The sequence below is a fragment of the Enhydra lutris genome, unplaced genomic scaffold (assembly GCF_002288905.1).
Source record: "Enhydra lutris kenyoni isolate GAN:26980312 unplaced genomic scaffold, ASM228890v2 scaffoldscaffold62, whole genome shotgun sequence".
Classification (NCBI taxonomy): Eukaryota; Metazoa; Chordata; class Mammalia; order Carnivora; family Mustelidae; genus Enhydra; species Enhydra lutris.
The window spans coordinates 3,058,317-3,129,733 of NW_019154146.1; the positions used below are offsets into that span (position 1 = coordinate 3,058,317).

The following is a 71,417-nucleotide window of genomic DNA, read 5'->3' on the forward strand; positions in this document are numbered from 1 at the left end:
AAGGGAGCCATCCCCACGTCCCCCACCCAGGCCACTCGGCCATCCAGCAGCCCAAGCCCGGGCAGCCAGCTTCCGTCCGTGTAGTGAGGGGCCTTGTGTGACCGGTTCACACGTTTCAGAATCTCCACATGGCTGTATAGTCAATGAAGACATATTATCGAGAGTAAATCACCTCTTTAATTTAAAAAGATGACAGGAGATCGGGGCAAATGCACCTGTTGATGTCATGACAGCTTTGGCGGGAAGGAGCAGAGGATGATTCCGGGGCAAAGACAGACACGGGGCATCTTGTGCAAAAGTAATTCGTGGCATTGTTTCTGGACAAACACCGGCAAGATCCGTGGAATCTGGCCGTGGGCAAAGTGACGAAGAACGTCTTTAATAAAAATAAAGCATGAAGTCTGTCGGGCTTGCTGTCATGGCATGTGTCATGACGTGGGCACTGTCTACTAAGAGGGGTGCTTGGAACGTTCCAACATCAGATGAATCACGCGCCCTTATTCTAGGCAGACGTTTCCTGTGGTGACAAATGGCTGGTGGGCTGCCACCTTGCCTAATCCAGATCCTTCAAGGTGAAGAGAAAACGATCACGTTGTTACTACACTGAAGCCCACAGCTGACATGAGGGTTCACTCTTGGTGTTCATTCTCGGGTTTTGACCAATGTGTGATGTCCTGTACCTTCCATTTTAATATCGTCATTTTCACGGCCCTCAAAATCCTCTACGCTCTGTTCTTCGTCCCTCCCGCCCTCAGCACCTGGCATGCAGCCATCATCCTGCTGTCTCCATAGTTTGTCTTTTCCAGAATGTCATATCGCTGGACTCATCAGCGTTTTCAGGCTGGCTCCTCCCACTTAGTAATATTATTTAAGGTTCCTTCGTGCCTCTTCGTGGCTTGATAGTTCATGTATCCATTTACTTCCTGAAGAACATCTTGGTTGCTTCCAAGCTCTGGCGATGGTAAATACAGCAGACATGAACATCTGTGTGCAGGTTTTCGCATGGACGTGAGTTTCAGCTCCTTTGGGTAAATACCAAGGAGCACAATGGCTAAATCATACGGTAAGAGCCTGTGTAATTGTGTGAGAAACTGCCAAACGGTCTTCCAAGTGGCTGCACTATTTTGTCTTCCCACCAGCAATGAGTGAAGATTCCTGCTGTCCCGTGTCCGGCCAGCTGGCGTCAGTGTCCAGGTTTTGGCCATTCTATTGGGTGTGAAATAGTAATTAATTTTGGCATTTTCCTGATGACATGATGTGCAGCATTTTTTCATATAATCATATGAGATAATTCAAATTATTTCAAATAATCCTTTGCCAATGTTGTTCTTCTTTGGTGAGCTACCTGTTAAGATCTTTGGTCCAATTTTTAATTGTATTGTTTTCTCGTTAAGTGTTCAGAGTTCTTTGTGTATTTCCTTTTTTTTTTTTTTAAAGATATTTATTTATTTATTTGAGAGACGGAGAGACAGACAGTGCCCATGAGCAAGGCGAGGGGCAGAGGAGAAAGGAGAGAGGGAGAGTCCCAAGCAGACTCCATGCTGAGCTCGGAGCCCTACATGGGGCTCGATCCCATGACCCTGAGATCATGACCTGAGCTGAAACCAAGAGTTGGACACCTAGCCAACTGTGCCTGCCAGGCGCCCCACTTTATGTGTTTTCAATGCAAGTCTTCAGGTATATTTTTGTAATTTTTTCCTGCCTGTCTGTGTTTGTCTCTTTAGTCTCTTTGTCTTTCACAGAACAGGTGTTTTAATTTTAATGAAATCCAACTTAGGGGCGCCTGGGTGGCTCAGTGGGTTAAAGCCTCTGCCTTCGGCTCAGGTCATGATCCCAGGGTCCTGGGATCGAGCCCCACATTGGGCTCTCTGTTCAGCAGGGAGCCTGCTTCCTCCTCTCTCTCTGCCTGCTTCTCTGCCTACTTGTGATCTCTGCCTGTCCAATAAATAAATAAAATCTTTAAAAAAAAAAAAAAAGAAATCCAACTTACCAACTTCTCCTTTCATGGACTGTGCTGCGTTTAGTGTAGTACCTTAAAAACACATCCCAGCCAAGGTCAATTTGGCTTCTCCGTGGGATCTCCTACAGGCATCGGGGCTTGCATCCTCTGTGTGGTCTATGATCCATTCTGAACTTGGGTTCGTGCTCTCTAAATTCTTTTTGCTTTCACATGGGTGTTCAGTTGTTCCATTTCTTGAAAAGACTTTATCAAAGATCAGTTGCTGTAGTTGTGAAGGTCTGTGTCTTAGCTGTTTATTCTGTCCCACTGATGCATTTGACGGTCGGTTCACCAATTACACACTGTCTTAATTTTTGTAGTCTGAGAGTAAATCTTGAAGTTAGATAGTGTTGGTCCTCTGACTTTGTTCTTCACTATTGTGGTGGCTTCTCTGAGTCTTTTTTTTTTTTTTTAAAGGTTTTATTTATTTGTCAGAAAGAGAGAGAGAAAGCACACAAGCAGGCAGAGAGGCAGGCAGAGGTGGAGAGAGAGGCGGAGAGAGAGGCAGGCTCCCCGCCGAGCAAGGAGCCCGATGCGGGACTCGATCCCAGGACCCCGGGATCATGACCTGAACCGAAGGCAGCGGCTTAACCCACTGAGCCACCCAGGCGTCCTTCTCTGAGTCTTTTGACTTTTCATGTAAACTTCAGAGTCATTTCTGACATTTGCAGAAGAACTTGGTGGGGTTCTCGAGGGGACTGTACTGAATCTATTTGTTGAGCTGGGAAGAACTCTTGTCTTAGCAGTACTGAATCTTCCCATCCCTGAACGTGAAGAATCTCTCCTTTTATTTAGATCTTTAATTTCTTTGATCAGAGTTTTGTAGTTTTCCTATCTATCTCATACATATTTTGTTATATTTATTCCTGAGTACTTTTTTAGGTGACCATATAATGGTCTTGTGTTTTAAACTCCAAATTCCAATTGTTCATTGCAGTATGTAGGAAATTGATTGCTTTTTGTACATTAAATTTGTATCCTCTAACCTTCATATAATCACCTAGTTCCAGACAAAAAATTTTGGGGGGCTAGTGCTGGGATTTTCTACATAGACAATCATGAACAAAATGCCTGTGAACAAAGACAGATTTCTTTCTTCCTTCCCAATCTATATACCTTTTCTTCCCTTATGCATTAGCTAGAATTTCCAGTACTATGTTGGCTATGAGTGGTGAGAAAGGACATACTTGCCTTGTTTCCGTTCTTAGGGGAGAGCATCTAGCTTCTCGTCATTAAGTGTCAAGATAATTGTAGATGTTCTTTATCAATAAGGAAATTTCTTAAAAAACAAACAAGCGTACACCACACATGGGGCTTGAACCCACAATCCCGAGATCAAGAGTCACAATGTTCTACGGACTGAGCTAGCCAGGCACCCTGAGGAAGTTCCTTTCTGTTTCGAGGTTGCTGAGGGTTTTTGTCATGAATTGGTGTTGGATTTTGTCGAATGATTTTTTGCATCTATTTTATTTATTGACCTGATGGATTACATTAATTGACCTGTGAATGTTGAATCAGCCTTGCACACCTGGGATACACTTCACCTGGTCATGAGCCCATTTTCTTGAGAAGGATTTTCTCCCCATACAGTTAATTCGCGTTAGCACCATTTGTGGAATAGTCTATCCCCTCCCCTGAACTGTGTTTGCACCTTTATCACAACTCTGCTGGGCACAACTGCCCAGTCTTGAGGACGTTCCTCTCTATTCCTAGTTTGCTGCTGAGAGATTTATATGAATGGGTGTACGATTCAGTCAAACGTTTCTTCTGCATCAGTTGGTTTCTTAGCCTATTGGTAAGGTGGTCTATAGTGACTAATTTTTGAATATTGAAGCATTTCTGCATATCTGAAAATTCTACTTGGCTTTTCTGCAGATTACATTGGCATTTTTGGAATTCCATTTTTGTGTACTTACCATGTTTTTTGATCATTTCACTTTGTATTGTTTTCTGCGTGGTTGTTCTAGATATTACAATATGGAAGAAACTTACCTCAGACTCCTCGTATCAAAGTCTTACTGCCTTGAGTGAAGCTTTGAATGTCTACGTCTATTTAGGTCCCTTTACCCTTTCCACTTTTTAAAGAAATCGTGTTTCCTCTGCAAACCCTGCGCACCACATCAGGTGGGGTTCTAGTGTTTGGTGTTACAATGAAATCTGATTTAAGAAACTCACGAGATGTGTGCTCCATTACCTCACCCCGCACTACAGACAGGGGGATTAAACCACAGGGATGCATTTCTCACAGTCCAGGAGGCTCCGAGTCCAACATCAAGGTGCTTGCCCAGTGGGTTCCCGGCGGGGCTCTCCTCCTGGCCTATAGATGGCCGCCTTCTCCCATGTCCTCACATGGCCTACCCTCAGTGCGAGTGCACACCTGGTGTCCCTTCCTCTCCTTATAAGGACACCTGTCCTATTGGGTTGGGCCCCATCCTTGTGACCTCATTTAACCTTGATTATTTTTTAAAAGACTCTATCTCTCTGTATTTCACATTGAAGGTTGAGACTTCCATATGTGAATTTGGGGAGAATCGCAATTTGGTTCGTAACACTCGCAACCGTTTCTTCCCCTTCTGGAAACAGTACCAAACGCCTCGAGAATTCACGTGCCTCCTTGCAGAGAATCTCAGTGTTGTGTTGCTTTTGCCATGTACAGCTGAGTGATCAACCCAGGAGCTGTTCAGATACTTAAGTAATTCCTCTTCATCGAATCTGTTTCTCATCCTGGAAACTGGCTTTTTCTTTTCTTTTTTTAATCTTTACAATACAGATTCATTCTCCAAGTTACCATCCCTGTTATCTTAGTGGGCTGGATCTCAAAATAACCTTAAAACATTACCTTCGCTGATGTGTTGGAGCCATTGTAAAAATCTGAATTTAGTTTGTAAATTAGAGAATAAGCATGAGAGCAAAATTCAGTTCCTAAATTTGTTAATTTTCCTAAGATAATATAAGAACATAACCTTTTTATTGGGAAATATATGATGAAATATTTAGGGGTGAAGGGTCATTGCGTCTGTACAAAACGGAGTGCTGCTTATCGTACGAAGACTTTGTCTTTGCTGCATTGGATGGTCTTTTGCCGAATTTCTTCTTACTTGTAACTAAAAGTAGATTTCCCCTTCACACATGAAAGCTATATTTCTGAGATATTTCAATTCTGAATTTGTCCAAAGTTCAATTGTATTCTTGCTTTTAATGGTAATGACTTAAAAAAAAAAAGACAATTTGAAATGTTGAAGTGCTTTTTTTTTTTTTTTGTCAGAGAGAGAGGGAGAGAGAGCAAGCACAGGCAGACAGAATGGCAGGCAGAGGCAGAGGGAGAAGCAGGCTCCCTGCTGAGCAAGGAGTCCGATGCGGGACTCGATCCCAGGACGCTGGGATCATGACCTGAGCAGAAGGCAGCTGCTTAACCAACTGAGCCACCCAGGCGTCCCATGAAGTGCTTTTTTATGTAATAGATGAATGCACCTTTAATTTAACTAGGCACATGTCTAGTTGGTCTAGGTAGTGATATGTTCTATTTGGAGAATGTAGGTAGACGGAGTGATGGTTGATGTGGGGGTTGCATTTTGCCTCCCACCCCCAGCCCTGCCCCACCCCCAGCAGCCCCTTGGAGGTGTTTGCAGGTGTGCCTGTGTGCCCGCTTCTGTCTCTCTATGCCGATGTGCCTCACTCAGTCTGCCCACTTTCTACTTTGTTAAGAAAACAAAATTCAATTGAGTGAATTTTAAAGGTCTTATTGGCTTTATTCAGTGACTCATGAATCGGGCAGCGTCCCATCTGCACACAGAGAGGAGCTTTGAGGAGCTGTACAAGTGGGCAGACTTACAGGCAGTTGGGAGGGAGGACAAGAAATGGTTAAGGCAACAAGAAGTAGGTTGGAGATTGCACTTTGCTTCGGGGATGGCAGGGGTCAGTCCAGCTGGGTTCCTCACAGGGCTCGTCAGGCGACTGGCTAAAGACTTCATTTCTGGGGAAACCCAAATAGTACTTAAGTCTCGGTTTGGTGACGTGGAGCTTAGCACGAGTGACTCCATTTTGAGCTGTTTTGTTTGAGCAATGTTGTACCCCATCTCGTGCCTCTGAAAGCTGCATGATGTTCTGTGGCGAGCCTCTCAGCCCATTTTCCTTATCCACGCTCACTGGGTGGCTCCAGTCTGCAGAGATGACGCTAAGGTGAAAAGTGAGTGAGGCAGAGACGCCAAGCGACAGCTTCAGACAAAGGAGTGCGGGGTGGGGAGCAGCAGAGACCCTGCGTGGGCCCAGCCTGGTGTGCGCAGTGAACAGAAACAGGGTGGGTGATGTGTGGTCACGGAAGCTGGAGGAGGGGTCCTGGAGGTCAGAAGGGGCCAGATCAGACTGTCAGCTTTCCAGAAAAGGGTCCCGTGGGAGCTGAAAGGTAGTGGCCAGTTATCCTTATCCACCAGTGTGATTAAATGTCACTACGTGCCAGGGTTCTCTATTTCTCACAGTCAAGTTAGGAGCCATGGCCTTTACCCGGTCAATGAGAAAATGGGGCACTGAGTGAGGTCATTGCCCAGAGTGACAGGACAGAAGGGCCAGAGCAGAATGTCAGCCCGGAAAGACCATGCTGCAGATGCACTTGCATTCACCCCCTTGTGCAGCTGCCTGAAAGGCCAGCGGAGGTCAGCAGGAGAAGTGCACTCCCCACCCCCCGTAGAGATTTTGCCTGGTTTTCCTCTGGAGATGATTCGAGAGAAAAGAATGTTTGGGCAAATCTGAATCCGCAAGGAGAGGAAGAGAAGCAAGCGCGGAGGAGATGCTCAGTGTCCTTACATATCTGATACGTTCCTTTATACTCAACCGGAGAGCGAGATGCACGTGTGTCAGCGGGCATTGTGGGTAAGGCGCAGAGCGTCCCCAACCACACACATCCGCCAGCATTATCAGACCAGAGATCCTAAACCGTGGCGTGCGACATGTACACGCCCTAGCAGCAGGGATGAGGTTTGTGTGTGGGCAACACCGTACTGCGTTTGGGATCTTAGCCTGACCCTGCCACTGTCTGAGTGCGACAGACAAGGCCGGTTTCCCACTTTTTAAGTTATGGTGAAGGTGGAGGGACACCGCCCGGATGGGATCAATAGGCAGCAGCACTGAGGGGTGTTTGCAAAAGCCCATGTTGCGTTTTCCTCTCAGGGTCTTCTTCCTCGGCTCACAGAGTGGGGAGGAATGCAGGAGCAGCAAGACGCCATGGAGAGGGGAGTCCGAGGCCAGGACAAGGTGAGCTGCCAGGCCTCCCTGACCCCTCTCCCTGCCCCTCCCACCTCTCTCTGCCTGCCTCCCAGGTTGAGTCGGACTGTCTTAGCTAAGAGAAGCCCCAAGATGTGGGGGTTCCCAGTGGAATCTAGAAGAATCGATAGTGGAGGAGGAAAAATGAAAGGATTCAGACAAATGCTTTCTTTATTGTGAGAATACCCACGAAGCCCAGCTACGAAACAAATCTTGTCCTATTACTAATATAGTCTATCTTTTTTTTTTTTAAGAGTCCCTGATACTTTTTTTTTTAAGATTTTATTTATTTATTTGACAGAGAGAGAGAGAGAGATGACAAGTAGGCAGAGAGGCAGGCAGAGAGAGGAGGAAGCAGGCTCACTGCCGAGCAGAGAGCCCGATGCGGGGCTCAATCCCAGGACCCTGAGATCATGACCTGAGCTGAAGGCAGAGGCTTAACCCACTGAGCCACCCAGGTGCCCCTAATATAGTCTATCTTTAAGCGAAGAATACAGTGCTAAGTTGTTTGCATATGTTTGGGGCTTTCCAAGAAGACCAACCTCTTGCCTACCCGTTTGTCTTCCCGAGCCATGCTCGGCAGTACGAATAATCCTGACATGCCAGATCACAGCAGTGTCCTGGGGCATGGGGTAAAAACGGGAATTTCCAGGCTTTTCCCCCGAAGACTCTGATTTAGTTGGTCTGTGTTGGTCAAGCTCCTCAAACAGTTCCTTTGATTCCAGTCATTGGACAAGTCTGGGAAATCCTGAACTGATCAGCCTATTGGTTGGGTCTGGGTGGCATGAAGGTCAAGGATGGGTCTTGATCATGGCTAGTCAAGGATGGGTCATGATCACGGCTAGTCAAGGATGGGTCATGATCATGGCTAGTCAAGGGTGATTCATGATTCAAGAATGGGTCACGATTGGGGCACCTGGGTGGCTCAGTGGTTTAAGCCTCTGCGTTCATCTCAGGTCATGATCTCAGGGTTCTGGGATCGAGCCCCGCATTGGGCTCTCTGCTCAGCAGGGAGCCTGCTTCCCTCTCTCTCTCTGCCTGCCTCTCTGCCTGCTTATGATCTCTCTCTGTCAAATAAATAAATTCTTAAAAAAGAAAAAAAAAAAAGAATGGGTCACAATCACGGCTAGTCAAGGGTGAGTCATGATCATGGCTAGTGCTTCTCCAGTGGAGCACTCACTGAGGACGTGTTCTGATTTCCCTGTAATAATTTCCTCCACAAAGACCTCGAGGGCTTGAAGATGCCTTCCTATGCCTCCTTCCACACTCACCCTTATCATTCCTGTTTCTTGTTTTTTGTTTTCCCCTCTCTTTGAAATGATCTCAAACCTAATATTCTTTCCCTGGGGATTCAAGTGGGTTTTACTTTAACTTTCCAGCTACTTCTGTAATCTTTTAAAAATAATTTTTCCTCATTTTCTAAATTTAGAGCAGTGCAATTTATGTGACTGTTTTGGACTCTTAAAATATTACCTCAAATACTGTGCTAGATAACGCCCTTAATTACACTACACTGAATGCTATCCATTTATTGATTTACTTATTTTAACCAGTCTGAGCCCAGGGAGCCTCGCTCTCTGTCAGAGACTACTGCTTTTCAGAGACATTTGCAGTCTCTCATCAACGAATTTATCCTGGAAGACAGAGGCCGAGGAGTCTAAGTATTTACAGCATGCTTAGAATATTTTGACGCACATCCGAAAGCATAGTAAGTGTAAGCTCAGTTGAGTAAGTGCTAGATTTGCTCGAAGAAACAGCACAATGCACCGCTCCCGTGTGTGACAGAAGTGTGCGTTGAAGAGGTAAAGAGGGATAGGTACTCGTCCTTGACAGCTTGCGCTCTAGCTCTGGAGGAAGGACAGGAAAGCCAAATACAAATCAAACATTTCTTTCAGACCAAGATTACTTGTAAACCAGAAGAGAAGGATTCCCCAAGTAAAGTATACCTTCGCCGCTTGCATCAGATGTATTTATCTTCCCTTGCTAACATGGACTTCTCCAGGAGGTGAGCTCCTTTCTAAAACACATGCGGATGCTGATTTTTTTTTTTTGAAGATTTTATTCATTTATTTGAGAGATTGAGCACGAAAGGGGGGAGGTGCAGAGGGAGAAGCAAGCTCTCTGCAGAGCAGAGAACCTGATGCGGGGTTCGATCTCAGGTCTTGGGATCATGGCCTGAGCTAAAGGCAGACCCTTAACCCACTGAGCCACCCAGGTGCCCTGGGGAAGCCTATTTTAAGTTGTCTTTCCACACTTGTGTTCACAGTCTTTTCACAGGTCCACGAAAGCACTGTCCCTCTCCAATGAGTTGCAGATGATATCCCAGTAACAGAAGTGTCATAAAAGCTAATCAGTAAGAAAGAACCTGGCGTAGTGTAGATCTACACAGTAAACCAAGTAACTTCTCTCCTTTGAGATTATCAGGGACTGTAGGAAGTTGCCACGGAGGAAAGGGACCATTATCTTTGAGGATTATGTAATAACTCCCTCGGGACTGGAATTTGCTGGAATGTCTTGTGCACACAAACTTAAAATCCAGTGTTGCTCCTACCAAGCACGTGACATCGACAGAATGGAGCTGAGCTCATCTGCGCACCAAGGGAACATAAGAGCTCATGGCGGGGTCAGCCATGTGCCCCACGCTGGGCACTGGACAGGCACGAACTCAAAATGTGAGCAATCACATGATTGGTGGCTAAGGCAAATATGAAGCCGAATATTTAAAAAAATGCTATAAGAATGGCAAAAGAGAGGCCAAGGAGAGAAGTCTTTAAAAACCTCTCTATCATCTGCCCCAATTGAGCACCTCCCTGGGCTCTGTGTTCCAGCACCGAGGGCTTTCCCCGGCATGGGGCAGATGCCCTGAGCTCAGCCCCTCCTCCTCTGTTACAAGGTGGGTGCTGTCACGGAGACCAGGGCCAGGCTCCAGGCACAGTCTGCCTGGTCTGTGTCCACTTTGTGGTGAAGGTACCATGGCCTGTGATCTGTTGAGTCTGCGTCCCACGGGGAGCATCGTAGGTATCTGTCCTCACCTGGGGGAGGAGGTAAGCCTCTGTCTCCCTATTCCCCTAGGACTGAACAGGTGCACGGTGTACACAGACACAGAGCGTGGCCCCTGGCCCCAAGGTCACACCCTGAGACGTAGGATGTGAACTTGGATCTTCTAGCCCAGAGTCAGTCTGCTGCCTCCAGCTTCCCGAGCCAGTAGAGCCTGGTGGGAGGACCAAAGAACGTGGCAGCCGGGAGTGGGGAAGGAGAAGCTGCCTCCTCTCTTGAGAGCCCAAGGAGGCAAGGCCACCTTGGAATTAGGAGGAATCCAGATGGTGGCATCCATCTCTCAAACTGGGGGCTTCGCCAGGTGCCTGCGGATGTCTTCCAGGACACATGACCGGGAGAGGGGCTCACGGAAGACTGCCCGTTCTTAGAGTCAGACTCTCTCTCAGCGGAAGGCTCTCCTCTCCCCTGCAGAACCCCGTGCACAGAGCACACCGCACGCCCAGACCACCACAGCCGTGCTTCCCGAGGAGCGATTTCGCAGAACGTCCAATGGGAAGCATCCTGCAGGTTGCTGCTGCAAAGGAGTGACTTTCTGGTCATTTGCAGGGAAGAGTGTCTCCCTTTTAGGGGCCAATTCAGGCCCGGCTATTAGCATTTGAATCAGCCAGCCGTGCTGTTTTGATTGAAGAGAGAAACCCAGCCTTTGTTGTTGCAATTTAGAGGCCTAAGTACTTTTCTGTGCTCCTTTAATCAGTTCAAACAGTGGGGGAAATGGCAATATATAGGAGAAGTGTGGTCTGGCCTCGGAAGTGCAAATGTGGCTCCTGTCCCGGAGATCCCCGTCAGCTTCTGATCCCACCTGCGGCAGCTCCGTGAGCACCGGTGACCACCCTGGGCCGGCTGTCCTCCCATCAAAAATGGGAGGATTGTCTTCAAAATATTAAACCGATGCAAGTAATCACAGAAATGCACCAATGGGGTCAGCCCCTTTTTCGTGGGCTGACCCCTGCTTCCTGCCCCTGGATGTGGCCAAGCCAAGGGTCACATCCAAAACATCAGTGACGCTGAGGTCCCTGAGTCCCTCGGGGAACTTTAGAACATGTAATTTCCTCGCTTAGGAGAACTTTGATTCATTTTTGTAGCTTAGAAAACTGCAAAATTTCAAGTTTAAATAGATGGAAGGCCAAGTTTTCCAGAATCCTGTTTGCTTTGCTTTTCTGCATTTAGTCTGCATTATGTTTGCGTATCTCGTGAGTGTGTGTGTGCGCGTGCGTGTGTGCGTGTGTGCAGCCTCGGGTGAAGACTGGATTCTTTGCCACGCAGTGATGAGGGAGAAAAGGGAATGTCTTGGCGAAGCTGACACGTTTGCTGCCCAGCTGGGAGCAAAGTTCCACACGGTGGGTTGGTTTTTGCCCTGATCCTTGGGCCGAGGCCCGGAACGTGCGGGGCGCATCCCAGCGCTGCAGGGCTTCAGCTCCGGCCAGATGGAGGGGCCGGGGTTGGCCGAATACCCTCCCTGCGAGTTGGTTGACCAAGGCATGAGCGACTCCCCGGAGGGCGCATGCGCCCCGAGGCCTCGTGCAGGGGTGCACAAGGACCCCGCTTCGGGGGTGGGCTCGGGCTCCAGCCAGGGAGGAGCCGAGCGACAGGGGCAGTGGCCGCCTGCTCTGCCCGCGCGCCCGCCCCTTCAGAGCACCTCTAGGAAGAGGCTTGGCAGGGCTCAGCGCGGACGTGCCCTCCGAGGGCATCTGCGCGCACCGGCCCACGTCCGGCCACTCCTCGGCTGACCCGCCAGCTTCCTTTCTCTGCTCCGCTCCCGTAGGTGACCGGGAAAGGCGCTCCTCCGGGACTGCGGTCCAGCCACACCCTCGGGCTCTTCCCTCTTCGTAGCTGACCCATCACCTCCTCCAGGAGGCACTCCGGGATTTATCTACTCCTTTCACTAGCTCCTGCCTCAGTTGGGGCCTAACTTGCCCCTCCCCGAGGGACATTGTTTAGCTGTTTGAGCTCCCGACTACCGTGTACCCTCCCTAGGCCTGAGTCCCTTTCCAGGAAGAGCAGTTTGTCAGCAGCTGTTCCCCAGGAGCCGGTAGAAGCCTGTTTGTTTCTGCCTTGGTGTTTGCTGTACCATGTGTACAGAGACAAATGGCAGCCCGGCTTTCAGGCACCTGCCTCATCCCAGCGTGAAAGGGCGCCCGTGCAGGGGGCAACGGCCCTTGCTTCCCCTCCGCTGGCTGCCCCCCTGCCCTCCGTCCTGCTCAGAGCGCCCAGGGCCTTGCTGTGGCCTTGCCCAGGGGGACTCACCCTGGAGCCTGCTTCACCTGGCCTCACCAGGAGAAGCATCGGGGGAGGAGGATGAAGTCCCCTGGGGCCTGGCCTAAGGCCAGCCTTGGTGGCCGGCGACACTGAAGTTCTTCTGTTGGCTTTAGGGTTGGTGTCCTCAAACACAGTGAGGAACGTCATCCCTCCATGTTCCCATCCAGCCGTTGTGAGAACCAGTGGGGTCTGCAGTGGTCACCATGGGGTTATGGGGAGAGAGACGTCCTTGCAGCGGTCACTGCGGGGTCTGTCATTTGACTTAGAACAGAGCCCAGAGGAGCCCACAGATCCTCAGCCTCCGGGGCTGATGGAGGCCCGAGGGGAATTCCCCAGGAGACAGCTTCCCAACCTCTGTCCCCGAAGTCATAGGGCAGCCCGGGAGGTGGGCGAGGGAGGGGATGGGACAGCACCGGGACACACGTTCATCGCTTACTGGTGCTGAGAGCCACGTGGCAGCTAGTGAGGGCCGAGGCTGGTGGAGGCCTGTGCAAGCTTCCCTGGGGGCCTGTGTCACTGCTTCCCCCGACGTCTCTCTGGCTGATCCTGAGTTCTCGTCACAGATCAGAAAACAGGCTCAGGGACTCTGAGGCTGTCGTGTCCACACCCATGAACAGCCTCAGAGACGCAGGCCCTGCTCCGGGAGCCGTCCCTCCAGCCGTCGGCACTTCTCTGGACCCAAACCTCCCGGATTGAGGCCCATTTTATTGCCAGACCTTCTTTTTAATTCTCTGTAGGACTGAAAGGAAAATGCAATTTCATGGGCTATAATCACAGGTGGATTTCATACCGAAAATCCGTATAATCCGTGTAATTCGTTCGTCCATGAATGCATGCTACGTGAGCCCCGAACGCCTTCTTCACCCCGTTTATGATTGCTTCGTTCGAGATGAGCATGAGCCAGAGGCTCCCAGCGAGAGAAAATATTGAGGGCTTTCTAACAACAGCACTGTGTGTTCAAGGAGTGCTGAGCTTGACAGCTTACTTCTGTGTTTGCTTTTCTCTGCTTGGTGCTACCCTGAGCAGACTCCTGGAGAGGAACGGCTGGTTTGCAGATGTGGACCCAGAGGGCAGAGCTGGAGATCTGGTCAGTGTGGTCTTGGGCTGACGCCGCACAGTGAGGCCCTGTCTCAGGTCCAGGGGGACTGGGGGCGAGGGGCCAGCCCCAGGGAGCTTCCCTGCTGTGTGTCAGCAGATTCCCCAGGGGCAGTTCTGGTGCGTGTAGGAGGGCTGCCTGTAAGCAGAGGCCATCATCTAGAATGAGGGATGAAGCAGCAGCCATTTGTAACCAACCGCATTTCCATTCTGGATCTTGATGTGGTGGAATAGAGAGGTCAGTTTCAGTTTTATGGAAATAAAAATATAACCTTGAGTCTGACTTATAAACAAAACACAGTCAAAGCAGCACTGGCCTTTCCACGCCCTGGTTTCTCTGGCTGTTCCCTCTGCCACCAGGGCACCGCCCAGCGAGGCCGCTGCTGGGGTGGGCCATCAGACAAGATGAGCTCCCAGGGTATTACAGGGGACGTAACGGTATTTCTTGGCAATAAGGAACTATCTTCTAAAATATCAAATGGTATGCAATGAAAAGATTAAAATGTGAATAAATAAACCCACCTCTTAATGACCCTTCTCGTTCAACTACCAAGTTCTGCTTTAAAAGTTATTACTCATATTCTGACTGTAATGAAAATGGCAACAGCAAAAACTGAGGGTCACGCTTGCTTCCCAAAGCTGGATTACATGCTCCCACGTGGACATGGGCTGTGTGCAGTGCGGCCGGAGCCCAGGGGCAGGAGGACGGGGGACACAGGGCCACCTGGACAGCCGCCCACAGCACTGCCCCCCCTCCGCTTCCTGAAAGGCGACAGCCCAGCTGGTAAAATGGAAGATCCCAGCCTGAAGACCAGAGGACACCGAGCAGCCCAGTGTGACATGTGAGTGGTCTAGAAAAGTGCCAGAAAGGAGAAGCATTGCAAAAAATCCCAAACTGCAGATTTTGAGAATGGGACAGTGACAGGGTAAGTGGGATGGAGAGCTAAGAGTGCCAGATGGCAAGTGGCAGGCTCCCATGCTAGATGTCAGCCTAAGCCCACTTTCCCAGGGCAGCCTTCCAGCGCGTCCCTGTCTGAGCGCGGGCGCCGTGCTGTCCCTCTGACCGAGCGCCGAGACCCTGTCCGGCCACAGGTGGCTTCTTCGCTTGTCTGTCTACCCCTCCCCTGCTGCCCCCCAGTCGGAAACCCAGTGCTGGGGGGACGAGAGGGCACACCAGCTGTCTTGCTCACCGCAGTGGCCCTGCTCCTGGTCCTGTCACTTGCAAACAGCAGGAGCTGGGCTGACTTTTCTTGAACGAATGCAGGAGCCCCTTCTGGTTCAGCTTTCCACCGCGTCTGTATTGCGTCCGCTCCCCGTCTCACGGCGAGGCAGGATGGCATCAGAGGCATTACCGGACATCCCTGATTCCGCTCCTGTCTGCCCGGTGTGCCTTTGTCAGGCCTGGCCTCGATCTCCTCCTTTTGTTCAGTGGCGACAGAGACACCTACGTGGGATTGCTGCACGCATTCAGAGGAGTGTCGGTAAGGTGTTTTACCGACACCCGGTGCGTACGCCCAGCTCTCTGATGCTGAGGGCTTTGTGCCAGCCGAGCTCCGCGTACCCTGCGATACAGCAGGGAGCGGTCGTGGAGAGCGTCTAGTGTGTGACGGGCACCAAGTCTGCCAGCGGAAGCAGTGCCCGCCAGCCCGACTCCTACCAGGGAGAAGCGCAGTTGCAGCCCCGCCTGATTAGGTGTATGTGGGGCAGGTGTTTTCCGAGGTGTCATTCTGATGTGGCACGGAGAGCTGCCAGGACAAGCACCTGGAGGCAGTCTCTTACCACCTTGGTATCTTGTCAATGTCCACTTTTCTTTTTGGAGTCCTTTCCAGCTTGAGTGAAAGGAACAGAGTTAATTTGTTTTTAAGATTTTATTTATTTATTTGACAGACAGAAATCACAAGTAAACAGAGAGGCATGTGGCGACAGGGAGAAGCAGGCTCACCGCTGAGCAGAGAGCCCGATGCGGGGCTCAATCCCAGGACCCTGAGATCGTGACCTGAGCTGAAGGCAGAGGCTTAACCCACTGAGTCACCCAGGCGCCCCCAGAGTTAATGTTTTAATTAATGCACCTTGACCTTTAAAGTGTAAGCATCATATTCTCTCACCATAAAGATGAAATTTAGCCCAGGGGCAGGGGATTTTTCGAGAGCCTGAGAAATCGGGTGCACACTCATTGCTGACTGTGGCTGGTCAGGAGTCGGGAGCGCCTCTCAGTTCCAGTTGACTCCGCCCTCCAACAAACGTCACGGGTGGTGTTCTCCTGGGCACCCAGGTGTAGACCCATAACTGAAGACAGGACAGGATCATCTCACCACAGCTGTCCTCTGATCTCTGTTTCCTGGGGCGCCCTCAAATGGTACTAAATTATAGCTGCTTATGGGTGTTAACTTCAGGCCAACATGTATAAGTGTACACCCTCGAGTCATTTGTTTGGATTTTCATGCAAGTTGCAACAGAGATTTTTTCTTCTGCACACGCACACGCATGCGCCCCTACCCTTGTTAACACTGATTTGTTTTCACTTCTCTGGCAATGGGTTTCAGTGGAGATTGGTGTGTTTTGCTAGAAGCAGATACTATTTTACTTAGCCCATATCTGTGGTTCTCAAAACATTTTCCGAAGCAGAATTGTTGAGTATAAAATGCAAATCCAAAATTATATGCTTTATTTCTAGAATCTTGAAGAATATTTTCATGATTTCCCTAGTGATCAAAATTTCCAATCTGAGATATAATAGTCTTGTATTCATATGATCAGAAAAAGATGTATAGATATTGACAACTGTGAACATATATGCAATAAAAAATTTATAAGTGAGACAGTCTTCAGAGAGCCACTGAATGGGGAAACCTATTGGCAAATGGATAGTAGATTTTGGTGTTTAACATATGATTCATAAGCTTGGGGGGGTATAAAAATACTTAATATATATTGTATATGATTATGCACATTTGATTGTTCTCAGAGAAGGGATTCATAGGGTGTTGTTGTCTTTTTAAATTAGGTTTTAAAGGCGGTTCCAAAGGTCTTTAAAATGATCCAAAAGTGTTTGATGTTATGAAGTTCAATGAAGTGGAAAAAAATCTTATATTTGCAGAAAACAATATACACTAGTATTAATACCATTTTAAGATTCATGTGTAGGCAAAAATAATTTAAATAGAGTCTTCAAGTCTCTCTGTCTATTGTTTTCTTCCTTTAGGATTAAGCTTCCAGAACACAAGAAGGGGACACCTGCTCCTCCCAGGATGACCCCAGTACCTCTGACTCTGGAACAAGCAATTCAGACTCACCACGTTGTGGTTGGCTCCTGTCTTTTCTCTGCCCGGGGGTTAGAGGACATAGTGCCCCAGGCGAGCAGACAAAGTTAGAGTGGGAAGGAAGACAGGAGATGTGCAGGGTGGGAGGCTGTGGCCAGAGCAGGATGCTGAGCGGGATTTCTGAGTCTGAGCATCTCTGGGCAATGCCTAGAGGCAGGAACACGAGCACCTTCCCTGGGTGGAGGGGGGTGAAGGTTGCAGGGATTAGGGCTGAGGTTTAGATGGGTCAACAGCCTGAAGAGAGGAGAGTCCCAGTATGACCCCAGGGGCGGGGGCAAGGGTGGGGGTAAATTTTTTCTTAACTCCTTGGTGAATAAGAAAAAACGGCCAAGGGTTAGGGTTCTAAGAGGCAGTAGGTGCACTCGGCCTTTGGGGTTTATATATCTTTTTCCTTTTCCTTCATTGCAGGAGGCCAGGACAACAAGACGATATTGGACCAACTATGTGGACCAGGAATGAGACTCACATCCTATCATGATGGGAAAGACGAAGAAATGCTGAAACTCTCAGAGAAACAATTAAATGGCAGATTTCCGTTTCCTTGTTCGAAGTTATGACAAGCAACAACAGCATCATCGACTAAATCATAGACTCATTGTAAATGTGACATTGTTAATATGGAAACGCAGAACCATGAATGAGAACAGACAGGGGAAAGAGTCAGCAGAACGTGCCTCACCAGAGTCAAGATAGTGGAAATTAACAGATGGAGAAAATACACAAGTATGATGTATGTGGTTAAATTTCAGAAAGAATTTTTAAGTTATGGGTAAGCATTAGGAGACTCTTAAAATGAATCAAAGATGTTTGAGAGAGGATGAAATAGAGCTTTCAGAGTGGAAAATTAATAAATATATAAATTCATATTGAGGGGGTTAAAGAATACATTAGACATGCCCAAGGATAGAATTATTGAAATATAAATATCAAGATGGATTTTCCAAAATAGCACATAGGGAAACAAGGCGATGGGATATGTAACAGGTTAAAGGAAACAGAGGCTCTAGGAGGAAAATCCAACATACATTTCATTATAGATGGTAGTAGGGATCATCGAGAGAAAAGTGTCAATGAGAAAATTTGAAAATTCCAGAATTGATGAAAGAAACCAATCCTCAGATTTAGGGATCCCAAGGAACCACAAAGGTAACAGACGGAAAATGACATTGTTTAAAGAAGCAGGAGAGAAAGGACAGGTCATTATAAGGGAACGACAATGAGAAAAACACATGACATCTCAATAGTAACATTGAATAAATTTTTATAAATTATTTTAGTGAGAAGAAGTAGAATACTTAAATAGTCTTAGCTATTGAGTAAATTAAGTATATAATTTCAACACCCTCTAACAGAGAAAATGAGAAAACCCTAGGCCTGTATGGTTTTACTGGTAAATTCTCTGAATACTTAAGTAAGGAATAATGTCACCATTCCTGTGTGTGCTCTCCAGAAAATGGGAAAAGAAGGCATATCTCCCAGCTCTTTTTGTGAACCCAGAGTAACCTAGAAGGCTGATCTCATTCAGGAGTGCAGCTGTAAAAGTCCTAAGCAAAATATTAACAAATTAACCCACTAATGTGGAGTTCATTTCAATAACTTCTTTTGTAATAAAAATTATCACAATTGATGGGTAAGAAGGAAATTACTCAATTTGTTAGTGTACTTAAAAATATATTTGTAAAAAACATGTACTTAATGGTGAGATATTGAAACCTCTCTGTGAAGTTGGAAACAACAGAAGGATGCTTGTTCTTCTCATTTCTAGTCAAGACTGTTCTGGAAGTTTGACCAGTATTATAAGCAAGAAAAAGAAAGAGAAGCTAGAATGTTTACAAAAGATATAAAACTATTTTTTGTAATAGAATAATCCCAAAGAACATAGAAAAACAAGAAGGTATCATACATTTCTGGAAAATGCTTAACTTTAAAAGGGGTAGAGGGACTCTTGATGGGGAAGGGAACTTGGATGCTGGAAATGGCCTATTTCTTGACCTCCGTGGTGGTTACTAAGTGTTTGCTTTATAATGAGATTCTGTATGAGATTTATATGAAATTTTATAATGAGATGAAGGGTCTACATAAAAACTATAAAAATTTTATTATTTTATAAAATAATTTTTTAAAAGATTACATTTAAGATAGCAATAAAAGTTAATTACCTAGGAGTTAATTTGGAAAAAGTATGTGTGAGCCCTTTGTGAAAAAAAGCATAAAACTTCTTTGAGAAACATTTAAAAAGATCTACGTAAAAGGAGCCATTATGCTTTTGAATAGAAATACCACATATTTAAATGGTGTGAGTTCTCCTCAATCTGGTTTTTAGATTTAATGCAATTTCAGTAATTTTTCATGGAATTTGACAAACTAATTCTGAAGTTTGTGTGGAGGAGCTACTGGTTGGAACAGGTGGGTCACACTGAGAACAGAAGATAGTAAGCTCGGGCTTTTTCTGTAAGACCTCGGGCCCTGATTTCAGGTTCTACAGCAACTTAAATGGATGTTTATTGGTTCAAGGTGGATAAAAGCATCCGTGAACTAGGATAGAGAGCCCAGCATAAAAAGTCAGACTCCAAAATCATGTGCAGAACGGAAACTATCATGGTAGATTTGTTGCCGATCTTTGGTGAGACAGTGGATGGTTTAGCAAATGGTGCTTGGACGATTGGTTTTCTCCATTGAGAATGGATCTCTGTCTCATCTCATGCACAGAAGTCAATTCTATGTGGGTTAAAGTCCTAAACGTAAAAGAGAGGACTATGAAACTTTAAGAATATGGGAGACTATCTTGGGGGTAGGAATGGCTCTCTTAAGGGTGCAAAGACTGTAAAATGGAAAGAACAGTGTGATAAATTTGACCATGTTGACATGGGGATTTTTTTTTTTTTTTCACTAAAAGACATTGTCAAGGACAGGAACAGTCTAGTCACAGAGTGGGAGAATGTTTGCTCTTAGTAAAATCGACAATGATTGGTACCGGCGTTTAAAAAAGAACTACTATACTTGAATTTAAAAAAGAAGATTCAACAAGATACTAAAAATCCTTAGTAATCAGGAAAATGCAATTTGAAACCATACATTCTTTTTCTACCTAACAGATGGGGAAAATGATAAGATCTAACAATATCCACTATTGGGCAAGCTACGAAGCGAGTGGAAACTCACTTTCTGTAGGTGGTATACACAGTTGGCGTAACGTCTTTGGACAACAATTCAGATATTCTAGAAACACTGAAGGAAGACATTACCCGGAAATTCCTTTTCTAGGCTTATAATCCAGCTGTGCACACTCTTGCACCAGGGCATCAAAAGACACGTGTTAAGAATTTTCTCATGAACTCATGAGACCAACAGGGAAATCTGAACACGGACTAGATTTTTTTCAAAAGACTTATTTATTTATTTTAGAGAGGGAGAGAGCACATGTAGGAGGGGCAGAGGGAGAGGGGGAGAAAGTGAATCTCAAGCAGGCTCCGTGCTGAGCAGAGCCCAACATGGGGCTCGATCTCAGGACCCTGAGATCGTGACCTGACCTGAAACAAAAAGTTGGATGCTTAACTGCACCATCCAGATGCCCCAAGCACTGACTAGATTTTTGATGATATTAAGGAATTCTTTCTTAGGTTTGAGAATGGTAGTAGGGTTAGTTTTAACTAAAAAGAACCCTATCTTTCAGGGATACACGCTGCAGACCTTCTTTTACAGAGGCAGATCTGACGTCTGGAATTCCCTTCAGAGTGAGCTGTAGGTAGAGGAGTTGGGGTGACGGGTCCGATGAAACAGGAACCCCCACAAGTGTGTCTTGTTGATGCCGGGTCGTGAATCCATGAAAGTTCGCCATCGGATTTACTCTCTGGACATCTGCTGAGCTGGTTTGCTCAGCCTCAGGGCTGGTCCTCATCTCCACACCATCATTGGGAACATGTTAGAGCCAAGAGAGCCATATGCCTGGGCCCAGACAGTGGGGGTCTCCTGTCCACGTGAACCGATCTGCCCCATTTCCTTTCCTCGGCTTCTCGTGCTGTGTCTCCAGTTGATTCACTAAACCTTGTCATTTGAGCCTCTTCATTTGGTCTGTGAAGCCTCCCATTCCGTGATTTCAGCAACAGCCTTCTTGGCCATGAGCTTGAAGGCTGTCTCTGTAGAGAGTCATTGCCCAGCATGCCAGCACGGAGCCCTGATGTCCAGAAGTCTGGGGCCAAGGACGGACATGGAAGACGAGTTTATTTTGACTGTTGTGTTGAAAACAGACTATAGGGGCAAGATGCTCGTGTACGGGTAAACGGATAAGGAAGCCAAATGCACATAAAGAATTTGCTAGATTGGATTTAATATTTTAAGCCAAGGATTATGGCAAATAGGTGATCAGTGGTTCAATATGTTTGTTGCATTTTTTGTAATGGACGGTGTTTGTGTGAGCACTCTTTTTATAACGACACAACTCCGCACCTCACCGTCCTGTAGACCTCAGTCTCCTGTAGGTCCGGTAACCGGAGTGCTCATTTTCCAAAGACTTAAGGAACAAACTGTGGCCTTGTGTTGGACACTGAGCCCATCGATTTTAGGAGGACCTCTGCCACCTCGGCGCACAACTGGAAATGAAACCGATTCCGAATGGCATCTTGTTAACCTCCCCAGGCCTTTCCTCGGAACCCGCGTATCTGCATTATAAATGGTGACAGAAACTCGGGCTACAGGCTACAGGTGTCAAACGATTTTCTCAAAGGCCATAATTTACCTGATCTTTAATCCCATTCTCTGGCCAACTAGCCAACTGATGACTCACATTATTGCCTGTTGTAAAAAATAACAAAATTCCCACATATTGGAGTTTTAATTGGGTTTTTAAATTTTAACACAGTTTTGTTTTGTCCCAAACACGAGAAACCCATGACGGCATCTAGCCGCACTCAAACTGTGGCAGAGAGGTCTGTATGAGTTTCCTTCACGGCCTTCAATCTCACGACCCCCTCCCACACCCCGTGAAGAAGAGCTCGTAGTGGCGCGGCACTTGCAAAGCCTTCCTCTGGGGTAAGGACAATGGCCGGAAGGTAGGCGGCAAGTGGACAAGCGTTGACTGAGTTAGTAAAAGATTAGGAACATGACTTGAGTCTTCCTACTCCATTTTGGAATTACTGTAGTTCTCTGGCATAACTTGGAACTCTCCCTGCCTGACCCTGGGGACCTTCTTCGCCTCCCAGATCTACATTAACTTTACTATGGACAGCTTTTCGGAGCGGGAGGAGAACAGCACGGACTGCTACGGGCTTCTGCAGAAAGGTGACGAGGAGAAGGTATCGGCTTTTGAGCTTCCCTCTGGTTTCCAACCTCTCTGCCTGGGTGGCAAGTTGTTTAAGGAATGAGATTTTCGCTCTTCACCTCCCAGCATATTGTCATCCTTTATATGATTAAAGTTTGTTTCAGATTTTAAAAGTATTTAAGCCAACCTGTTCCCCCTCCACAAACACACACACACACACACACACACACACACACACACCGGTCCCCCTCTAGGCCTGGCCGTGTGCCAGTGGTGGGCAAAAGGGGGAAAGTTGCCTTTATTCCCACTTGCGGTGTATGGAAGCTGGTCTAGGGGAAACACGGTGAGTTTAAAACAAGAGAAGTCAGGAACCCGTGTGCTGCTCTGTTTTTCCTCTGTCGGGGGGTCTTAGCTACCTGGACATACAAGCCGGGCTCTGACCCCCCTGCAGGGCTGGTGCCCAGAGGATGCTGTGGACCGTTCCTTGTGTGCAAGAGACCTCGGCAAAGGCTAACAGCTCCCGCCGGTGAGCAGGGGCGGGGGGTGGCAGGAGCCGGCCAGCTGTGTGAGTTCCCGTGTATGTACAATGTGCCAATTCTCATTTCCAAATGGACCACTGACTGAGACTCTCTCCTCACAGCCCTGCTAAGCCCTCCTGTGGCCCCGTTTTTACTATCAGTCTGGTCCCCGACATGGACGGAGCTCCCACCTTAGCTCCTCCCTCCCCACCCTTCCAACCAGACACGGGAGCCTGGCTAGCTCCCCTCCGGCACTTTTATCCTCTGTCCTCCGGAGTGGGCCTGCCTGGCTCTGCCTTTGTCCTCTCTCTCCTGCTCCTGGATTAGCTACCCCCAAACCATTCTTACAATTTGATTGTTGTCTCAGTCTTCTTTGTTCATTTTTTGTCTTCATCTGTGTATTTATGAGAATTTCTATAGGACCCCCTGGAAGTGCCCCACTCGTTGCCAGTCCACTCTGCAGACCTTCTCAGGATCTTCCCAGCTATTCTTGAAGATGCCGAAAGCCCACTCCCTTCAAGCAGTCTGCTTGGGGCCTCACCGCCATACCTCCCTGCCCACTGCCCCCTTTCTCTTCCCATATCACACCCATAGCACATCTGTCTCAACAAATGTCCCACCGGGTTGGCCTTCCTAGGTCGGGGAGTGTGTCTTCGAATCTCTGCTGTCATGAAAAGGCCACTCTCTCTTAGCTGCTGTCCTCACCATGGCTCCAGAATCAGCACAGAACATCCGGATGCTCTCTGCCTTCCTCAGGTCTCCGTGTCTCTGTGTGTCCTCCAGTCCCACGTGTGGCCTGCCCCCGGGTCCGCACCCGGAGGCTGCTGCTGCCCCCTCACACGGACGTCCAGTCTGTGAGCTCTTAGCTGCACCAGCCTTTGTTGGAGCAACGATCACCACCCGTCAGGATTCTGGACCTAATGTCCACCCTTCCTGCTGAGGAGCGACGATGGAAACCAGAGCTGGTCAGGGGTGGGCCCTTCAACCCGCATCATTCCCAGCATCCTTTTCTACCAGAGAATAGATCTGACACTTCGTACTTCATTTGGCACTAACACGGGACTTTCCAAAATCTAGGTGCAGGTATAGAGAAGGTATAAAGAAAGGAGAAAGAAGGTCCCGTCCTGCTGTGTGCGGTCATGACGTCGCCGTGCTGCGCGTGTGATCATGACTTAGATGGTTACGCGGAATCTCCCACCAGGATTTCTTGAGTAATTTTCAGCCTGGAGGGAGGCTGCCATGCCCGCACACTCACCGCTTCCTTTGGAAGAGTTCATTTCTGTTCATCCTTTGGGCCTCGTCTTATACACAATGTCCACAGGGAATCCCGCCTTTAACGTCTTCGAAACAACGGACTGAATCCATGAGCGTGTCTGGTTCCGCAGCTCAGACGTGTTCGTAAGTGGGAAGGATGAACACTGAGTCCCTGTGTGGGAGAATGTTCCCAACCATGTGCAGGTGGATACGGGATCCGCGGCTCCTGCTTCTCCTTAGAGACATACTCCAGGCCGCATTTCAGTTTTGCCAAGCCCATCCCTCGGTGAGGACCTGCCGAGCCCCCCCACGGGCCAAGGGCTGGTTTCACAGCGACTGAGTCAGAGCCTGCGGCTCGCCTGTCTTCGCAATGCCGCAGTGCCCCATCCCATCCACGACCCCCCGTCCACGGAGAGCAGCCGCCGGCCGCGCTGTTTGCGGGGAGTGAGCCGGTGAGAAAACCACGTGAGGCCAAGTGTGGCGGGATGAGGGCGATGGGATTATCTGTAAGGATCGGAAGAAAAGCAGCCTCAGGAGAGAGTGAACTACAGGAACCAGATGACAAGCCCAGCAGACCTCGGGGCCTTCTCAGGGAGGCCTGGAGAGCCGTGGCCTGTGGGAAACAGGAACAGAGCCTCAGGGAGCAAGACTGACCCAGAGGCCAGTGCGGCCATGACCGGGGGCCTGGATGGGATGGGGGCTGCCACAGGAGTGAGCTCCCCATCAGAGGCACTAGAATCAGAAGGACAGAGGCCAATGGACACGTCACAAGCCACTTCATAAGTGCAGAGAGACTAGGAGCCACAGCCACAGGAGCAAGCCCGGGGCCAGATCTGGATGCCAGGAGCCCCCGAGGATGACTGGACGACTGGGACAGTCACCGCAATCCGGACCACAGCCGGACAGACCGCGGAAGGGCTTCCCCTGCATTCAAGGGGAATCAAGGCAGGGAGACGGGGATGGACAATGTTAAGTGTCCACACGGAAGATGGCCAAGGTCCCCGCCCTCGGATGGGCCGCAGCCCGGCTGCCCCCCGAGCTCTGCTCTGCGGCCTTGAATCCAAAGGGTCGGGAGCGACAGCTCTGTGGTCTGAAGGGGCCCTGGGACCATCCCAGGCCTGAGCCTCTCGCCGCGCGCGTGTGTTTGTCTTTAATGTGTGAACTCTGTCAGGAAACCGTATGCTGTCTTGCACCACAAAGCACACAGACTGTCTAGTGAGGACGGATTTGGTTTCGGAGTGCGTTTCAGCGGACAGTCATCCGTGCCCGCGTCCCGGAGAGCAAGCCAGAGCTCAGGCCCGGAGGGCTGGCTGCCTGTGGCCGCAGGACAGTGGCCTCAGCCACGGGCACAGCCACATGCACTCGGGAAAAACATACCTGTGTCTTTTCCACAAGCCAGAGGTGCCCCCAATCAACCCAACAGCCTCAAAAACATTTTTAATGGTGAGGAGTCCACAGAATTACAAAATCAACTTTAAAAGCCATACTCAAACGAACTGGGTTTCTTTCAATGGGGGAGACAAACAGACCAACTGGGGACAGAAACGGTTTGCTGGGAAGCACCCTTCTTACATTTTAGGACTTGCCAATGCTTTTGGCAAAACTCTGCTTCACCGGTGAGGGAGACTGAGCCCCAGAGAAGGATGGAATGAACAAAGGTGAGGAAAATCCACCAAAATGTGGGCTGTGATTAATGCTTGAGGTTTCTATGTTCACACACACATTACCTGTATGCATAATACATATTATATTCCACACTGAGCACAAAGCATATAGTCAGAAAAAAAAATGTAGTTTTTCTCGCAGAAAAGAAGGCTCCCACAATGCTGTCCCCCGTGCCCACTGGCCTTGAGCCTGTTGGGGCATCATCGATGCCTTCTCCTAAAAGACAAATGGTTTTGTTGCTTGGGAAGGGTGGGAGCTAGGGGAAACTGCCTCTCTGGGAACTGAGGGGTATGTGTGTGTGTGTGCGCGCGCGCTAGAGAGATTTCTTATAAAGTGTTCATTAAGTTATTTTGGGGGTGACCCTTTACATCCTGAGGCCCAGCCATAGGACCTTTTACTCCAATAGCCGGGCTCCCCAAGCAGAGGCAGACGTTGGGAGAGAAACAGCCAAAAGTGCTTCCTCCCCCCCAAGGAGGCACATTGTTATTAACTAGGAATCCTTTACAGCTGGGCCTGAGGAAGTTTTTGGCTGTAAACTGTCATGCACCACAGCCTTCATTGAAAAGCCTGGAGAGTGGAGACGCTTGTCCTGAGAACCAAGGAATAAAGATTCAGAAAATGAGGCAGAGAAAGGTGGGGGGAAGAATAGGTAGGGAGGCCAGGAGAGCCCCAGAGGGACGCAAAGTCAGTAACTCCCAGCCTCTAGTTCAGCCAGCAAGTGGGGCTACCTCTCTGGGTGGTGTCCTTGGACACTTTGGACTTTATTTGTGGAGGGTAAAAATGTCGTTGCAAACGTTTGAAATTTAACTTTCTTTCCCTGGGCTTTTGTCCTTATTTGGTGGTGCTCACTGCTGTTAGGGGGCCCGCTGAGGTCAGAGCCAGCGTTCTGGATGGATCCGAAAGCTCTCTGGCATTGGTGAGCTCTTTTGGACTTTGGGGAAACAACCCCAGGACGGTCAGGGAGAGAGAGCTGGAGCTTTAGGGCAGGGAGCATTGGACGCCTCCTTTCCCACCTAGGTTTTGGAGACCCACCATCTCCACTGGCGACCCACCCTTCCTCCCCCACCCCCCTCACACCCAGCCTTTCACCTTTCCTCCAAGTGCGGGAGCTCAGGCGGTCTGAGGCCAGGGAAATGACCTTTGAGACACTTCTATTCTCTTAGGAAAGACGCGCTCACAAGTCCTCCAAATCCCCGTGGCCAGAAGAGCCGGATGGAGGGCGACCCACGAGGGTCTGGGTGTCAGGGGCAAATGAGGTCCTTTTGGTGCCTCTTTCCAGAAGAAAAACTCCCCACTCCTGTCATCCCCTTGGGTATCCCAAGCATCTGAGACAACAAAAGAAACTGAGAAATGTCGATAGTATCAAGGCGCGCTGGGCTTCCAGACTTTCAGTACCCATTTGGAAAGGGGCGCAAAATCAGCCCTGGAAGCATCCTCACTCCAGCTGGTGGGGGGGGGCGGGGTCACCAGGCCCTTAATCCTTGCGCTGGCTCCCGGAAGCAGAGGCCGGGGGTCGTCCGCCCCGGCCGGCATCCCTCCCGCGGCTTGGCGCGCCAGGCGCAGGCAGGAAAGGGGTAGCCCCGGCGCACATTCCAAGTCCTTCCGGGAGACCCCCTAGCTAGGGCGCAGGGCTGTTCTAAATGGGGCGCTTCACCCCATGCACTGGCGGTTCCCATAGGGTGCGGGGGTGGGGTGCGCGCGAAGAAGACCGGGAAACAGTCTGGAACCACACGCTCGGGCTAGAGTGGTGGGCAAGGGCTTCCGAGGCTCATGGCCAGCGCTCGGAGCTTCTGCTTCCTCTTCTCATCCTGGGCTCCAGTTTTGGGAGAAATGTTATTGTTTAAAGAGACCTTATTGAACTATTTCCTGCTCATTGTCACCTTTCCTTCGCTCTCCCCGCGGAGGTTCTCACCGAAAGGTAATAAACCACCCGCTCCCCACACCGCGGGGCGCGGCGGCCAGCCAGCCTGGCAGGGAGGCGCACCCCAAACCCTGCTCTCCCGAGAGCACCCTGGCCAGCCCCTTCTCACTCCCACCTTCCACGGAAACAGAGATCAGCCCACAGAAGCCACGCAAACCTCGTCATCAACGTCCTGTTTTCACACGGGAAGCGGGAAAACTTCCTAAAAGGGCTCTTTTGGTTGAATTTTGAGTATTTCCCACTGCGGGCGCGGAGCTCAGCCTCGGGCAGAGACTCCGGGCGCGGGGCTCCCCCTTCCACACCGGCGAAGGCGCGAGAACCGGGGAGGGGGGGGCGCCGGGGTGGGCTGGACGGGTGTTAGCGCAGCCACCTGCAGCGCCGCGGGGCGAGGGACGTGTCGGGACGGGACTCCGCGCGGTGGAGCGAGACCCGCGGGACCCGGGCGAAGCCGACAGGGCGCGCCCTTCCGCTGGGCTGGGCTCGCAGTGCGCGGGCGGGGCGCGGAGGGCCTCCGGCCGGGCGCAGGTGAGCCCGCGGTGCGGTCCAGGCTGGCACCGGTGCGAGAGCTGGGGCGCGTCGCCGGCGGCCAGGCTGCCCCTCGGGGACGTGCGGGCCGGGGCGAGCTCGGGCGCCCGGCTCCTCCACCACCCCCCGCGCCCGCGGCCCGCCCCGCCGCTTTGATGGAGGTGCAAACATTTGGGGGAGGGCGGAGGTGTCGGGGCTGGGCCGGGGCGCGCGGGGCCCGGCTCGGGATTTGCATGAAACAGGCGCGGGAGCCCATTGTCGGCCCCCGGGCGCCCCAGCCCGCCGGCCGGGTCTGAAATGGCCGCGCGCGGCCAATGGGCAGCTGTCCCCGCACTTCAAAGGGCGCGCGGCCCAATCCGCCGGCCCCCTCCGCGGCCGCCGCTGCTCTATTTATGGGAGGGGACGCAGTTTCTGGCCCCAGAGACCTCCTCTAGCCGTGCCGCGCGGGAGTTCAAGTGGAGTCACTTTCCCCCCTCACCCCTCTCCCCGCCCCCTCCCCCCCAGATCTCGGTCCGCGCCCTCCTCTGCGGCCAGTGCTGGGAGCCCCCGCGCGGTCTTGGGAAAGCGGCCGCTGACCGGCGTGAAGGTGGCTCTCGCGTAGCTAGTCGGGGCTTGGGGGGCGGTGGGGAGGGGCGGGCGGGAGGATGAGCTCCCCGGGCGCCGAGAGTGCGGGGAAGAGCCTGCAGTACCGAGTGGACCACCTGCTGAGCGCCGTGGAGAGCGAGCTGCAGGCGGGCAGCGAGAAGGGCGACCCCACGGAGCGCGAGCTGCGCGTGGGGCTCGAGGAGAGCGAGCTGTGGCTGCGCTTCAAGGAGCTCACCAACGAGATGATCGTGACCAAGAACGGCAGGTAGGCGCGCCCGGAGATGGGCGTGCGCTCGGCGTGGGGGGGGCCTGGGGCAAAGTTCCCCGCCAGACGGTTTTCTCTTAGTGGGGGTGTTCTTGCTCCTTTCTCTCTCTGCGACAGAGCCCAGCGTCGTCCCCTAATTGTCACTCTCTGGGGCTTTCTCCGCCGAAGTTTGGGAGAAGTCTCCCAGATCCGCGCCCTGCCTGCTCGCGGGAACCCTCGGCTGGGTCCTTTCAGACCCTGCCTCCCGGGGCCATGGGATAGTGTGGAGGACGCTGGGGACTTAGGGGGACTCTGGGAGGGGGTACTGGGGGGCTTTTCTTTGCCCCCAAATGACAGATGCCTCTGTCCCAAGTTTCCTGCCTTACATCTAAAGGTCTAAAGCCTCAGACACTGGGTCCGCCGGCTGCCCCCCTTCCTTTGCAGGAGGATGTTCCCGGTGCTGAAGGTGAACGTGTCTGGCCTGGACCCCAACGCCATGTACTCCTTCTTGCTGGACTTTGTGGCTGCGGACAACCACCGCTGGAAGTACGTGAATGGAGAGTGGGTCCCCGGGGGCAAGCCCGAGCCGCAGGCGCCCAGCTGCGTCTATATCCACCCCGACTCGCCCAACTTCGGGGCCCACTGGATGAAGGCGCCTGTCTCCTTCAGCAAAGTCAAGCTCACCAACAAACTCAACGGAGGGGGTCAGGTGGGTGTAATGGAGGGGGTGGTGGTGGAGGGGATGGCGGCGGGGGGTGGGGGTATGGGGGGGGTGGGGGACAGTGCCCAGCAGGCTGGGTCTGCACCTTCCTCATGGTGGAGAGGACTGTGCTTGAGCGGGAGGTGACATCTGTTTGGGAGAAACATCACAGCCTTCCTCTGTTAAGCCATCAGTGTTGTTTATAGTAACTTGATGACGGCAGCACCAGGGCGAGGAGCTGGGGGGGTGGCAGTGCTGAGCTTCACCTTTGGAGACTCAGGGGGTCTCAGGCTTTGGAACTTGCGCATCGAAGCCTACAGATTCCCTAGGGGCAGACAAAAGAGCAGCCTTGGTGTTCAAGGGGCACTTTCAGGCTCAGCCTGCACCACGGTGTTTGCTGCGTGGTCTGAACAGACTTGTGGATTTGTCCTCTTCTAAGGGTGGCTTTACTGGGGCGTTTTTACTGGGAGACCCCATGTTCAAGCAAAGCGCAAACCAGCTCTGGCTTTTAAAGCGCCTCTAGCCGTGCTTGGGAGCTTCAGAACATTAATGCAGCAGGTCAAAGGATCTCACGATGGGCATTCATTGCCTTTCACGGTGTGGAGCACCTCACACTCCTTTTCCTAAACCAGTCGTGGGAAGCGGCACCTGGAGGGAAACCCACCAGCCTCAGCAGCAAAAACACTTCCTTGTGAGCAACGGCGTCTGCTGCTCCTTGGATGTGTTTCTGTCCTCAGCAGCAGGGCAGATGGATGTCCTGTGATCTGACGGTCTTGTCCGTGGGCTTCCCGCAGATCATGTTGAACTCCTTACACAAGTACGAGCCCCGGATCCACATAGTGAGAGTGGGGGGCGCACAGCGGATGATCACCAGCCACTGCTTCCCTGAGACCCAGTTCATCGCTGTGACCGCTTACCAGAATGAGGAGGTGAGCGGCGGGGTGGCATGTGCCCTGGGAGGTCGCGAAGAATGCAGACAGCCTGTGTGTTGGTGGACTTTAGACTGAAAAGTTTCGCCTTTTCAAGTAATCTGCTATCACCATCAGACTGGGACGGAGGGAAGAAGTTCTGATAAGTGCTTGTTCACCTGTTTCTCCTTTAATCCTCTGTAAACCTGTCTATAAAATGAGAACCATCTATTAAATGCTCCGAGTAAAAAGAACCAAATATTTAGGTTAATACTGTGAGAATTTCTTAAGAACAAGTTGAAGGAGAGAGGAAATCTTTGGAGATCTTCCCGGAAGGGTAGGGGTAGGGGGCAACCCTGCAAACCTGGGCAGCATGGAGGGTCCTACAAACGGAAGGGGCAGCTACACACAAAATCCCAGTTCATGCCTGTACATCTCTAAGTCTGACCCCAGAGGACAGACATTTTGTGACTTGCTGGTTAAGTTGTCAGTGTTGAACTATTTCCTAAGCCAATTCTGGTGATGCTTTGAGCCATGTTTGTTTGATCTATACACAGAGAATGTCGTCAGCAGTAGGTTGAACTCACTGTGAATTCCACTCAGAAAAGCAGCATTGAGGAACTTCCATAAATGTACTGTTCTTTGAGAAGTATGACAATTACTGAGCCACTTCAGACCCAAATAGAAAAATAGATCTGGAAGGAAGTCTGATTATGTTTGAATATTTAAAGGGGGAGGGGTGGGGGGGTACTGATGTTTCCCTATTTCTCGGGACCAAATTAAATCGTCTGGCTGATGGACAGTGTACCAGTCAATGTGGTTTCTTGTTTTTCAGATCACGGCTCTTAAAATTAAATACAATCCATTTGCAAAAGCTTTCCTTGATGCAAAGGAAAGGTGAGAGAATTCTCTACCCTTTGGGCAAAGAAACACACAGTAAGAAGAAATATTGCTGCAAATCCGATTTTCTGAATGTTCTCCTTTTTGACGACTCTACACTTTTTTGACAGAAGTGATCACAAAGATATGATGGAGGAACCTGGAGACAGCCAGCAGTCCGGGTACTCCCAATGTACGGTTTGTTGCACTCTGTCCCCACGTCCCTTGCTTCCAGGACCAGGCTGCTGGGAGCCAGACCTGGGGATGCAGGCGAGAGCACGTTTCTGGCTGGGGGGCAGGTGGCCCTCTGTGGGCGCATCATGTTGGAGCTGTGTTAGGGCTGGTCTCCACTCACTCTCTGCTCTCCCTGAGGGTTGTGAATGCGCTTCTGGCACGTGGGACGGAGAAGGCAGGGGACAATCCCCCCAGGCTCTGTTGTTCAGCTTCCAGGCAGACTCCACCATGGCTGGGTTGGAGTGTGGAGGTCTTGGTGGGGGTTAGACTCTGCTCTGTCCGACAAGTGGAGAAGCCCCTCACCGTCCGCACTTGGAGATGGTTTCTGTCTGGGTTAATGGTGGCGGACTGAAGGGCCGTCTTTGGAATGATGCTTATGAGCAGATGTGGTTTCTCCCGAAGCCCATTTCGGTTCCAGGAGTGGCCCAGCAGCTCTGGCTGGTTTTGGTGGTGGGAACAGTGGCGTGCAGGATGGGGAAAGTGCTGTAAGTCCAGCTTCCTTTCCGAGTTCCATGAGCCGGAGCAAAGTGGCGCAGGTCTGTGGGGCAGCGTCTGTAGGAGACAGAGTCCCGTGTGGCTGCCCTCTCCATGCAGGGAAGGGGCTCGGAGCCTGGACGACTGACATGATCGGGAGAGAGTCAGGGCTCGCCGCCGCCTGCAGAGGCTGTGGGGACCAGAACGGCACCTTCCGCCGACACTCGTTTTCCGTTCTCTGTCCTTTAATCGTCTGTTGCGCTAATTTAACCAACAGCTCCCCTGAAGGGGCTCGGGGTGCCATCATTCCGGCACGTGAAGGGGGCAGGCTTTGTGGGCAGATCCGGACCTTTCCCTCATTTCAGTGTTGTCTGAAGGTTGTTTGTCAGAAATTACAGCCAGAGTAGCTGTCCTCTTGGGGGTTACTTTTCTGAATTTAAAGCAACAACAACAATAAACTTAAAAGCAGTGATTAGAGAAGAGATTGGAGTGTGAGAGGTGGGCAGGGCGGCGTCAGAATGATTTTCTGGCAGACATGCACAGTGGGGAGAAGGTGAGCCTAAAGCAGAAGGAAAGTGGGCAGAAAACAGCACACGTCCAGCCAGGACACAGCTCCCCGTCCTGGGGAGGTGGTCGGAGCCGCTGAATGGAGGCTGGGGGCACCATGGGCGTGACTCGCCCTGTGTGTCTTGAGCTCATCTGGCTCTGAATTTCGTGTTTCTGGGTTTTTTTCATGCTCAGCAGTTAGGGCTGGGAAGCTGACGGTCCTGGGAAGATTCTGGCAGGTTTGAGAAAGAGGGTTGAGGAAGCAGTAGGTGTTGGCCAGGGCTGGGGACCCCAGCTCTTCTCAGGTGCTCTGTGGGTTTGGAAATCCTGTCAACCTGTGGCCTCTGCTGTGGAGCTGAAGCCCGGATGTCTTGAGACTTGGACTAGGAGACCTCACTTGGTCCGGGACCCCTCAGGAAGAGACCCCCAGATTCCTAGTCTCAGCTCTCCTGTCCATCCTTTAAACAGATGGAGGCAACGCAAATGCCAGTTACTCAGCATTCTTTTCTCACAGCAGGGGGGTGGCTCATCCCTGGAACCAGCAGCCTGTGCCCACCCGCCACCCCCCACCCTCAGTTCGGAGGGCCCCTCTCTCTTCCCTCCACGCACGGCTGTGAAAGGTACCCCGCCCTCAGGAACCACCGGCCAACCCCCTACCCCAGCCCTTACGCACACCGGAATAATTCTCCAAGTAAGTCTTACGTCGAAGTCGGCCTGGGTTTGGGGGTGGATGGAAGAACACTGTGCAGGAAGGCATCTGTAGGATGGACTCCAGAGATCCGGGGGAGGGGGAGGGCCTCTTCTGGAACACACACCCAGGCCAGGTCTTCAGTGGCTCGAGAGGGACCTTTGTTTCAAGTCCATGCCATTGCTGCTGGCTCAGCCCCCATGAGGTCCAGGCCAGGGGCTTGTGGTTCTGAATGCACTGTTACTGCTGGAGCTTTTCCACCCCAGAACTGTGGGTCTGTCTCTAGGTTCCCATGTTTGGATATTTCATGAACCTCTCCAAAGTGATGATGTTGGGTCCGCCAGGCGTAAGAGTTACTGGCTAGACCCCTGCACGATCGTCCGTGATTCTCCCATTGATCCCCTAAGTTTGTTTCTCCACGTGTGGTGCCTGGACCAGCAGAGGCGTCACCTCGAACCTGGCCCAGGCGTACCAAATGAGCGGCTCCAGGAGCCCGATGTGTGCTTACAGACGACGAACGCAGGGCCAGACCATTAAGATCCATTTGTCTAACTTCCTCTAACACCACGTATGCCCAGACTTAATTTTGTCTGGCTTTAAAAGGAGGAACATAGCTAATGAACACCATAAAACAATTAAGCAATTAAAGCTGATTTGAAATGAAAGGAGCTGATTTGGTAAAGAAACGGTCATGGGGTCTTGTTCAACCAGCGGCTAGACACTGAGGCTAGAAGATCATATTTTTGTTTTGCCCAGAGTAATGGTTTTTAAGATCTTTCCATCTCTCTCTCTCTCTTTTTTAAAGATTTTATTTATTTATTTGACAGACAGAGATCACAAGTAGGCAGAAAGGCTGGCAGAGAAGTGGGGGGGGGGAAGCATGCTCCCTGCTGATCAGAGAGCCTGATGTGGGACTCGATCCCAGGACCCTGGGATCATGACCTGAGCCGAAGGCAGAGGCTTTAACCCACTGAGCCACCCAGGTGTCCCAAGATCTTTTCATCTCTTAAGAAATAAAAATTTGGGAAAAGGCAGGTTAAAGTTATATTTATGTTTATTTTTAAAGATAATTAATTCCCAATCAAGTGATCGTAGGATTCCTTTTCTACAAGGCATCTGTTGATGTGAAGATAAAGAAAAAGCTTGGGTTTACTGGAATTTATTATCTAATATATACATTTGACCATAATTATTTGCCTTTGATGACCAATTAAATGGGCCAATGGATAGTCTTTTTTTTTTTTCTAAAAAAAATTACTTATTCATTTGAGAGAGAGCGATAACACAAGCAGGGGGAGCAGCAGGCAGAGGGAGAGGAAGAAGCAGGCTCCCGGCCGAGCAGGGAGCCCGATGCAGAACCAATCCTAGTGGGATCATGACCAGAGCCGAAGGCAGCAGCTTCCCCGACGGAGCCCCCAGGCGGGCTGGACAGCCTTCTGTTCCATGCCGCACCCCTTCTGTCTCCGGTGCGGGGTAGCGCCACTTGTTGCTAGTGTTTCGCTGCATCCTGACACTCTTGGAAGCCTGCCCGCCCCACTAATGACGCTTTCTTACACTCGCAGCCTATTCTGACAGTCCATCGGCGTGTCTGTCCATGCTCCAATCCCACGAGAGCTGGCCCAGCCTTGGGACCCCTGCCCACACCGGCATGCTTCCCATGAGCCACGGCGCTGGCCCGCCCAGCAGCTCCAGGTAACGCATGTCTGGACGTGACCTGCACTGTCCCGGGATCGTGAGGGTGACATCATGCCATTCCCACCCATTGGTTTTTATTCTGCTGCCTACTGTGGGCAGCCGGGCTGTCATGGGTAGTTCTGTCACTAACCTGGGATCCCAGGTTACATGACCGCGTGTTAGTGTTCCAGTCTGTCTTCCGGGAGGACCAGTGCCCTTGGGGTGGCAGGCGTGGAGCTGGGCTGTAACAGAGGGAAACCAGGACCCCCATCCCGGCTCTGGTACTTCCTAGTTCCTATAGGGGACAAGTCTCTTAAATTCTCTGAGCCTCGTTTCTACAAGAAAAAAATATGCTGTATAACCCGTCCTCAGCTTGTCTTTACAGAGTTGTTGGGATCAGCAGGTGAAATTTGAAGAAATGTTTCTAGAATCATTTTTGACAAGAGCTATTAAATTAAGGGAAAAAAAAAAGTGTTGGCTTTTCTGTGGCTACAGGATCAAAGTCCTGAACATATACTCCGATAACTAGTAAAGAACTGTGAATATTTTATTATTAGCTTGAAAATAATGTGCAGGGAGATTTCCTTAAAAATCAAGCTGATTGGTAAATGTATTGCTGTTTTTCATAGGGTTATTAAAAAATTAAGTCAAAGTTGAAAGTCAACTTTTGTTTTCTGAAGAAACAGGCTCAGAAAAATTAAACGATTTAACAGGTTGTTGGCTCACAGCAGAGTGAGTCTGTAGACAGATTATCTTGACTACGAAAGCAGTGTGATTTATTGCATGTAGAATACCAAAACATGCCCCAAATCTTAATCCTTTCGGCTAGGAAACAATTCCTTTATAATAAGAATCTAAGTGTTTACTCTTTTTTTTTGTTTTGTTTTATTTTTGGTTAAAAGATTTATTTATTTATTTGACAGAGAGAGAGAGAGAGAGAGAGAGAGAGAGAGATCACAAGTAGGCAGAGAGGCAGGCAGAGAGAGGAGGAAGCAGGCTCCCTGCTGAGCAGGGAGCCCGATGCGGGGCTCGATCCCAGGACCCTGAGATCATGACCTGAGCCGAAGGCAGAGGCCTAACCCACTGAGCCACCCAGGTGCCCCTAATTGTCTACTCTTAAAATATTAAGTGAACAATGCACAAAGCAGCCAGCTGTTCAAGGGCCAGAGGTGGCCCAGAAGCTGCAGACCATTAAACAGACTACCCTGCAGGTTGCAAACCGCTAGCTCTGGGGGCCCTGCAGTCCCACTGCCGTCCCATTCTGATGGGACATCTCAGCGCTGTTTCTTCTCTCCATGTAGGGGACAGTAAACTACTTTGTTCAGCTCAGGTTTGTTTTCAAGGTCAGATACACCTGAAATACGGCGCGGGGCTTGGTAAACAGCGCAGCTCAACATGGAGTAAGGGAAAGACGCGCGTCTGTAGAAAGACATTTTCTCAAAGCAACGTTAGCATAGTTGGATGCGGTTTAAATCTGTGCGGCTAGACTGAGGGACTTCATACCGTGTCCAATGGTTTCCTCCGCGGGTCGGGAAACAGACTGGAAACTGGCCGCAGCCCAGGGGGCCCGACACAGCCCGTGAAGGGCCGCACTGGGATCTGCGCCCGGGTCTGGCTCCGGGCTGTTCACCCGGCGCAGGGTCCCGCGGACCTGCTACTGCACGGGGCGGCGGGGGGGACAGTGCCGGCGTCGGGCACCTTTCGTACCTTACTGTCCGGGAGGGTGCTGTGTCCACGGCAAGAGCCCCAGCAGCTTGGCGGGGCCGATGAACACAGACGCCTAGGCATGTCCCCCGGGACCTCTCGGGGTGTCTGATCCCGAGCCCCAGACGACCGGCCTGGAGCGCGGGCGCTCGGCAAGCTCTGCAGGCGGTCCCGTGCGCTACTTCGGTTTCTCGCCGCCGGATGGGACAGTGGCTCTGCGCACCCGACAGAGCCTACGGCCTGCTGGGACGGCCCCGTCCAGGGCGCCAATCGGGGGAGGGGGTCTCGGGGTCGGTGTCCCCGTGCGCCGTCTGGAGCCTCTCTCCGCGTCTCCGGTGGCCTGAGCGTCTCCGTTTCCCCTTCAGCCAGTACCCCAGCCTGTGGTCCGTGAGCAACGGCGCCATCACGCCCGGGGCCCCGACGGCGGCGATGGCCAACGGGCTCGGCGCGCAGTTCTTCCGGGGCTCGCCCGCGCACGCGGCGCCTCTCACCCACCCGGGGCAGGCCTCCTCCTCGTCGGGATCCCCGCTGTACGAAGGGGCCCCCACGGCCACAGACATTCCCGACAGCCAGTACGACGCGGCGGCGCAGGCCCGCCTCCTAGCCTCGTGGACGCCGGTGTCACCACCTTCCATGTGAAGCGAGGCCTGCGTTGGGACAGACGCCGGACTTCGTGTGGGGCCCCCGCTGTGGACCTGGTTTCTGTTCCGGGTACAACGTGGCAGCTCGTGGGTCCAGGGGAGGAAATAGTCCCCATCACCCTCCCTTTAAAGCAGGAGGAGGGGCCGCGTTCTGCTGTTCTCGGGAGCGCGGTGCCCGCCGTCCTCGGCCGCTGGTGCGCGCAGGTGAATTGGGTCCGGAAGCCTCGCCGCTGGCCGGACTTACCGCGATTCACAGTAAAAATGATTTTCTAGGGTCCAGAAACTGTCTGCTCTCGTAGGGCACATGGGCGACTTGGCCCATCTATAGTCTATAAACTCCAGCGGCCCTACATGGGCAAGGTAAAAAGCACACTTAATTCCCTGCCTTTGCTTGGCAGTAGTTTCCAGGCCCTTTGTGGCCGGGCCATGGCGCGAGCTGCGCTGGGACGGACAGAATCCGCTCATCACAGCTGAGGACCGCAGACTGTAGTTGAAACGCAGCTTTGCCTGCTCTGCCCGCTAGAATGTTGGTTCTGAGCATAGATAGTTAATCTCTCGTATTGTTAAACCTATGATTGTTTATATTTTTCTTCTAAGTAGCCAAAGACAATCAGCAGGAAACATTTTCTGCAAAATAAAGGCAATATCCAAATTTGGCTGGTTTAGTTATTATCTAGACTCCTCTTTTGGGGCGGGATTTTGTGATGGCTGGTGTGAAGACCTTGTCCCAAACTGGCATTTTAAATCTGTTGTGAACCCTGACACTTTCTCCAGCGAGCAGCGAGTGAAATCCGCATGTATTTACTCAATGCTAATTACCACAAACATGCAAAAGATGACAAGTGATTTTCAAGAGCTTAGGTAGCTAGCACGGAATCGCGGATAATGACAGCATAGGACAGTAAAGACAAGCGTGAGATGTGTGTCTGATTCAAGCAATTCAAAGAAAAGCATATCAAATGGATTGACAAAAAGTTGCAGCTTGTATGTTTGGACAATATGGCATTTGTAAGTATCTTTCCTGCTGGTGTTCCCAGCAGAGAACCAGAATGGTGCTTTGTGCTTGATCGGGGCAATTTCTCCATCTAGTGGCTGAATCCTTAATTTGATGCTACTCTTTGGGGCTTAATATATTCAGAAGCTCTGCTTGCTGAGAGCTGTGGATGGCCCATCCACTGGGGCTCGGCCAGTAAGGCGGCATTATGGATGCACGTGGTATCACGGACGCTGGAGGTTAAGAGGAATAAGGCTAAGGGGTTTTGAACCATCCCGAAGAAGTGGGGGAAGTGTTTAAAAGTCAGCACTGCTCACTTATGAGTTACCGTATTGAACTCATGCGTTATCATTGCCAGGGTCGCAGTCCAGCGCTCGGGTCTACCTGCCCTTCTGGGACACGCACTGATCCACTTGGCTTACTGAGTGTGAACCCAGAACTCAGTGCGGGGGGCTGAGTATTTAGAGTACGGGTGCCTGCCGTCCACGGGGGACATGGTTCTCCTCAACCATTTTGCCTTTGAAAGTCTTCCTCTATGTCACAACTACTAGATTTAATGCCGCTCGCATGCAAATGTGTCCTAAATCAGATGATTTATCGACAGATGCATTAGAAGAATATTTTCTCAGTAAGCTGCTTCCCGGATAGAGCTGGGAGATGAAACTGGCCCCGGTCTGCACTGTGGCTCCTGCCCGGCCGAGGTGCCAGCAGGGGCTGCTGGAGAAGGGCTGGACTTTGAGGGCGTGGACAGCCCCCTGGGCTCCCACAGCGCTGGGAGTCCACCCGGCTCTGTGAAGGCTGCCGCCAGGGTCTTGTCCCCCTAGGGTCCACCCCAGCACCCGTCCCCTGGCAGGCCGGCAAGTGTCAGGACTCCAGGACTGACCTGAAGGCATAAGAGGAGCCTGGGTGGAGGGTTCTGGAGGGCATGGCTGGGGGCCACAGGGAGACTGAGTCACACGGCCCTTTCTGCAGGGGCTTTCCGCTCTGGCTGGAGAGACTGAATTTACATGTAGAAGGTGGACTGGATCTTGACACGTTTGAGTTTCCAAAGGTGACCCAGAGTTCAAATTAAAAAATTAATATTTATGTAAACCAGTGTTAATCTGGTTGTGCCATGGGGCAGTGGCAGCCACATAGTGCAAAGAGCCTGCAGTTTGGTGCAGAAGACCTGGATTTGAATGAGAGTTACCCACTCCAAGAATTCAAGTTCCTTATCTGCAAAGACATAGAAAAAAAATGCTCGCCCATCAGGGTTGTTGTGAGAAATGAAAGAGAGAAAGCTCTTGGAAAGTGGGTAGAAACAGTGACGTGTGCTATAGCATCGGAGGTAAGATTCCAAGCCAATAAAACGAGTTGTTGCCAGCTCTATTTATGGAACCCTTAGAATGAGGTACGGCTGCATAGAAGGAACACCTAGTCGAGATCCTTGGCCATCGGTCCTAACTCAGAATGCAAAGGGAAAGTCCTGAGTTGTTTCTCTACCAAGATTAAGGTTCTAAAGTTTTCAAGAACAATAAATATATAGCCCAATTTTTAAAGAAGGAATTATACAATCTGACCTCCTTGTCTTTGGGGTTCCAGAGGGTCTATACAAGGTGAAAGTGATCTTTAAACATTGTTCCCTGCCACTTTGAATGTCTGTGGTCAGATTGTTTCATTCTTTTTTCTTTTTGGGGAAGATGGTGGTAATAGATAGGGATTATGTCTTCTAAAAAGAAAAATACTTTTCAAAATACGTATTTAAAAGGAGATGTGTCATGAACACATTCCTGACCAGGAAAAAGGGCGAGTGAATCCATGATATGTGTGCAAGATTAAGATGGCACATCTGAAATCAGGTTAAAATTACAGCCAACCGGAAAACGAGAAGCTCACATAAAGTTAAAGGGATCTAAATCCCCAATTCTTTTTATTTTTTGGCATAATATTATATATATTTTTAAAAATGCATTATCCCACACTAGAAAATTATAGAGCCCTAATAATAAAAACACTGCATTTGGGTTATGGCAGTACACCCAGAAACCGGCAAGTGGCTTGTGATTAAAATCCTTTCTCCTCAATTCCCAAAGCTGTAGTTGTGAGAAGAAAAGCTTATTTTTCTCATATATAAATACGTTTATAATTCTAACTTGTTTCTTATATAAAAAAAGAAGAGGCTAGGGGCACCTCAGTGGCTCAGTGGCTTAAACCCTCTGCCTTCAGCTCAGGTCATGGTCCTGAGGTCCTGGGATCGGGTCCCACATTGGGCTCCCTGCTCAGTGGGAAGCCTGCTTCTCCCTCTGCCATTCCCCCTTCTTGCGTTCTACTCTCATTATCCCTCTCTCTGTCAAATAAATAAATAAATAAAATACTTAAAAAATAATTTCTAGGGTGCCTGGGTGGCTCAGTTGGTTAAGTGTCCAATTCTTGATTTTGGTTCAGGTCAGGATCTCAGGGCCACAGGATTGAAGCCCACATGTGGGGAATCTGCTTGTCTCCCTCCCTCTGCCTCTCCCTCTCTCTGAAATAAATAAATTAATACCTTAAAAAATAATTTCACATTAGGAATTATAAATAAAAGTTATTGTTTTGAAATTTTCAAACATATTAGTATAAAACTATGATGTCATTAGCCTGTAAAAAGTTGGTATTTTATCAAATAAATTTTATGTAAACATCATAGCAATGCCGTGTGGGTTTATAACATGTTAAGCAAATATATGACCGCGGAGCCTTGGGGCGGGGAGACATGTAGCCACCATGGAGTAACGTGGCCGCGCTACCTGGAGGCGGGACACTGTCCCTGGAGCATCGGCAGTGATGAGAGGAAGGTAAGTGCCATCAACTCAAAACCTTGAAAATAACAGAATTGCAGCTTGGAAGTCAACAAAGGAGATAGACTGGAATTATAGAAACTATTCAGTTCTAAACAAGAAGGAAAAAGTTGAAAAAGATGGGCCCATTGGAAAACAAATAGCAAGCTGGGGATTTTAAACTCAGGCTTGTCGAGAATTAGAGTCCGTGCAAGCTGTCTGAGCAAAGCAAAGGCACGGGCGGTCAGACGTGGGACGAGCAAGACCTAGCGGTGCTCCCTACAGCCAGTGCACTTGAAATCTTGACGCCCATGTGTCAGAAGAAAACGCCGGGAGAAGATTCGCCATGGGCAGAAATGCGGGTCAAAACGAAGCTGGAGTGTCTGTGTTGATCGTAGGTCAGCCGGCTGGACCGCAGAGCACAGAATAGTCCAGAATAGGGCGAGCAAGGGGAGCAATGGTTCGGGAGCCTCCTGTGAACACAGGAGCGGGGCCTGTCCAGGCACGTCTTCCACCCGGAGGACAGGGCCAGCGACACCTGCTGTGGGCCGGCGACTGCTGGGAATATTTACTGTGATTGTCTCTTGTTCGTAGGGCCTGAGGGGTGGGGCAGAAGCCTTTTATTTGCTAGATTGGCATCCAGAAGTGGTGTAGGTCACGAGACCGAGTGCTGAGTCTGATGCTGGGATCATTTGTTCCCACGAGGGCGGACCGTGACAGCTGTCATTATCGGCCCCTTTACTCTTGCCTGTATCTGCGCCCTTCACCGTGGGACTGCTCAGCTCCTCCCCCCGAGGGCAGAGTCTCCTTTCTCACTTTTCACGTCCCCAGATTAGCCGTGTGACCTACTTTGTCCAGGGGAACGTGGGCAAGAGGGACAATGTGTTGGTGGGGAGACAAGGCTTCAGCCACTTCCTCGAGAATGTCGCTGGGAGCTAAACTCTTCTCTTTTGGGCCCAGCAGGTACACGGAAGGAGCAGAGCCCTGGCAGCCGACCCGCAGAACTGTGGTGTCAAAGGGAGCTTTGCCTGCGGCCCATGGGCATCGTGTCACATCACTAAGTTCTTGTGGGGGATTGCTCTGTAGCAAAAACAAACGGATACGGAAACTGGTGCTTAGAAGTGGGATGCCACCATAGCCAAAAACTGAACTGCGTGAGGTTAGCTTTGGGATGGCTGGCGGAAGGCCAGGAACCTTTTAAATCTGGGGGTGTGACTACCCATGCTCACTAGCACAAAACGTTTGGTAAAACTGTTTACCTGCGGTAACTGGGAAGTTAGGGAAGTCACCGGGGAGCGTGCAGAACTGGGCAGCTGGTGCCCACACAGAGGACTGAAAGGCTTTCAGCAGCAGGTTGGTAAGATAGTAAGAGATGAGCTCCAAAAAAAGAACTGGCCAGTCTCCAAACAAAATGTAGAGAGAATTTACAGGTTCCAGAACTTGCTAGGGAATCATTTCTCACGTCCAGTCTGTCCAGCTTGGGCCAAAAGCAAATCGGAAACACTGCCCGAACGGCACAGCTGTGGGATGAAGACCGAATCAAGGGTATGAAACGACCTTTGTTAAGACTTCCAAATGGATCAGGGGGATTCTAGAAAACCTTTCTACTGCAAAACATCTCTAAAATCCTAAGGACTTTATCTCACACCTGCCTCAACTGTCCAGAGGCCGTGCAGCCTGAGCTCCCTGTCATGCGTCAGTGACTTGTCCAGCCATGAACCTGGACATAAAGCACAGCACTCATCTGTCATCACAAGGAAATGGGGGTCTCCACAGTTCTCAAGGGGCTCCTCAAGTTGAGCTTGTGGCGACAAGGTATGAAGGGAGGTGCCCAGAGAAAGAAGCTGGGAAACATCCCTTCACCCAAGCTCGAGAGGCATCCTGAATCCCAGCGTCTTCTCCAAAGACAGCAATAGGGCACACCATGGAATAAAAGATGAAATTGAGGAAGAGAGAGCGAGACAGGTGAATGTTCCTGAGTCTCAGACCAGCCTTCTCACTCCTCAGAGCATCCAAGATTTGCAGAGACAGTGCCAGATTCCAGATAAGGAGCAGGACGGTGTTAAAAAAAATGGATCTATTTTATCCAGAACACGAACTCTTCAGGACAGCAAGCAGATTGTCCCATTGGCTACTTGTTGGGCCGGTTGAAAAGTGCTGTGAAATTTATTCAACAGAAGACACACAACCCAAAAGACACCAGGAGCTTGCATCAGCAGTGCACAAGGGAACAGAGGAAGGCATCGTACCAGAGCAAGGAAAGAGGCCACCAGGGAGTGTGGACGCAGAGGCCATGGGAGCGAATGGGTTTGAAGAGGGTTTCAGGTTGTTGGCAGGGGTGCTACGCTTGTGTCCATGTGGACAGCCGTCTAGTTTGAGAGGAGCTGATGGTAAATGTTAGAATGTTAAGAAAACATGAGAGAAATAGCAAAATCTCTATGGGAAATCTAGAAACCACACATGACTCTCTGAGGGAATGGTTTGGCTTACGTCTGGAAAGACAGAGCAGAGGGCTTAAAGCATCTCATCTGAGCCAGTAAAAATGTGGTTGCCTTTGAAGGTAAGGGTCAACAGCTAATAAGAAAGGACACGAGGTTGAAAAGTCGGGACGTCTGGGTGGCTCGGTCAGTTAAGCATCTGCCTAGAGCTCAGGTCATGATCCCAGGGTTTTGGGTTCGAGTCCCACATCCGGCTCCCCACTCAATGGATAGTCTGGTTCTCCCGCTCCCTCTGCCCCTCCCACACTTGTTCTCTCTCTCTCTCTCAAATAAATAAATAAAATCTTTTTTAAAAAAGGACATGAGGGGGCGCCTGGGTGGCTCAGTGGGTTAAGCCTCTGCCTTCGGCTCAGGTCATGGTCTCAGGGTCCTGGGATCGAGCCCCACATTGGGCTCTCTGCTCAGCAGAGAGCCTGCTTCCCTTCCTCTCTCTCTGTCTGCCTCTCTGCCTACTTGTGATCTCTGTCTGTCAAATAACTAAATAAAATCTTTAAAAAAAAAAAAAGGACATGAGGTTGAAAAGTCAGGAATCTATAGAAATGTTGTAAGGGTCTACAGAGAATTCGTTAAACCTGAGAAAGTGAAGATATCTTACTAAGCCAAGAGAAGGTCAGTACGAGCTCTGTTGGGCTCAGGAGAGTAAGTCACACGACGAAGAGCACAGAGTGTACATCAGAATACACGTCTCGACCACAGAGAGCACGGAGCAGCTGCCACAGAGCAGAAGGCTAAGTCAGCTACACGGAGAGCGCCAAGAGCAGAGCACACAATACCAGACAGCTCAGGGGGCTCAGAAAATGCTTTGCCTTAGACAGGGATGAAGATGAACAGTTCGCCCTGGTTCTGACGGTTGGAGCACAGAGTTGGGAGCCAGCCAACCATGCGAGGTATCAGACGACACAGAGCTTGGCTGGTCACTGGAGCGAGAAAGTGAACATTGAAGAAGGAACACGGACAAGTATTCTCTGCGGGGCACTCTATGAGCGATAGAAGGTAAGAGAATTTGTAAGCAAGGTTTGAGTTCGGTGACAGCGATGTGAAGCTTGCTCTGTTCCATGGTAAAAGCTCACCTGGAAGCTGAATGAAATGCCTGCACCTGAAAGTTGAATTTCTTAGTGAGTTCTGCGAGCAGGAGACCTGGCTTTGCAGGGGCCGCTGTGTCTGCAAGACTGTGAGGGATGATAACCAGCCGCTGGTAACCAACAGGCCTCTTCCAAGCGTCGACGGGTGAGCACCCGTCCTCCACTGACACACAGTAGGCTGTGTCTTTCCTCTACACCAAAGCAAAGAGATTCACCAAGAACTGTCCCCCACAGAGACATCAGATGCCTTCTCTGGACCCAGGGCCAGCTCCTGAGGAGGAGGGGACAACAGGCTCTTTGGGCCACACCTGTGTGTTAGCAAGTGTTCTTTTTCTTTTTTTAAAAATTAAAAAAAATATATTTTAAGTGAACTCTACATCACACATGGGGCTCGAACTCATGACGTGAGGATCAAGCGTCTGATGCTCCCTGGACTGAGCAAGGCTGTTTCTCATTAAACAGGCAGAGCCTTGAGGTTTCTCTCTTTCTTGTCTTTCTTCATTTACAGAGGTTTGGGGTTGTGAAGGGCCTCATGTCTTCACAGTAGATAACTTTGGTGCCTGAGAAAGCAAACCAATCTGTTCAGGGTCTTAGTTCAGAAAAGACTATTCTGAAAGTCTTGTCTCTTTTGCAGAAAGAGCAAATAATCCATCCCTAACAAACGAGGTCATCATTTTCGTGGATACCCCCCTTAGCCTGTTTAAGAACAAGCCTACACTCGCATGTGAGCAAAGGAAGAGCGACCCCGATCCTACAGGATCGCATTTGATGTTTGTATGAGCATCTCCCCTCATCAAGCCTCCGTGCACCCACCTCCAATGACTGCATGGTTGGAGCGTCTCATTACACAAGGCGTTTCACGAGCTTCCACGTTCCTAGCGAGCTGTATGTTGATTACTCAGTCCCCCAGTTCTGTAGAACCTAACTTTGTCCTCCAGCCGTGTTAATGGGTTTTTGATGGGATAACGCTGTGTAACAAACAACCTGTAAACCTCAGGTACTCTCGAAAACCGAATCCTTGTTTCTCACTCACACTGCGTGTCCTTGTTTATGACTGAGGTCTGTGGCTCTGCTCCAGGCAGGGGTGGTCTAAAAACTGTCCATGGGTTTTTTCCACAGGGACCAGGCTTGAGGGAGACCTTGTCTGGGTATACAGTTCTCACGGTGGAGGTTGGAAATGGTAAGAAATTCAACAGAATCTCCAGCAGCAGAAACTCCCAATGTTTCCTTCTTTCTTCCTTTTATTCTTTTCTCTTTAAAGAATTTTTTTTCAAAGATTTATTTATTTATTTTTAGGGAGAATGAGAGCAGGTTGGAAAGGGGCAGAGGGACAGAGAGGTTTTGAAGCAGACCCGGCCCTGAGTGTGGAGCCCAACGTGGGGCTCGAGCTCTCAACCCTGAGATCATGACCAGAGCCAAAATCAAGAGTCAGGTGCTCAACTGACTGAGCCACCCAGGTGCCCCGAGATTTATTTATTTATTTAAGAAAGAGAGGGTGAGAGAAAGAGAGAGGGTGTGCTCTCGAGCTTGGGGAGGGGCAGGGGGAGAGGGAGAAAAGCAGACCCCCCGCCGAGCAATCTGAGCCCTGTGTGGGGCTTGATCTGATGACCCTGAGATCATGATCTGAGCCGAAACCAAGAGTCAGAGTCTTAACCAACTGAGCCACCCAGGTGCTGCCCACCCCCCCCAACCTTCCCACGTTTCTTAAACCTTGTACTGGTAACTGGCAAGCTTTAACTTTCACCCATATTCTACTAGCCAAGTCAAGTCCCATGGCTAAGCCCCACGTCAGTGGAATGGGGAACCCTAACTCCCTGCCCAGAGCGTTCTGTGGGAGACAAGAGTGAATAGTCAGGAGATAGTAACACAGCTTAGCATCACCTATCCAACTTTGAGCCAAATAATTTAGTGTTTTTCTCCCCACCACAAATAAATACTTTTTAAGTGATAGCTTCTTAATGACTTGTCATGCGTATAATCAAGAAATTTTGTGTTCCAGTCCTAATTAATGTATTTTCTGTGTTTGGTAAATGATTTCAAATGTCATTAAAATATACTATTTTAAAAGTCCTTATGAAAGAAAAGCTTACCCCTCCCTTTTATCCTTTCCTTCATTTGTCACCTGTAATTACTTTATACCACGATTCACAGAGAACCTGCATTAATAAACATTCTTCTTAAAGTAAAATTTGGTTCTACAAACTGGCGGGAGAAAACGTTGTAATTACAAAGATGTTTACATAGCAAAATCCCTTAGAAAACAAACCAGACAAATAAAGTAAGAGAAGACTTCAAGCGAGACACTTGTCTGTGAGCTGAGGGGGTCTTACCGGATAAATGCTGGGACAATGGCGGGTGCGTGGTACGAGACCAGCGTCCACACCCACCTTCCCTGCAGAGCGGTTTCCCTGCTGAGAGTTGGAACGGCCCTCCCTGCCACACGGACTCTGTCCTGGAGCTGATTTGTGTGCAGAGGTTCTGGAAATGGAGGTTCCTCTTCCCAACTTTGCTCACTATGGCCCCCCCTCCACTTCTCCACTTGAAAGGGAAGGTTTACTGCTGACTCACCAGGATCTTCATTGACTCAGGTGTAAAAGCCTCCAGACATCAAACGAAAGGACAATTGTTCAATTTCAGGGCATCATAAAGGTCCCAGACTCCCCCCAATAAATCCCATGAGACACTCACTTCCCAGCACCCAGACACACACCGCTTTGGTTCCCACCACCCACAGAAGCAAGCCGGCCGACCTGACTGCCAGCCCTTAGATCCTGGAAGCTGGTAACAGCTGTCATCTTGGGCGATTCTGATGCATTTGTCACTATTCTGAGTGCATTGCATCTGTCAGCTCAACCTCCTGAGCAACCTGTCCTCTTTTCATAGAAAAGGAGGCTGAGGTAGAGAGTGGTGAACTATCTCTTCCAAGGTCACACAGCTGGGAAGTGGGGGGGAGGGTAAGACACGTGCCCAGGAACCTGAGTGTGCTTGGCTTGGCAGGACTAAGGCAGGTGTGCCTCCCAGATCCGACATGTGGGACCACGGAGGGTTGACACACTCACACAGACAAGGCTGCCATGGCTCCAAGGGGGAACCCAAGAGGCGTCTGATAGGTTAAATGACATTATACAGGGGAGATGGTGTCAGTGGCTTAGCAAAGCCCAAGGCTGCATGCTGGGAGCAGGGGTGGAAGGAGGAAGGGGTGGGAGAGGAATGTGGAGGGTGGTGAGGCAGTTGTGAGGTGCAGACGGGTGTTGGAAGAGTGAGGCACGCCGACCCCCCACCTCCACCACTCTGGTGTCCTGCCCCCTTCTGTCAGCAAGGACACAGCGAACACATGTATGTGCTCACCTTGTGTCAGGGTGGGGAGGAAACCCCATCGCTCCATCCAGAACGAGAGAGAAGTTTTAAAGGAAGACACACTTGAATCATAGGAGAAAGGGCAACCTGGGCCGGGACTGCTTTAAGGAAGATTGTGAAGAACACGTCTCCAAGGAGTGCCTGAAGCCAAGCCTGAGTCCCAAAGCCCCAGGCAGGGGGGGATTGCTGGGAGCGCTTTCCCGGGGACCCAAACGCGAGCAGAGACAGCGCCCGGGAAGTCTACTTGGACGGAGTGGAGGGAGCAAAGAAGGGCGGGAGGTAGAAGGGGTGGGGGCAGGACAGGACCGGGCAGGACAAGACCAGCCAAGACTTGGGTGGTTTTAAATCGCGGTGAAATGCATACACCATAAACAATTTGCCATCGTCACTGTTTTTATGTGTATAGCTCCGTGGCTTCAGGGACACTGGCATCGTCGTGAACCATCCCCACCATCCATGGCCAGAACATTTTCATTCTGTCCTCTTTGAACACTCCCTCTCCTGGCCCCGGCCACCAGCCTTCCCGTTTCTGTCCCTGGGGATTTGATGACTCGAGGGACTCACGGAAGTGAGATCTTACAGGGTTTGTCTTTTGTGACGAGCTTCTTTCACTGAGCCTAACGTCCTCAAGGCTCATCCCTGTGAAAGGGAATTTCCTTCCTTTTAAGCCTAAATGATATCCCGTTGTTTGTATCACATTTTTACAAAGATTTCATTTATTTATGGGAGAGAGAGCACGCACATGAGCTGGGGGAGTGGCAGAGGGAGAGGGACAAGCGGACTTCCTGCCGAGCGGGGAGCCCCACACAGCCTCCGTCCACGATTCCGAGATGGTGACTGGAGCCAAAATCACGAGTCAGGCCTCAACCGACTGAGCCACACAGGAGCCCCGTCTTTTCTTTTGTTTCCTTTAAAAAGAGTTAAAATTTTACTTGATTAGTCTACCAACCATAAGACCGAATGGATTTCACAAAAGAAGGGGTGTCAGTCGGGAAGGGCTTGGTTCAGGATGGGCCTTGCCACAGGAAGCCCTCGCCCTCTGTGCCCGGTGATCAGCACAGAAGGGGAAAGCCAAACCGTAGGGCATCTGTTCTGCATTTTGCGAGGGGTCTTTATAATCTTTCAGTGCTGATGTAAAAAGTATCGACCATCTCTCAGGAAAAGAGATAGTGAACATTGAACACACTTATTTAATATCAGCAATTTGGTACCATTCTAAAAGTGTATCTAAAAAGTATTTTATTGGTCCAAAGATCTTGCTAAGAGAAGAACTGAGATGCAGATCACATCAACCTTTTCATGAGGTTTAGATAGAAAAGTCGACTTGAGTCTTTTATTTGAGATTGAAATGTCTGTAGTTTATAATGCAAATTCATAGGAAAAGTTGCAAAATGTTTTGTGCTTAGAAAGAATGATTTTTAAAGACTGTACTTTTAAATAATATAATGTTTGGATTATAATAAACATTGTTGACCAGATCCAAAGAAAAAGCTGATTTTAGGTGATTCACGCATGCTTCTTTTCACCCACTAGGAGAATCCACTTTAAAATTGTGCTTATGATTTTTTCCTAAAATCGCGTCTGAGTTGTAGAGTATGTTCCAGTAGGAAACTGGGATCCATTGTTTAACGGATAATAATAAAGATACTGAATGACCAGAGAGCAGAACCCAGGGATGGTGGACTGGAGGTCTCTTCCAGGACGATGCAAGAGTCATGGCAATATAACAACTCAGGCCGTGGAGGAAGGGGGTACTGCCTTCCGGCTGCGGAGCCAGGACGTTCAATAGTGGCTCCATGGAGAAGCTGGAAAGGCAAATCAGACCATCCGTGACTCTGTCATCTGTTAATGACTCTTCCCAGTCAATGAAAAGGGAAAATTGTTTTTCCAAAATTTTACTTAGATTCTAGTTGGCGAACATACAGAGCAACATTGATTTCAGAAGCAGAATTCAGTGATGCATCACGTACATATGACTCCCAGGGCTCATCACGGCAGGTGCCCCCTTAATGCCCATCCCCCATCTAGCCCATCCCCCCCCCCACTCGCTCTCTACCCTTACGAGACTCTTACGGTTTGTTTTCCTCTCTCTCTTTTCCCCCATTCTCACAGGTTCATCTGTTTTCTTTCTTAAATTCCATGTATGAGTGAAATCGTATGGTATTTGTCTTTCTCTGACTTTCTTCACTTATTTTTAGAATTGTTTCACTAATCGTTATTATTATCATAATAAGAGAGCGTATTATCCAGCATAATACACTCTAGCTCCATCCATGTTACTGCAAATGGCAAGCTGTCATTCTTTTAAAGGGTTGCCTGAAATTTAGGTTACTTACCCTATTACACCATTGTTGGGGTGGTTCTCTCTTGATGTTTCGGGTGAGACCATCAATCCTGAGGGTGTACCTGCCCGTCTGCACCAGGAACAGTGGCCCCAGAGTTTCCTCTGCCAGAAGCTCCCTTTCCTTGTGGGAAAGGATTCGGTGAATAATCTAGTTCTCTGAATAGATACGAACCTATTTGGATTTTCTGTTTCTTCTGTAGTCACTTTTGGAAACTTGTGTCTTTTATTTATTTATTTATTTATTTATTTATTTTTAAAAGATTTTATTTATTTATTTGTCAGTGAGAGAGAGAGAGAGATCACAAGTAGGCCGAGAAGCAGGCTCCCCGCCGAGCAAGGAGCCGGATATGGGACTCGATCCCAGGACGCTGGGATCATGACCCGAGCCGAAGGCAGCGCCTTAACCAACTGAGCCACCCAGGCATCCCAAACTTGTGTCTTTTAAAGACTTCCCCATTTAATCCGTTATTGAATTTATAAACAAAGCTTTTCCTAAAATCTCATTTCCTTTTCAACATGGATAGGAACTCCAGTGTTACTGCCTCTGATTCTCAATCTTTGACCCCGTCTACTCTCTCTGAGTTATCTGTTCAGTTAGACATTCCTCAACTTGAATAGATCTTTTCAAAGAACTGGGCTGGGTTTTCATTAGTGTTCCCCCGTTTACATTCTCTCTTTCATTGATTCTTTTACTTTTCTCTCTGTCGTTTCCTTCCCCTACTCACCTGGATTTAACATGTTGTTCTTTTTCTAGATTATTAGGCTGGAAGCTCAAGCCATTGACTTTAGAACTCTCTTCTCCCCTAATGCAAACATTGAATGTTGTATATTTTCCCCTAAACACAGTTTCAGTGGCATGTCACGAATTTTGCTATGTGTATTTCTATGATTTACTACAAAATATTTTTAAAATGTTTCTGATTTCTTTTTTCACACATGAGCTATTTAGAAGTGTTAATTAGATTTTTAAATATTGGGGGATATTCTATATGTTATCTTTGCAGTTGCCATCAGAGAATATACTCTAATTTCTACTCCTGGGTACGCGTAGAGACTCTTCTTACGACCTATCATATACTTGATCTTCATGAACGTTGCATGTTCACTTTCAAAGGGTCCGTTTTACAGCCACAACAAGTAGTGCTCTACATGTTAAGTTCTGTACGTTGGTTGAAAGCATCGTTTAAAGCTTCTGTCGCCACACTGATCTTACGTGTATCTTTACTCACTTACAGAAAGAGGAGTACGGCGACCCATGACTATAATAAATGGCTTGTCTGTCTGTCTCTTCTGTTTTGTCCTTATTTTGTCTCGTGTGTTTTGCAGCTCTGTTGTTAGGTGCCTACACCCTGCATATCTGTCTTCTTGATAAATTGAGCTTTTATTTTTGGAAATGTGCTGCTACATCTCCAGTCATACTCTGTGTCCTGGAGTTTCTACCTGGATATGACTATAACCACACCAGCTTCCTTACGCAGAATGTGGAATATGTATCATTTTTCAACCTTTTGCTTTCAACCCCTGTCTTTATAATTAAAGTATATTTTCTTTTTCTTTCTTTTTTTTTTAAGATTTTTTTTTTATTTGATGGAGAGAGAGAGAGATCACAAGCAGGCAGAGAGGCAGCAGAGAGAGAGGAAGGGAAGCAGGCTTCCCGCTGAGCAGAGAGCCCGATGCGGGACTCGATCCCAGGACCCTGAGATCATGACCTGAGCTGAAGGCAGAGGTTTAACCCACTGAGCCACCCAGGCGCCCCTAAAGCATATTTTCTTACCAGTAGCTTCGAGTCGGATCTTACTATTTTATATGACAACAATTGCCTTTGATCGAAGTGTTCAGTTCATTTACGTCTCATGTTCTTCTTGACGTGGTTTGGCTGACGTCTTCCACATGGGGATTTTGTTTCATTTAACCCACTTGTGTTTGCGTTTGTTGCCCACTTCCCTTCCTTTCTGTCCTCTTTTGTTCTATTCTGGACACATCACGTATTTTTGTGATGCAAAGTTTTACTCTTCATGCTATTATCTTTTGGTTCTCTGAGATTATGATAGTCACCTTTTTTTAAAAAAAAATATTTATTTGACACAGAGAGAGAGAGAGACAGCAAAGCAGGGGGAGCAGCAGGCAGACGGAGAGGCAGACTCCCCGCTGGACAGGAAGCCCAATGCGGGGCTCGATCCCAGGACCTGGGGATCATGACCTGAGCTGAAGGCAGACACTTAACTGACTGAGCCATCGGGTGCCCCTATGATATTCATCTCTAAGTCGTTCCGGTATAACTTCATGTAAAATCCTATTACCTCACAGTCTATGAAACTTACAACAGCATAATTCTATTTACTCTCTTTAGACTTCCTTCTTTTTGTCTCATATTTTATGTTTACATATAAACATATATAACCCTACAAAATTATTATTATTTTTTGGTTTAAACTATATCTGACGTAATATTTACCCTTCCTGGTAATCTTCATCTTTTCCTTCAGATCTGAGGTCAGACTGGGAATTATTTTTAGCCTTTTGAGTAGGATGGGTTTGCTAGAGATGAATTCTTTAAGTTTTCATCAGTGATTATCTCTATTTCACTTTCAGTTCTGAATAACAGTTTCACTGATTATAGGATTCTAGATGTTTTTTGTTTTGTTTGTGGGGTTTGTGAGTCACGCCCTCCTGTTCTGGCCTACAGTAAGAGACCAGATGTCACTCACGTCACTGGAAATGGCCGGGTCCTACATAAAACACATCTCCCACTCCCCAAGGATGCTTGTAAGATCTGTTATTTATATTTTGATTTTCACCTGTCTTACTAGATTGCTGTAAAGATGACTTTCCTTTGCATTTATCCTGCTTAGGATTTGCTGAGAACTTTGTATCTGTAAACAGTGTTTTTCACCATCTTTGGAAAGTCCGTGGCCATTATCCCCTAGTCTGTTTGCTCTGGTGCATTTCCCCTTTCCTCTTCCTTTCAGACTCCAGTTACTCGCACGTTAAGCTACTCAACGCTGTCCTACACACTTCGGTTCCTCCTCTCTGATTCTTCCTCCACGTTTTTTCCCTTTTTATTCAATTTAGATTCATTTCATTGACCTGAGTTTGAATCATCGATTCTTTCCTTTATAGCATCCAACCTGTTACTAAACTGATCTAATGAATTCTTTATTACTGATATTTTTTAATCTCTGGCATTTACGGTGCTTTTGATTTCTAGTGTTCATGTAATTGCTGACGTCATTTTCCACAGATGTCATCGACTTCCCCCCAACTGGGTATCTCAGCATTTTCAACATAGACTTTGTAAAGTCTCTGATTCACCACAATTTCTGAGTCTGATTCTTTCCTTTTTTTTTCTTTTCTTCCTTTTTTTTTTTTTAGGAGAAGAGGAGTAGAGGGAGAGAAAGAATATCAAGAAGGCTCCACCCCAGCATGGAGCCTGACTCGGGGCTCGATCTCAGGACCCTGATTTCATGACCTGAACAGAAATCAAGAGTCAGACACTCACCCGACTGAGTCACACGGGCGCCCTGGCAATTTTCTTTTCTTTTAAACCAGACGTCACTTTTTCGTATATATTGTAATTTCAATTTTCTGCGTTTTTGTAGAAAAGAAGAGTAGCGGTTGAAGTCAACGACATGGCCCCTTATTCTCTCTGGTTGAGAGGAGGATAGTTTGATCTGATCTGTCGCAGAGTGTGGTCTGAGTTTTGCTGTAGTTTGCTAAGTTCTGCTCACGCCTGGCTTCCATCGTTTGGGGGACAGATCAGCGGAGCCCGGGATGTGAACGCTGGCAAGGTGCCAGGGCCGGTCTGCACGGCTTCACGTCCGAGCTGCTCCATCCGAAGGCCCGAACATCTAGGACAGGCTGCCGTCCACAGTCTCACTCAGCTCTTGCCATCTGAGCGTCTCCCTGCACAGCCCTCCTCCCCCATTCTGGCTTTTCCCCTCAGCACCCAGTGAGGCACGGGGTGGGGGCCAGTGGGAGGCGTGGTTCAGGACGGGCCTGTGGCTCAGGCCACGCAGGGCTCCGGCCATGCTGACGTAGCTCTCGCCCTTACTGTCCCCTTGCCTCCGTCCGTCGCAGCGTCCTCCTGGGCCTGCTCTCCTGATGCGGAGGTGGGCATTCCTGGCGTCCTCCTGCCCATGATGGCTTGTCACTTTCTAGAGTGTGGTCCCTTACGCTTCGTCGTCTCCTCAGAACTCTGAACGAACGCTGTTCTTCCGTAGCTCCTCTCCTTTATCCTGTTGGGTTGGAGTGAGTGGCCTCAGGAATTTGTTTTTTACGGGGACTGGAAGCAAGGACGCCCTGATGTGTTACTCATCTACCAAACGCTTTCCGTTTCCTTTCCACGGACTCCTTTCTTGCCTTGTAGTTTGAGTGTCCGCACACCGAGCTGCTCGTCTGTCAATGAAACGAGTTGCTTCCTGGCCGGCCGCTGAGAGCAGGGGTAAGGCCGTGCCTTCCATGAGCAGCACTTCCCCGTGTGTGCACATGTGCACGCGTGTGTGTGCATGTGCGTGTGTGCCCGCGCGGGGGTCTGCAACCAGGCAGGCAAGGGCAGAGTTGCTGATGACGCGTCCCTCTTCTTCTGTCTCTATGACACACTTGTTCCCCCAGGGTAGCCTGTCTGCGTGTGTGCTCATTTCCAATCAAACGTCTCGATTTTAAAGTCCTGATGATCATAATTTAATTCTGAGCTCCCCCAGCACTTCTCTCTGAAACGTGGACTTAACGTCTAGTTAAATGCATAGTGGTTGGTGCGACTGTCTCCCTTCTGTGCTGTTAACCATGTAGTCCGAGTTTCTGTGGCCTCACCTGAGTGAGAACCCAGATACCACTGACTCCCGCCCGCAGACACTGGGGCAGGTTCCTGATCCCGCACGATGCCTCCGTCCTAACGTTGTGCGTCCTCAAGACCGTGGTCTTTCTCCCCCGGAAGGCATTTCTAGGGCTGGCTTTATCCAGGATAGCCAGGTTGGACTCCCTGTCGCGTCGGAATGAGAAATCTTTTCCGGGCTGCCGGCCATGCTGGGCGCAGCACAGGGTGCAGCGGGGTTTCAGCCCGACCCGCTGCCCTGCTGGGGGCACTCAGTCTTCACAGAAACTTGCTTCTCCTGGATCTTGGCTAGACAGGCCCCGGTGCGTGGGAGGGCAGGTGGCTACGGGTTAGTGTGTCGGTCCAGGCTTGCTGCAGCATCGTCTCTGAAGTCTGGGAGCCCGTCCTGAGCGCCTTCCACTCAGGATTCTTCCACGAAGCCCGTCACAACTCAAAGTCCCTGTTGCTCAGTAAGTACCTGTGTTTGACTTAATGGCTCCCACTTAACCTACATGGGGTCAGACGCTCTGCTCAGAATCATCTTTGTTTGTACCCAGGAGAGGTATGAGTTTTGCAAAAGCCACCTGACTCCAAATAATACTCAGAAAATTGGACTTTTTTGCATTCCGCAGTGAGAGAGGGTGAGCAGCAGGGCAGGACTTATGAGGAAGTTCGGCTTGTTACTATGAGCCTGGTTTCTTTTCTCTGTCTGCTCCACGGTCTCCACCATGTGGGAGTGAATCCTTATGTGTCCCCTTGTCACACAGGCTGTTTCCAGGCTCCCAGTCCATGTTTCCAGGGGAAGAAAGAGACAGTAACGGCACCAGCTGTGTCCATTCCATCGGCCAGACCCATGTCATGCGGCTGCCTGTAGCTTGGGCAGGGCGCAGGGGGGAGACCAAGGTGAGGGAGGGCTGTGTAAGCCCATATGTGCCACGCAGGTGACAGAAAATTCTCTAGATAACGGAACTTCCAATCTCAGGGATGCTGACATGTTGAAAAGTGGGTAGGTGGCCAAGGGAATGTCTTTCTGGGTTCCTGGTGAAGAACGCCGTCATCAGCGTAGCCTTTGACTCATACTCCTCCGCGGCCGTACCATGTGCTGTGGCTTATCCTCTTCCATCTCAGCCTTAAAATTATATTAGTTTTCTAGGGGCTTGGGGTTTGGGAGTGGGTTGGTGCTGGGGACGGAGGACAGTGTGGGGAGGGGTGTTGGGATGCAGGTAGGGGCAGGGTATAGGGAGGGGGAGGGGGTGGGGATAGGTGATGGAGGCAGGTGGTGGAGGCTGGGGTTGTGGTGAGGGTGGGGGCAGGGGTTAGAATGGGGCCAGGGCATGGGGGCGCAGGGATGGGGGGGTGGGGGCAGGGATGGGGGCGGGGGTGGGTGGGGGCAGGGTGTGCATGGCCTCACTCTGCGGCGGGCAGCTTCCCCATGCCTGTCTCTGTGTGCTCTGTTCTTCGAGGCCAAGTGTGGGAAATGCATGTCATTCCTCACCTCTGTAGTAGAATCTCCTCATCAGGAAAAACACATAGTTCAGACAGCGTTGGGGAAAATTCCTTGGGGCTGAGTGACGGATGGAAGCTGGACCGAAAAACAGGAGGCGGACTGTGCTCTAATTAAATGGCACATGTTTTTGAAGAAAGTGGCTCATCTGGACAGTCGCTAAATGATTTACCTTTGACACGGTAGTTAACTCGATTGAACCGTGGATTGTATTTGACTTCTTCATACACTGTTACAAAGACGGCCGCTGACGTTCCCGTGACTTATTTGTAATAGTTACGTTCACGTGAAGGCAGACACTTTCAGGATCTTGCATACCCTCAAGAACATAGCCAAAGAACGGTATTTTGTGAATTAGGACTATTTCTAAGACGGTTTTATGTTTTTCAACATATTGAGATGAGATTACGGAAAGAGCACACTTAAATTATTTTAGAATTAGAAACAACCTCGTTTTGTCTTTTCCAGAAGAATCCTATTGAATTAGGAGCATTCAAGGCAAGCAGGAATTGCATTCTAGAAATCTTGCATTAGAAACATTGTAAGCAGTCATTAAATTTAAATTATTTGTTGCAATTTTTAGTTTAATGTACTACTCCACTAAGATATTTTGTTGTATGACTTAATTCTATGGCCTGATTTTTGGTTTTGGAAGTGTGTCCAGTGTGTATGTGTCAGTCTTTCCAGAAATATGTCAGCATTGTGGCTTAAGTCTTTAGGACTAGTTTCAACACCTTGTCCCACCATTAGAAGTAAGTGCACTCTGTGCTTTTACGCATTCTCTTTTTTAAATGAGTATGCCCCTCATTTCTTCCACCTTGGTCAAATGTAGTCTTTCCACAATACAGAGAGTTTTCCCTTCTGTTCTTCCCTCACGAGCGTCTCATTTCCTGCTCTTTCGGGGCACATCTCACACTGTCAGTCCTGTTTCTCTTGCGGATAGTGACCCTTCAGAAAATTGTCAAAAAGTAGGGTCATTATAGCCAACGTTTACAGACCCACTTACTCTGTGCTGAGAACTATACCTAATAATGTGTCCTTACTTTGTCTGCACACCAACCCAGTGAGACAGGTGCCGCTCCTATGTGCACGCCATACAACAGACACAGAGGGGCTTCTGGGATACCACAGTTTCCAAAATTCCAGATGTAAATGTTGGAAAAACCAGATGAGGGAAAAGGGAGACTAACAAGCCAGTTTTATGCCAAGGAAATGATTTCTCATAGCTATTTGTTTCCCTGGTGACCTAGATGAGGTAGGTGTCAAGTAATTCTACTTCTTTTTTTTTTTTTTTAAAAATTTTTTTTATTTTTTTTACAGAGAGAAAGATAACAAGTGGGGAGGGGGGGGGGGGGGGGGGGGGGGGGAAGCAGGCTCCCCGCTGAGCAGAGAGCCCAATGTGGGGCTCGATCCCAGGACCCTGGGATCATGACCTGAGCTGAAGGCAGAGGCTTTAACCCACTGAGCCACTCAGGCGCCAGGTGCCCCAGTAATTCTACTTTTATAATCATACTGCAGCTTGGAGTTTTCAGACATGTGTCCACACTTACATAATTAACGGATGTTCAAAATAAAACCAAGCTCTCTCTATCTCTAAAGTCTATGGTGTTCCCAGTATATCATGCCCTGGACATTTACAGTAGCAAGAGAGTTACATGTACTGTGGTCCCTCTCCACTGGTGTGACTAAATTAACATTAAATTGTTGGGTTAGTCTGGATTATTTTAAGTCACTCTAGATTATTTTTAAATAGCATACCTCTTTCAAGCATGATGGTGTTTGTTTCAAACAGGACGACACCTGGCTCAGTTGCCCACAATTGCACACATACCTAAGTTAAAAGCATTCTGAAAAGAAACCATTGCTTATTTCTTTATCTTGGTAAGTTAATGTCATAACACATAACCCATTGGAAACAATTTCCAGTGGATAACATGAAACTTCACAGAAAAGATTATAAATATTCTGGAACTTTTTTTTGCCAATAGAACTTTTAGAAAGATAAAAGCACTTTTTAGGTCTCATAACTTTTAATTAGAGGTGTCTGGCGGTCGGCATCTCTCTCTGGGGGCTGGGTCAGGTGGCCACGGATCCGAAATGTCAAGGGAGGAGGGTGATCTATGACTCGCACTTCTTCCACTCCTGACTGTGAGAACATTCTCTCCAGACGAGGCAAACAGAATCCGTGTGTGTTCCTGAATGCTTGGTTATTCATGAGGGTAAACAGGTCTGACCTCAGGGCTCCAAGGGCAAACAGTGGGTTTAGTGGCTTGGAAAGGTAACTGTGCCCAAGTTAATAGTGGTTCTCTTGTTCCGCACCTCACGCTGGATGCTTTACCAGGTTAAAGGAAAACCTTACAGTTCTGGGCTGATGGAAAGTGGTGGTGGAGACGGAGGTTGGGGGAGAGCTGAGCAATGGGGCCTGGAGAGAGGACAGTCGCCAGCACCTGGGGAGGGGTCTTCACTCCCTCCTGATTTGGTTGTACTGGCAAGCATTCATGGTAAATATAATATCCTAAAGATAAACATCAGGGTGTGTATGTGTTGCCCTCAATATTTCACACATCTTAGTGTCTCTGGAAGAAGCTGGATAGCACAGTGTTGTGAACAGGGCTTGCAGGAATTGGTTGGACTCGAACTCATGCTCATCTGATTCCAAAGCTGATGATGTTCTGTGACTCTAGGCAGACTCTCCTCGAAACACGACGCACGGCGGCAGATAGAGAATTACTAACATGAAACTCACAGTGTAATAGGATGGAGACACATTACACTTAAATGATCAGAGCTCAGAGCTGCTTTGCTCACTGCCCTGTCCACCACTACCAGCCCCAACCTACCGTCCATGTCACGCGCCATCCTCCCCTCTGCACGGCATCTCACTCAGTGTTTGGAATGTAGTAACCCCTACTACTCCCACTTTACTTTACATCCTAGGCAAACACTTTCTTCTTTTAAGAAAAACAGGATCAGAAACTCTGGTCCTATGTATTTGACCTGCAGAAATATTTTGCTTGGTCACAGCATGTTTTAAAAGTAGTTTGAATTCAAGTGCCTTTTCAGGCTGCCCCCCCACCCCCACCCCACCCCACGGCTGCTGTTGTTCATCTGCCTGTTTAATTGACTGAACCTTCCTGGTCGTGGCGACATGGAACTTAAGACCCTAATGCACGCAGGGCAGTCCGCAGAGAACACGTATTGTCTTACCTCGGATGGTGGCCCCATTCCGCAGGTGGAAACTGTTACCAGTTTCTTACTCAGGTGTGTTTCATTTTAGGTGGTTTTATTTTATTTTTAGTATATTGCATATGTGAGGTTGCCTTTGGATCCAATCTGAGAGTCTGTCTTTTAAAAATAAGATTAGTTCAATTGCATTTATTGTTATGGAGGATATTTTTAATACTCACTTTGTTATACTTTTTGTATTACATTTACTCTTTATTGCCTATTTAGAACGCATTTCCCACTAAGTTCATCTGTGTGTTTCTGTTGTCTTGTTTTAGGTGTGTGCTTTTGGTAACGGGACTTCTCAGTTTTGTTCTAGCAGTGACTTTTATTTCTATCCATCCACTCTATTCTTTTATGCCTTAAATAACAACTTGTTTGGGTAAAAAATTCATCAACCACACCTTCTTTCTTGAGGATCTGTAGATACTGCCCCACTGATGGACGGAACATGCTGGGGATTATTCTGGAGCCTGTCTGTTTGCTTCACAGATGACTTCATCTTCTCTTTCCAGACGTCTAAAGGTTTCCTCTTTACCATTGTTTCTCAGTAACTTCTGGATTGTTCTGTATCTGTTTCTCAATGGCTGCAGTGGGCTTTTCAATCTAAAGGGCATATATTTTTTTAATTTCTTATAGTTTGTAATTTATAGCATAGTTTTTTATAACTTATAGTTTGGCATTTTGTTCTGTTGTTTTGTTCTCCCTTTTGGAAGAACATATCTGTTGTATCTCACCTGCATGTCATTTGAATATGCCACCTTTTACACTTACTTCTTTAAATTATTATTCATTTCTACTCTATATTTCTCAGCCATGTCCTAAACTTTGTATTGTGTTGTAAACAGTAACCCCCCAGCCCCCACCCTCCTCTGACTTTCTGTCTGTACTATGGATGAATTGACTGTAATTCTAGCAATCTCCTTGACTATGGATGGAAACCATGTGGTAAGGTTGATAGGGAAGAAATACAGAGCCACCTGGGTCTCTAAAACCATCACAAATCTTCTACACAAGTCTTAAATTGCCTCCTTTAAGATTTACACATTACAGAAAATTAAACTTTAATCTTTTTAATCTATTGTAATTTGAGTTTTCTATTTTGTCTAATAATACATATCTTTTACCTGCTATAACATGGATGCATTACAATCTGTATTACCTAATTATGGACATTTATCTTATTTGTGATATCTTGCTGCAAAACATTGCTAAGAAATGTAAAAGAAGATGTAGATAAATGGAGAGATATACTATGTTCATGGATGAAAGGATGATATTATTAAGATGTCAGTTCTCCTTAAATTGATCTATGGATTCAAGGCAACTCAAATTAAATCCCAGCAGCGTTTTTAGTGTAGATGTTGAAAAGCTAATTATAAAATTTAAATGGAAATGCAAATGATTTAACTCAAAGTGACATGTGAAAAAGAACGGATTTGGTTAATTTATCTTAAACAATTTAAAGAAACATTATATATTTACATTAATCAAAGCCATGTGATATTGACATACAGATAGGAAAATATAAGTGGACGGTGCCTGGGTGGCTCAGCAGGTTAAGCGTCTGCCTTTGGCTCGGGTCATGATCCCAAGGTTCTGGGATCAAGTCCCACACTGGGCTCCTTGCTCGGCAGGGGGCCTGCTTCTCCCTCTATCCCTCCCCTCTGCTCCTGATCTCTCTTTCATGCTCTCTCTCTCTCTCAAATAAATAAAATATTTTCTTAAAAAACAAAGAAAAGAAAAATATATAAATGCATAGTGAGGAAATAGACCCATATATCTATAATCAATTTATTTTTGATAAAGGTGCCAAGGCAATTCAAGGATAATCTTAACAAACAGTACTAGGACAATTGGTAGCCATAGAAAAACAAAACGAAAATGTAAGCTCTTACCTCACATCATTTAAAGCATCAACTTGAGGGATGTTGAAGGTAGATACCTTTGGCTCAGGTCATGATCCTGGGGTCCTGGGACTGAGCCTTGCAACAAGCTCCCTTCACAGCTGGGAGTCTGCTTCTCCCTCTGCCTCTCCCATTGCCTGTGCTCTCTTGCTCTTTCTCTCTCTCCTACTATCAGATAAATGAATAAATAAATATCTCCCAAAAAAAGTAAAGTATCAACTTGAAATACGTCGTAGGTCCAAATGTACCAGATAAAACTATAACACCTCTAGAAGAAAACGAGAGAAAATCTTAGTGATTTTGAATTTGGCAAAATTTCATTAAAAGATCCCCAAAACCACAAACTGTAAAAGATACACAAACAAAATCAATAAATTTGATTTCCCCAAAATGAAAACTTTTGCTCTAAAACACACTGTAATGGAAATGAAAAGGCAAGTCACAGACTGGGAGAAAATATTTGTAAAATATATATCCAACAAAGGATTTGTACATATAGAGAACTCTTACTACTAAATGATAAGGAAGCAAGCAACTCAATAAAAATGGACAGAAGATTTGAAGAGACATTTTACTAAATAAGATGTATAGATAGCAAATAAAAATGGAAATATGATCAATGTAATTAGTTGTTACAGAAATGTGAACCGAAACCACAATAAGAAACCACTACACAGCTGCTATGATGGCTAAAATTAAAAAGACCAACCATATTAAGTATTGGCAAAAATATGGGAATTTTCACAGGCTGGTTGTAACAATGTAAAATAGTACATCTACTTGAAAATATTTCATAGTTTCTTAAAAAACTACAGAGGTATCTTCATGTGATCCAGCACTTCTACTCGTAAAGCTTGCTCAAGAAAAACGAGCATTTTATTCTACAGAATACAGGCACACAACATTCACAGAATATATTTGGAACAACTGAAAACAGCCCAAATGCCCTTCAGCAGGTGAATGGATAATCATTTTTGGTTTAGCCACACAATGGAGTATTACTCAGTGATAAAAAAGAACAAACTATTGATAAACGAAACAGCATTGAATGATCTCACAGTAATTATGCTGCATAAAAAATCCAGACAGTTAAAAAGTACATGGTCTGTTATTTCACTTAATAAAATTCTGTTAAATGCAAGGTAGTATTTAGTTACAGAAAACCCATCTTTGGGTGCAGCATGGAAGCTGGGAGGGAGATGGGTCACACCAGGCGAGGGGACAAGTTCAGGTGCGCCGGGAACTCTCGTGATCCTGAATGTGGTGGTGACTTCACAGGAGGGTCCACATGTCAAAACACATCAAATAATACAACCTAAATACGGACAATTTATTACATGTTATTTATACACTAGTAAAGCGACACACATTTAAAATAGAAAGGAAGATTTCAGATGTGTAGCGGAAAGGTATGGAAGGGCAGAAAACTGGGTCAGACTGGGGAGTCCCTGGCACCGGGGGTCCTGAGCATCTGGGTGAGGGCGGCCTGAAGAAGGTGACTGAAGAGAATCGGGGTGAGCGGGCTGATAGGTGTAGTCATAGTGACCTGCTGGGGGAGGCGGGGAGTGGTTTAGACTGCTTAGAGTGGTTTAGTCTGAGCACACTGGTCCAGGCCAGGAAGTGATCATGTGACAACCGTTCTCCAGATAGCATACATGTTCATACCTGCACACACACACACGTGTGCACATTACTCTCACGCTCACACATATGCATGCCCACCACACAACTCATGTGTGTATACACAGCACAAGTACATATTCACACATGTACACACATGTTCATATAAACACACGTGACTGCGCTCACATCACATATTTACATAATGCGTGTCTGTGAGAATTCGTATATGCATCCACACGTATATCCACGATACACTCATACGCATACACACACACACAGTGTATACAGTACGTGGCATCCACATTTCCATGCACACGCATATGCATACGCGCATACACACACGTTCATCTATAATATACGCATTTATATACGTGCACTCACATGTACATATATACACACACATACACTTCTAATCCTTATTACAGTCTTGCCAAGTGCCTCTCATTCCAATTTCGCCAACGAGGAAAGTTTAAAGCTTGCCCGGTAACAACGGACAGTTAATACTAATTAACTAGTAATGAACCGGATGGTGGGCTCCTCCGCCCCTGAAAGGCAGCCCCGAGTCCCCTTAAGAAAACACGCGGGCCACAGCAGCAGTGCCGAGAGCGGGGCCCGCTGAGTGCCTGCGCCCTGTTGCTGCGGGGCGGACGCAGGGGCGGGGGCGGCGGCCGCAGGGGCAGGGGCGGGGCCGGGGGCGGCGGGCACAGGGCTGCCCAGCTCCCCGCACCTGCTCCCCTGCCCCGCCGCGGGCAGCCTGCCGCCCTCTGGGCTGCGGACCTGGCAGGTGTCACGTACCACCGTCCGCCGCCGTGACTCAGCTGCCCCGCGCCGCCTTGTGCCCCACGCCGTCCCCGGGAATCTCGGGGTGAGGCCGGGCCAGCGCGCCCCGTGCGCTCTCGCTGCCGCGCGGCTCCTCCGACGGGCCGCACAAGGGGCTTGTGTTTCTGAGAAGGGAGGTCAGCCTCATGGAGACGACGCACAAACAAACTTGTTTGTGGTCCCGCGTGTCTGTTGGAAATCGGGGTGGGACGGGACGTGCAGGCGAGCAGACCTGTTTGACTCAGCGCTTTGGGAAGGTGCGAACTTTCACACACGCTCGCACTTGGCCGCTCTCCACCCGGACCGGACGAGGCAGCAAGGTGACGCCAGTAGCGGGTGTCCGGGTGCGGCGCCGCTTTCCCGCGCTTCCCGCCCTGCACCTGCTGCGGGAACCCTGCTCCGCCCGGCTCTTCTCCTCCCTACTAAAGCACCGCCGAGGGCCGTCTCCGCAGCAGCCTTTGCGCAGTGCTTGGCGTGGCCTTTGCGCTCAGGGTCGCTGCTGCCCAGCCCACGGGCCGTCACCCCCCAGGCCCCGTCGCTGCCGAGGCCACTGTGACGACTCCTGGCGGCCGTCATCCCTGCTCCCCTGTATGAAGTGACACCGTGGCACTAGCGTGGCACTTTTCCTCCGGGGCCCAGGCGCTCGAGTGCTCTGTGGGGTCCCGGGGGCAACCACCTTGTGCCGGCGGCACCATGGCTCCTGGGCCTGCGGCCCCGAGGCGGGGTTTTCCTGGAAGAGTGGACAAGCTTAGCTGAGCTGAGGGGTGGCGGGAATGACCCCCTGGTCCGCGCGGAGCATGAGGGTAACACAGGCACCACGTGTGGGGCTAGAGGTCTGGGAGGAGAACACTTGGGGCGAGAAACGACACAATTCCAGACACACTGTTGTGGATAGCTGGGCAGGTCCGGAGTGGGTTTGTCCAGGAACCATCTAGAGAAGTTGGAGTTGGGAGTTGCTGGGCCTGGAGGGGTCTTGAAGTCAAGGAATGGATCCGGCTACTTAGGGTTCCGGGCTGTGCTCAGAAGAGGGCTTGGTTTCGGAATTTGAGGCTCTATCAGTGTTAGATCAGCCCACAGGAGCTGGCAAAGGACCAAGGCTTGGCCAGAGGGAAGGACAAGGAAGGACAGAGCACGGGTGATGGCCTGCGGGATGAGGAGGGGAGCACTTCGCTGCAGAGACTGGGTCAGCAAAAGCAAAGCGCCGCTCCGGAACGCGCCGGCTAGATGGTGGAGGAAATCCATGGGAACCGAGTTCAAAAGAAGACTTGCGGGGACAACAGCTCTGTTTCTCTCCTGTTTATTCCGGTTCCTCTTCATCTTGCTCTCTGTCCTGTTTTTGTGCGTGTTCAGTGTGGGATCTAGAACCAGGAGCCCGCGTGAACCTCCTGGGCGTGCTCCACGATCTAAGCGGCCTTTGGAGGCCGGGAGGCAGTTAATAAAAGCTGAGAGGAAGCCGGCATTACTCCTGGTGCCTTGTCCCTTAAGGTTTAAAAAGTACAAAAGCAGCCTGCCTATTTGGGGAATCTGGGTCCGCAGCTGTTTTTCCGCCCCAATTTTGGCCCGATCCACAGCCACATCTCCTGATCAGAAGTGGAAAAGCTGTGAAGATTTTGCCCTGCGCCGCATGCAAAGTTTGAAGTCAGGAGAAAATAACAGTCTCCATAGGAATCCAGAGAAGCTGGACACGTCTGGGGGAAAAATAATGCACGGTTGCTAGGGACCGGCTGTTTTCAGTTGAAGCTATGAGTCATCGATATGGACAAAAATAGTTCACACCAGTGTGGGGAGCCCAGGCAGAGAATCTCCCAGCACCTTCCCGAGGGGCAGGTGGTGTCTCTCTCTGAACAGGAGGACAGCTCTTGCCACAGAACAAATGCTTGTTCAAAGGGCTTCCCTCCGTCTCCATCCCATCAGACTGCCCTGCCTCCTCCCAGCAGAAACGCGTCCCTCTTCGGGTGCATCTGACAGTGGTGTAAAGAGTACCTCTGTGCAGCGAATGGGTTTACGAGCACTGGAAAGTTCTTTAAACCAAGAGCGTTAATCCTGGGGTCTGTGGGGGTTCAAGGACATTTGCGGACTTATGAAATTAAGAGCAAATTTTTTGTGTTGTCTTTTTCTTATGCACTTGCCTGTTACTGATCTGTTAGGAGAAATATATACACAGAAATTTCAAAGAATAGTGCAAGAAACACTTAAAAATCTATCATGCAGCTTATAAAGCAAACTCTTGCAAGAAGAGTTGCAGTCACCCCTCTGTACCTCTCCCTGACTGTATTCTCCAACTCCTCTAACTGTAGGAAACCACTCTCCTGAATTCGGTGTTCATTTCCACACAAATAGCTATATTTTGACAAGACACACATTTATTTACAAAAATATATATAGGTATTTTAAACCTTTTATTTTGTAAAAATCTTAGATGTAAGAAAAATGTAGCAAAAATACTGCAGAAAGTTCCAAATAACATTTATCCAGCTTATTCTGGTATTGAAACCTTATATAGCCTTTACATAGCTATGGACATCTAGAAATTAACATTGATACAACACTACTAACTAAACCTCAGAACTGTTTAGAATTTTGTCAGTGCAACAATGTATCTTCTATATCTTCATGCATTAGCAAATCTAAAACTGCAAGGTCAGTTTCGTACAGATATGAATTTACTGAGTATTTTTCTAGAACTTGAAATTCTGGGTATATGCACATTAAATGTTGATAGAAACTACAGCGTTGCCCATGAAAGAGGCTGCACCAATTTACATGACCCCTCCCCTCAGCAGATAGAGTCCCTTCTTACCCACATCCTTGTCAGCATTGCCTTTTACCAAGCTTTTAGACATTATCATTGTGATGGGGGAAAATGTTACTTCAGCTTTTAAATAACAGCCTTATTGAGCTAAAATTCGCATACTACGGATTCACCGTATTTCAGTGTACAATTCAGAGCTTTAGTGTGTTCGAGACTGTGCAACTCGTATGACAATCCAGCTTTCACATGTATTCACCACCCATGGCTGTCAGCTGTCGCTCCACATTCCTCCTTCCCCCCACCTCCTGGAAACCACCACCCTGTCTTTCTATCCCTGTGGATTTGCCTTTTCTGGAGATTTCATATACTAGGAACCATATGCTGTATGTTCCTTTGTCATGGCTTCTTCCACTCAGCGTTACGTTTTCAAGGTTCATCCATGTTCTAGCATGGGTCAGGGTTTCATTCCCATCTATTGATGAATCACAATTCCCTGTACTGATACATCACATTTTGTTTATGCATTCATCTTCAGTGGGCATTTGAGTTGTTTCCACTCTCTGGGTGTTGTGAATAATGCTGCTATGAACATTTACGTGTAAATTTCGTGTGGACATGTTTTCATTTCTCTTGGCCATATTCCTAGAAGGAGAAATGCCAGGTCATATGATGACTCTATATTTAATATTTCAGGGACTGCCAACATGTTTCCCAAATTGCTGCAACATTTTGCAATCCTGTTAGTGATGTGCGAGGCTTCCGAGTCATGCATGTTCTTGCCAACCATTGGTCTTGTCTTTCTTTTTAAAGCTTTAGCCATCCTGGTGGATATAAAATAGTATATCATTGTGGTTTTGATTCACATCCCCCTACTGACTAATTATGTCCAACATCTTTCATGTGTGTTATGTTGGTGTTCCCTCAAAATTCATGTATTGAAATCCTGATCCTCAGTGTGATGATATTTGGAAGTAGGGCTTTGGGAGGTGATCAGGTCATAAAAGTGGAGCCCTCGTGAACAGAATTTATCCCTTTATAAAAGAGACCCCAGAGAGCTCTCCTGCCCCTTCTGTCATGTGAGGAAACAGTGAGAGGACAGCTGTCTATCAGACAGGAAGCAGACCCTCACCAGAAACTGCATCTGCTGATGCCTTGATTTTAGACTTTTCAGGCTGCAGGACTATAAGAAATAAATGTTTGTTGTTGAAACTACTTGGTCTATGGTACTTTGTTATATCAGTCCAAGCTGACCAACACAATGTGCTTACTGGCCATTTCTACATCTTTGGATAAATATCTATTCAAATCTTTGACATATTAGAAAAATGGAATTATTCTTTCACTGTTGAGTTGTTAGAGTTCTTTATATATTCTGAATACAGATCCCTTATCAGATATATGATTTGCCAACGCTTCTCCCATTCTGTAGGTTATCTTTTCACTTTCTTGATGTCTTTTGATGTACAAAATTTTTGATTTTGACAAAGTCCAATTTATTCATTTAAAATCTTTTTACTAGTACTTTTGTGCTTTTGGTGTCATATTTAAGAAAAACATGCCAACCAATATCATGAAGATTTACTACTTTGTTTTAAGAGTTTTATATTTTTAGGGGTGTCTGGGTGGCTCAGATGGTTAAGCACTTGCCTTTGGCTTAGGTCTTGATCCCAGGATCCTGGAATCGAGCCCCGCCTTGGACTCCTTGATCAGTGGGGACCCTGCTTCTCCCTCTGCCTGCTGCTCCATTTGTGCCCTCTTATTCTCTCTGTCAAATTAAAAAAAAAGAGTTTTATATTTTTAGCTATTATATTTTGATCTCAGATATATTTTGAGTTAATTTTTGTGTATGGTGTGAGAAAGGGAGTTAACTTCATCTTTTTTTTTTTTCTTTTTTGCATGTAAATATCAAGTTGTTCCAGCACCATTTGTTGAAAAAACTATTCTCCCATTTTGTTGTCCTGGTGTCCTTGGTAAAAATAAATAGGAAGCTTACTCCATTTCATGTCATTTCTCCAACTTGTTTTTACTCTCCTTCAAAAACCACCTGCATTGGCTTATTTTCCAGAGTTCAAAGTAGTTACCTATTTTGTTTTGTCCAGAGATTTTAATTTTAATCAGCAGGAGAACAGATAGTAGTGAGCATATATGGTTAGTGCAAACCTCCTCCCAAAAGATAAACACAAAACCGGCACATGAATGATTATAGCAGCTTCATTCATAATTTCCCAAACTTGGAAGCAACCAAGAGAATCCTCATTGACTGACCTATGAGTCCCTGGAAAGTACTTAATCACAGAACTGGTCTTTATTTAACCAGACTCAGAGCTTTTCAGTAGTGATAATCTTATCGTCAGGGCATTTGTCAAAAACAATCAGCTGTAATTGCTTAGCATCATAGCTGCCTGAGGTGGTCTGAGAATCTACGTATGTTGACGGCTCAATAAAACAGAACGTCAATATTCTCCAAGAGATCATAATGGAACTCAGAGTCAAAACAACATAACATTCACATGTCCGAGATATAATCCAAAATGGCTTAACATCCCAAGAATCAGGAAAATACATCCTCAAGTGAAAAAGCAATAAACAGATGCCAACCACAAGATATCCAGACATGGAGATTATGAGACAAGAACTTTAAATCAGTTATTATCACTATGTTCCATGAAATAGTGGTAAACAATTTTGAGATAAACAGAATGATAGAAATTAGTAGTAGAGAAATTAAAATTATTAAAATGAACCAAAAGGAAATTTTAGAAAAATAAAGTTATTGAAGTTAAAAATTCATTGGATGGGCTTAACATCAGAAAGGGGATGACAGAATAAACTGTTCGTGAACTTAGAGATAGATCAATAAAAATAGTCTGAAGAACAGAAGGCAATTATTAAAAAAAAAAAAAAAAGATTCTCAGGAAGCAATGAGACTGTGAGGAAATGTCAAAAGGTCTAAAATAAGTATCACTACAGTTCCAGAACATCCAGAGCATCCAGAAAGATAAATTGATGCAGAAAGAGTATTTGAAGAAATAATGCTGAAAGCGTCCCAAATTTGATGAAAGATGTATATTTATAGACTCAAAAAGCTCAATGAACCCCAAATAAAATCAGCGCAAAGAAAACTATGCCTAGACATATCATAACCCACTTGTTGAAACCCAAAGATAAGGAAAAATTCTTCAAAGCAGCTAGAGAAAAATGGCACAAATCATATGGGGAAACAATAATTTGAATGACCACGGACATCACATTAGAAACCATGAAGACCAGAAGATAAAGGAACAACATATTCAAAATGCTGAAAGAAGAGAACTGTCACTCCAGAATTCTATACTAACCAAAAATATCTTTCAGGAATAAAGGCAAACTTAAGATATTCTCAGGTAAAGGCACACTAAGAAAACATCATTCATAGACCAAAACGTGAAGCACAGTTTTTCATGACGAAGGAAAATGGCACTTAAGAGAAACCTGAATCTTCACTAATAAAGGAAAAGTCATGACAAATAGTTTGGGTAATATGCCTATTTTTCTTCCTCTGAAGTTCTTTAAACACTTCAACTATTGAAAGATAAAAGTATAGTATGGTCTGGTGGGGTGTTCAGTGAATGCAGACATCATACTCAAGACAACTCAAACATAAAGATCAGTGGGATGGTGGTCAGAAAGTCTGCAAGTCTTTTACATTTTACTTGAAGTAGGAGATTAACTGTACATCAAATGTAAAAAAATGTGTATGCATATTTTAATCCATAAAGCAACAACTAAGAACATAAAGGGATATAGCTGAAAAGCCCATAGATTAGTTAAAATGAAATACTAAAATTTTAGATTATCCAAAAGAAGGGAAGAAATGAGGATTAAAGGAACAGGAGCAGAGGGAACAAAGCGAAGACAAATAATAATATGGAAGACATAAATCCAACTGTGTCAACACTTACATTAAATGTAAATGGTCTAAACACTCTAATTAAAAGCCAATGATTATGGAGAAAAAAAAAAAAGACCAGAGATTGTCAAAGTGGATAAAAAACAAGACCGAACTATATGCTGATTGTAAAAGACACACTTTAAATAGAAAGACAAAGGTAGGTTGAAAGAAATGGGAAAAAAAGGTATCCCATGAGCAAGTGTTGAGCATAAGAAGGTTTGCATGGTTATTGAAATATCATAGCATTACCAGGGACATTTCATTATCATAATCATAAAATAACAATTCATCAGAAAGACTTAGTGATTCAGTATTTTTTTTTTACTTAATAAAACCTCAGATACTAAAGCAAATATGGACAGAATTGGAAAATACA

General features: G+C 48.1%; 1 protein-coding gene across 2 annotated transcripts; it reads left to right on the plus strand.

Moving 5' to 3' along the window:
* Positions 1–28,767: 28,767 nt before the first annotated feature.
* Positions 28,768–37,398, plus strand: LOC111158739 (T brachyury transcription factor). Of its 2 annotated transcripts, XM_022520974.1 has the most exons (8): positions 28,768–28,973; positions 29,397–29,661; positions 30,447–30,581; positions 31,396–31,457; positions 31,571–31,632; positions 33,211–33,384; positions 34,944–35,073; positions 37,125–37,398. In XM_022520974.1, exons 1-8 carry the CDS (start codon positions 28,768–28,770, stop codon positions 37,396–37,398), a joined length of 1,308 nt encoding a protein of 435 aa, XP_022376682.1. The 2 variants fall into 2 exon arrangements, with proteins under 2 accessions (XP_022376682.1, XP_022376683.1); XM_022520975.1 differs by lacking the exon at positions 33,211–33,384.
* Positions 37,399–71,417: the final 34,019 nt, after the last annotated feature.

Coding starts and splice junctions, on each gene's coding strand:
- LOC111158739 (XM_022520974.1), top strand. CDS start 28,768: ATGAGCTCCCCGGGCGCCGAGAGTGCGGGGAAGAGCCTGCAGTACCGA. Junction 28,974..29,396: donor ATCGTGACCAAGAACGGCAG/GTAGGCGCGCCC, acceptor CTTCCTTTGCAG/GAGGATGTTCCCGGTGCTGA. Junction 33,385..34,943: donor ACACCGGAATAATTCTCCAA/GTAAGTCTTACG, acceptor TTACACTCGCAG/CCTATTCTGACAGTCCATCG.